The 72,089-nt window shown below is 36.9% G+C and overlaps 3 protein-coding genes and 1 pseudogene across 3 annotated transcripts; 2 read left to right on the top strand and 2 right to left on the bottom strand.

Annotated features, from left to right (window-relative positions):
* The first annotated feature begins 11,436 nt into the window (after window positions 1-11,436).
* LOC114308986 (rust resistance kinase Lr10) lies at window positions 11,437-14,289 on the top strand. The gene is made up of 3 exons (XM_028254676.2): window positions 11,437-12,299; window positions 12,951-12,977; window positions 13,058-14,289. The coding sequence occupies exons 1-3, from the start codon at window positions 11,531-11,533 to the stop codon at window positions 14,161-14,163; spliced, it is 1,902 nt and encodes a 633-aa protein (XP_028110477.2). The 5' UTR covers window positions 11,437-11,530; the 3' UTR covers window positions 14,164-14,289.
* Window positions 14,290-45,399: 31,110 nt separating this feature from the next.
* On the bottom strand, window positions 45,400-57,247 carry LOC145796831 (uncharacterized). The gene is made up of 10 exons (XM_082882121.1): window positions 57,120-57,247; window positions 50,866-51,166; window positions 50,737-50,766; window positions 50,398-50,648; window positions 50,111-50,317; window positions 49,942-50,031; window positions 49,760-49,846; window positions 49,323-49,664; window positions 49,142-49,225; window positions 45,400-45,638 (listed from the first exon to the last, which is right to left on the bottom strand). Exons 2-10 carry the CDS (start codon window positions 51,158-51,160, stop codon window positions 45,627-45,629), a joined length of 1,398 nt encoding a protein of 465 aa, XP_082738247.1. The 5' UTR covers window positions 51,161-51,166; window positions 57,120-57,247; the 3' UTR covers window positions 45,400-45,626.
* Window positions 51,335-53,655, bottom strand: LOC145796789 (uncharacterized). Its single transcript, XM_082881930.1, has 3 exons — window positions 52,250-53,655; window positions 52,061-52,160; window positions 51,335-51,985 (listed from the first exon to the last, which is right to left on the bottom strand). Exons 1-3 carry the CDS (start codon window positions 53,653-53,655, stop codon window positions 51,335-51,337), a joined length of 2,157 nt encoding a protein of 718 aa, XP_082738056.1.
* A 5,901-nt stretch (window positions 57,248-63,148) lies between the features above and the next one.
* Window positions 63,149-64,147, top strand: LOC145797594 (rust resistance kinase Lr10 pseudogene; annotated as a pseudogene).
* The last annotated feature ends 7,942 nt before the right edge of the window (window positions 64,148-72,089 follow it).

Here is a 72,089-nt window from a genome sequence, read left to right as displayed (position 1 = left end):
TCCTGGGATCAAGGTGTTTCCCATTACTTTGCGTAGTACCCAATCCCCAATCTTGAATTGTCTTGGATGCACCTTTTTGCTGTATTTTCTGATTAACTCTCGTTGGTATGAGGCGATGTGGACTAGTGCTCTTTCTCTTCTTTCCTCTGCAAGGTCGAGTTCTAAGGCTATGGCTTCTCCATTTAAGTCTGGATCAAAATTTTCGCTTCGAATTGTGGGGAGGCCGACTTCTAGTGGGATTACTGCTTCCATTCCATAGGCCAAGGAGAATGGTGTTTCTCCAGTTGATCGCCGAGGCGTGGTGCGGTAAGCCCATAAGACGTGAGGAAGTTCATCTGCCCATTTGCCTTTTGCTTTCTCTAGCCTTTTCTTTAGTCCATCCAAGAAGACTTTATTTGATGCTTCAGCTTGCCCATTTGCTTGAGGATATGCCGGTGTAGAGTTGTAGAACTCTATCTTGTATTCTTCACAAAAGCTTCTAAAGATTCTGCTGTCGAACTGAGTTCCATTGTCTGAGATCAGTGCTTTTGGTATACCGAACCGAGTGATGATATTCTGCCAAACAAACTTCTTCACGTCTTTTTCTTTGATTGACGCCAATGCTTCTGCTTCCACCCACTTTGTGAAGTAGTCTGTTGCTGCGAGAAAGAATTTTCTGCCCCCGGGCGCTGTTGGAAGTGGTCCTACTATGTCCAAGCCCCACATTGCGAAAGGCCATGGGCTAGTTAATGGTAGGAGTTCTCTTGCTGGTTGATGTATTTGGTGCGCGAATTTTTGGCATTTCTCACACTTCTTCACATATTTTTCTGAGTCTGCTTGCATATATGGCCACCAATATCCTTGCGAAATAGCCCTGTAAGCGAGCGACCTTCCCCCTTGATGACTTCCACACACCCCTTCGTGTATTTCGAATAAGAATGCTTCTACTTTGCTGGGATGAACGCACTTGAGGTAAGGCCCAGCGAATGACTTCTTGTATAATGCTGAAGATGGAGATAGTCAAAATCGCTGCGACTTTGCCCTTATTTTGTTGGCTTCTTTTTTCTCTTCTGGTAGGATGCCGTCTTTCAGGAACAGGATGATGGGATCCATCCAAGAAGGGCCTAATTCTGTGCAACATACTTCTTCCGCTTCGGGGTCTTCTATGCTTGGTCTTGGTAAGAAGTCGATGAGTAATGGATGAGGGATTGATGTATCTGTCATTGAGGCCAGGCCTGCCAGTTCGTCCGCTCGGCAGTTTTCCTCCCTGCCAATTTGTTCTATCCTTACCACATCAAACTTCTTGATCTCTGTTCTGACTAACTCTTGGTACTTGGCCATTCTGTCGTCCTTTGCTTCGTATTCGCCAGAAATTTGGTTTACCACCAGCAGAGAGTCACTGTATACCATTAGTTCGGTTGCTTTCATGAAGTGTGCTGACTTGAGTCCTGCGAGAAGCGCCTCATACTCCGCTTCATTGTTGGATGCTGGGAAGCCAAGGTTGATTGCTTGCTCTATAACCAGGCCGTCTGGAGAGATGAGGACTATGCCAAGCCCTGCACCATGTCGGTTGGATGCTCCATCCATAAAGAGCTTCCACATCTCTCCAACGAATAGTTTCCAGCAAGTGGAAGGATCAGATGATGTCGTGAGGTCAAGAATGGTGTTTTCTTCAAGGTCCATGTTGGCTGTCTGTCCTTCATTCTTTGTTTGAACTGTTGGTGAGCCTTTGTTTGTCTCTTCCTTGTTGTCCTTAGTATGGTCTGCCTTGGTGCTTGATTGACTACCTTCTACTAGGGGTTGCGCTATTCCGGCGTCAACTTCTGTCCCTAGTTCGGTTGTGTCAGTTAGGTCGACTGGGCAGATATGATGACTTCCAGGAGTAAATTCTGCGACGAAGTCTGCCAAAGATTGGGCTTTTATTGCGGTTTTGGGTTGGAATTTGATGTCGAATTGTCCCAACTCTACTGCCCACTTCAAAATTCGCCCACTAAAGTTCGCCCTTTCGAACAGAGCTTTTAGTGGAAAGGCTGTGAGGACGACTATGGTGTGGGCGTGAAAGTAGTGCGCCAATTTTCTGGATGCCATCATTAATGCTAATGCTAGTTTCTCCAAGGGCAAGTACCTTGTTTCGGCTCCCAACAATGTCTTGCTGACATAAAAGATGGGCAAGTGTTGTATTCCTTCTGCACGAACCAACACTGCGCTGACTGCGTGCTGAGAGACTGCCAGGTACAAAAAGAGTTCTTCACCAGGTACTGGAGTAACAAGTAGTGGTGGGGAAGACATGTACTCCTTCAAGCTTTCCAGAGCTCGGTCGCATTCTTCATCCCACTCAAACTTGGCCTTTAAAGCTTGGAAGAATGGTCGTAGTCTGTCTGATGACCTGCTTATGAACCGGTTGAGCGCAGCTGCCATACCAGTGAGATGCTGTACTTCTTTGACTGAGTTTGGTCTCTCCAACTCCTGGATTGCTTTGATCTGAGAGGGGTCTGCTTCTATACCTCGGTTGGTCACCAGGAAGCCCAAGAATTTGCCAGATCCAACTCTGAATGAGCATTTGGACGCATTGAGGCGCAACTTGTGTTTCTTCAGGATCTGGAACATCTCGCCTAGGTCTTTAAGATGGTCATTCTCGTCCTTGCTTTTGACCACCATGTCGTCGATGTAAGCCTCCATTGTTCTGCCTAACAATGGTTCAAACATCTTGGTGACCATCCTTTGGAATGTCGCCCCTGCGTTCTTTAGGCCAAAGGGCATGACCTTGTAGCAATATAACCCCCTTGGTGTTGTGAAGGATGTGACCTCCTAGTCTGGTTCATGCATGGCGATCTGGTGGTAGCCTCTGTATGCATCCAGAAAGCTAAGTCGGTTATGCCCTGCCGTTAAGTCCACCAGTTGATCTATCCTTGGTAGAGGAAAGCTATCTTTTGGGCACGCCTTGTTGACTGTTTTGTAGTCGACGCAGACACGCCATTTACCATTCTTTTTTGGCACTACAACTGTGTTGGAGATCCATCTTGGGTAGTGCACCTCTCTTATTGCTCCTGCCTCCAGCAGGTTGCCTACCTCTTCTGCCACTATTTCGGCGTGGTGGAGTGCCGATCTGCGTGTGCGTTGAATGACTGGTCTGGCGGATGGGTGGACATTGAGTTGGTGACTGATGAAGTTTGGATCAATACCTGGCATGTCGTAGGGTGTCCAGGCAAACACTTCGATATTAGAGGTCAAGAATTCCAAGACCTCTGATCTCTCAGTGCTGGACAACGATGAGCCAAGCAAGAAGAACTTATCCGGGTTCTTCTCATCTATTTTTACCTCCACCAAGTCCTCCACCGCTTTCTGATCAGCCTCTTTGCCGACGTCCGCGAATAGTTCATTACTTTCTGGTTCTTCCACCGAATGAACGTATCCTTTGGCAGCTCGGCTTCCATTCGCTGTGGCGAAGCATTGTTTTGACATGATCTGATCGCCATAGACTTCTTCAATTATGCCGGTGTCGTTGGGAAACCGCATTACCTGATGGTATGACGACGCTACCGAACGCATGGCATGCAGCCATGTTCTGCCCAAGATGATGTTGTATGTGGAGGGGACCTTCAATACCCAGAACTCCACTTGTTTTGTTACACTCCCTGCTCTGACTGGAAGGATTATTTTGCCGACAGGCCACTCTGGCATGGAGTTGAATCCAATCAGGGGAGAAACTGCAGGTGCCAAGTCTTTGTCTTGCAGCTTCAGTTGCTTGAATGTGTCGTAGTACATGATCTCACATGAACTACCCTGGTCGATCAGAATCCGCTTGACGTCAAAATCCTTGACTCGGAGAGTGACGACCAGCGCATCATTGTGTGGACAGTATATTCGATCCAAGTCCTTATCCGAAAAGGACATGACATTTGTTGCCTCTGTCTTCCCCTTCTTGGCGGCAGGTTGGGCACTTAACACTTCCCTAAAGTGCTCAGCCTTCTTTATTGATCCCCTGAGCTCGCATACACGCTCAGGTTCAAAGACTCCATGTATTACATTGATGATGCCTTGTGGTGGGGCGTCAATTGGCATTCTGTTGGGATGGTTATTATGATCCTGGGGGGCTGGTTGCGTCCCTCCTTCAATGTATTCGTCCAAGTGGCCTGCTGCCACTAATTCTTCCAAGTGCTGTCTCAGTGGCGTGCAATTCTCAGTTCGGTGCCCCTTTTCTTTGTGGAAGGTGCACCGTGATCTATCGTCGTAATTTTTCTGAGCTTCCCCTAGCTTGGCTGGCCACTTAACAAAAGGTTCGTCTTTTATTTCGCTCAGAATCCGATATATTGGTTTTTTGAACACCGTTGTTATGGCAGTGCGGATTCTCAACCATCTTTTGTCTGGGTCTTCTCCGTTATCTCGTCTGCCACGCCCGTTTTTATTCTGCCGATCTATTGTATTGACTTTTGCTGAGGTCTTCTTTTCTGGTGCTGTTGTTGTACTAGATTTTGCTTTTGCACGTGCGCCATCCTCTTCTACCCTGATGTGCTGATGCACTCTTTCCATCAGGGCCTCCATGGTGAGGGGTGGCGTCATGGTAATCGAATCCCTTAGTCTGTTCCCTACTGGTAGGCCTCTTTTATATTGTGCAATGGCTAGATTGGTGGGGCAGTCTCCAATCTGGTTGAATGTCTCCCAGTAGCGACTGTTGTAAGATCTGAGGGTCTCTTTTTCACCCATGTCAATGGAGAGTAACTGGTCTATCTCCACCGGTGTTTTAGTGTTTGTTCGAAACCTCGTTACGAACGCTTCTGCCAATTGGGCCCAGGAGGCTGTGCTGCCCTCTGGGAGCTTTTCGAACCAGGTCAAGCCTAGGTCGCCAAGACTTGATGGGAAGAGTATGCACATTAAGGCCTCGTTTCGCCTGTACACAGCCATGACTTGGCGAAAGTGGCTCAGGTGCGAATACGGGTCCGTCTTCCCTTCATAGGTAGTGAATTTCGACTGAAGGAAGCCCGATGGTAGGGGCGCATTTTCAATTGCTGGAACAAACGGCGAAGTCTGTAATCTTGCCAATGCCTTGTCCGTTGGTTCGTAGGCCGGTCGCGGTATTGGCATTCCAACCTCGACGCTTCCATGCGTCCGAGGAGCCAACCGTTGTAAGGCCGAAACTCGGTGTGGATCCCTTGCCCTGGCATCCTCCTTGCATCGTGCTTTTTCTTCGAGCACGGTTCGTAAGTCGGATGACCTGGGCAGCTCTGTTTGTCTAGATCTGGTTTGGTGTGAGTGCGAAGGCCAATACGTGCTTCCTTCAGTGTATGATCTTTCGGATCTCGTCCTCTCAGACCTGGAGTGACGAGTTCTGGAGGATAAGGAATGAGTGTCGCCTGTCCTGAGGCTTCTGCTCTCTCCTTGGGAGGGTGTAGTATTCCTACTACGATTTTCTGAGTGGCGAGGGGGCGTCTTGTGCTTGCGCCCCTCTCCTGTCGCCACATCTTTAGTCTTCATCTGGCATTTTAATGCTTCCATGTCCGCCGCCATCTTTCGAATTAGTTCATCTTGCTCCTTCACGCGATCTTCCAGTGCCTGAGGATCAATCCTCCTCCTTTGCCTGTCAGGACTTTGAGAGTGACGAGGGCTGCTATTCCGCCTTCCCCTGCCACTCCTCCTGGAGTTATGTTGTTGGGGCTCCAGATCTGCCATAGGAGGGACAGAGGGTAATCCTTCTCGCCTTGTGCCCCCGTCTGGAGTTAGTCTGTTGACGGCGGACTGTGGTAGTTCTTCAATGTGTGCCATTGATTTGAGAAAAAGGAGAAGCTCAGTCAAGAGGTTTTTGTTCTTGCCTGTTCTTCCCACAGACGGCGCCAATTGTACGGGGAGGAAATAATTCTCCTCGTATAATCCTGTTGACCAAGTCCACGCTCCTCCGTACGACGTCGCTTTATGACCTGAAAACACAAACGTGAGCTAGCCGGCGGGTGTGTGCCGGAAACCTCTCCGATGCCTAAGTCAGCAAGCTTGACAAATAGACAAAGTTTTATGCTTTCAGAAAGAATTATGTTCAATTACCTCCTCCAAGGTGATGTTTGTGAGCTTTTATAAGTTTCCCGTGGCACAATCCTAGTAGGACTTGTATTTCTCCATGCAGAGTCCTCCTAGGATTCATACTCCTAAGGATAATGCTTATCCTTTTACACCCTCCCCCACTGCTTAAACCAAGTGGGATGGTTTTTACTTTGGTCGAACTACTATATGACCAAAGTAAAACTGGCTATGCCGAGCCACAAAGTAGGCCGTACTAACAGTAGTTTGGTTCTTCTTTATGCTACACCATATCTCGGTTCTCTCATACACGAACCGTGGTGTGTTTGGACCGATCTACTGAATAGCAACATTCCGACCGACCTACCCCGAATTTCATAATGACCAGACTACCTTTTGAGACCGGACTAACTCAGATTGTCCAAACCGAGGCAGCTTTACAATTCCTTAGCCGAAGCAATTTCATCTCTTTTGACCGAAGTAAGTCACCATCTCCTCAGAGCCGGAGTAAATCTATCGTTTATGAACCGGAGTAACTTTAACAGCTTGGGCCGGAGTGACTTCTCTTGGGCCGGAGTAACACTTCAGCCTTTTTACCCAGTCCTTGGCATTTTGGGCCACAAAGTCCATTTCACAGCTCGGCCCAATTTTTACCAAAAAATACCCTCTCAATTACAATGAATTATATCTAACAATATAATGACTCATAACTCAAAAAAATTTAGACCCTCCAACCAGAGAGAGTCATAATTACACATTACTTAATTCGTAATTAAATGATTATAAAACATTGGACTTAGAACGGGGTCGCTGTAGAGCCCCTTTCTCTGGGCTATTTTCGATGCCTCTGTGGTGACTTTCCGGCGTGTCTTCGACAAGCTCCCAAAACACTTTCAAAGTGTAGATTTAAGGTTTTTTTTATGCCTAAGAAGAGGTCTTTGAGAGTTTCTCCTCTGATTTTGACATAGATTTTTAGATTTTTAACTATGCATTTTGGCAGTGACCGAAGTACGATGGCAGCAGGGTCGGAGTTGGGCAGCGGCGTCAAGGATGACGACGACGACGGGTTTGATGCAGATCTTGCTTTTTCAAACCATACATGTAAGAAAAATTATGGTTTTTCCTAGATCATAACTTTTTTTTTTTTCCGATTTTTGTTGTTGCTATTGTTGTTGTTGTTGTTGTTGTTGTTGTAGTAGTAGTTTTTGTTAGATTATTTGTTCAGCCTTTTAAGGTCTTCTTGCTTTTTCTTTTTTCTTTTTTCTTGATCTATATGTTTGTTTACTTTTATTATAATATAACTACTTTATAACTTTTTATAAATATATATTGTTAGGTTTTTATTCTTGGCAATCTCGTTTGACAAAACTCCTTTCAGTTGTACTTTTATTCGCTCTTTTATTTCAGTGAGGTTATGAGTACTTAGATGCGAGTCCAACCTGAATTGTGCCTTACAAAATACAAAAGTGCATTCAAAGTTTCCTGTCCGCTCGAGCGTCTATTTCCCCGCTCGAGCAGAGAATGTTTGGTTCCAGAAGTTTGACCTGTCTGCAAATAGGCTGTGAGGCTTGTTTTTACGCTCGAGCGTCCATTTCCCCGCTCGAGCGTACACCCTGTTTTGGAACATGCGATATAGAGTCCCTGCTCGAGCGTCCATTCCCACGCTCGAGCGGACCTCGCGATTTCAGGTTTTATAAAAGCTCAAGTTGCTTCAAATCTACGATTACGACTTCCAGATCTTCTTTAAGGGTTCTAGGGTTTATATCTGGAGTTTCTTTTCTAGTTTTCTTTGATGTTTAATTGAGTATTCAACTCATGGTTTAAGAAAAATACATCAAAGGATTGTTTGCTTATTCAATAAAAAAGATAATGTTGTTCTTCGGTGGATTCTGGAGAATTCAAGTCTGAAGCTTTGGTGGATTACGGAGTGGCTCATTGTCATGATTCGACATCAGCATTGTGGATTCATTGTTAGGCAAGACAATTCTGAGGTGAAGACGAGGCTGGAAGAAGCACATAAGGGTTGGTTTAATTCTGGCGTATATTCGCTAGGTAATTGAGAGTACACTTGTATAATTCCTTTATGTCTTTTTAGTGGATTGTTTTGTGACTTTTGCCTGTGATTTTTTATCACAATTAGAGGTGCTCCAATTGTGATTTTTCCATGTTAAAATCGTTGTGTCGATTTGTCTTGATTGTTTAATTGAGATTGTTATTTATTGCTTAAAATTGATACATAATCACAAATCAATATCTAGGAAATTTCTAGATTTTTCAATTATATATATATATATATATATTACAAAACATCATAATTGAAAATATGTACACCTAAAAAGAGAATATGGATATATAGAATTTCTAATTATATCAAAGACCTACCCAAATACTTCTCCAAGTGGTGGCTAAGAAATTGAATGTTCGACGAATATGTGAGACATTTCATAAGATTTTTGATAAATCTTTTAGAGTCTTTTCATTTTTCATCCAAGAAATGTTGAGGTTAACACTTTAGAAAAATGTGGTGAAAGACAAGTCTACACATTTATATGAGGGTTGAAGTCAAGTCTACTATAGAAAACAATGCAGAATCTCACTTAGTCAAGTCTGCTTTAGAAAAGAAAAATTAGAAATTAAAAAATAAAATTTGAACAAGGGAATTCGTCAGACGTTAGTTAAAAATATATATAATGACTTTTATAAATTTGGCATAATACCATTGAGTTTTTTTAAGGTTTCATTAACCTATTTTCATTATAAATCTGTAAGTCATATGAATGAAAAAATAATGTTATATATTATCATCTTTTTTACATTGAAATGTAAGACTATAGTTTACCTTATCCATCTTGGGTAAATTAGCAGGTCATAATAGCTAGACTTAATGCTCATTAAGTCTTATTAATTCAGCGCTAAAAGTTAATTTTACCAGAACTGTCACTAAAAAAAAATTGTGACTATTTTCTGAATCTATTGTTAAAAATTGTCAATCAGTTACGTTAATTTGTGAAAATTTTTTTAAACTGTCGCTAAAACTTACATTTAGTGACGTTTTATGTAATGAATTTTTTAAACTGCCACTGAAAACTGACAATTAGTGACATTATTGTCAATGTTTGATAAAAAAATGCCGCTAATTATCATATGACCCACTAGCCTAGGCAATAAGTGTACCTATTGCGACCTAGATGTAAGTTTCCCCTTTATCTTCTTGATTTTAGTATGCATTGGTGTTGGTCATTTACACATAGTAAAAGGGATGTTAGTGTAATTATGCTCAATTTGCCTTAGCTTTTTTTTTTGTAATTTTTTTCAAAATTTTTTTGCACTTTTTAGTTTTAGTTGACCAGAAATGCTAGAAAAGAAAAAAAGAAAAGAATTTAAATGAAAGTATGTAAAAGAAGTCCACTAAAAAAAGGTAACACTTTCCTTTTTGCCTCTAACGAATTTTTTTGATTTTTTTTTTTTTTACTGTTTAAGTCCTTTTACACTTAGACGGGCCTAAAAAAACTGACACAAATTTAAAAATAAAAAAACTAAAAACAAAACAAATTTAAAAAAAAATTAAAAAAAGATTGGAACCCACGACTTTTGATGCAAGAGGTCGGAAGACCATGTACCCCGTAAGTCCATCTAATGAGATCTCACAACAAATAAGGGTGTGTTTGATTGGGGGAGAAAAGGGGGATTATTTATTGTGCAAATTGTAATTTTGGGGAAGCATTCAATTCGGCGTTTTTTTTTTTTTTCGTAATCCGCCAGACATGGAGTCCGGCCGAACTCTTTATCCCCTATATGGGGGATTATACTATCCTGGGGGATAATTTTGGAGGGACTATTTACTTTTGGGATTAGGTAGTGAAATGACCATTTTGGCCATCTACTATTTAATTATGTACTATATGTAGTAAAATTCAATAAAATTTAAATGTCTTAATTTAAAAATAAAATAATTTTACTTAACTTTTTATTGTTGTTTTATTTATTTATTTTTAAAATAATTTTTTATAGATATTTTATTTTAAAATTTTGTTTATATTTTATTTAATTTCATTATTTAAATTTTAATAGATGTTTTATTTAATTTCATTTTTTAATTATTATTATTTTTAAAAACAAATTTATTTAAAGTTTTAATTAAACAAATAACATATATTTTTATTGATATTTTATTTATTTAATTTATTTAATTTTTAAAAAATAAATTTATTTAATTGTGTAAAAAATAAAATAAAATATATTTTTATTTAATCTAGCTAAAAATAATTAAAATATTAAAGATGTGTTTAATATTGTTATTACTTAGTAAACAATTAAAAAATGGTAAAACAGTCTTTTTCTCATTTATTCTATCCAGTCCGTCCAATCAACATTGGATTCACTAAAAATAGCCATTTCTAGACATCTAATCCCATCAGAAAATAAACACAAGATACATATCTAATCCAACCAAATAGTCCAAGAGATTCACAATCCCAAGATTTAAGTCCGATGGATTCTAATCCCCCTTATCCAGTCCGTCCAATCAAACATACCCTAAGAGTTTTAGGTACTAAATTTTTATTTTTAAAAATAAAAACTTTGTTACAAAAAATATTTGGAGACCAATTTTGATTATCGAGGGGATAGTCGTTAAAAGGTCATTCGAAGTATAAAAAATAAAAAATAAAAAAAAAAATATAGCTTTTAGCAACAATTTTCAAAATGTCACTAATAAATGCATATTTAGGGACAAAATAATTTGGTTCCTAAAAGATTTGTTTTTGAGACAAAAATTTTAGTCCTAAAATGATAGTAATTCTTCGCTAAAATATCCAATTTTTTTGCTAAAATTAGAATAATACACTTTTGGCAATAAAAACATGTGATCCCTAAAGAGCAATTTTGTCCCTAAATTTATCCGCAAAACCTTAATTTGTTGTCATTTCTCCATTATTTTTGTTGTGTTTAAATATGTTTTTTTAGATAATTTTTCTAGATATATAATAGGACAAATTACGATGATAGTTCTTGTACTTTATTCCCTTGTGTCATTTAACCCATGTACTTTCAATTGGCTTAATTTTGATCCTGAACTTGTAATTTTATCTCAATTTAATCCAATTAATTATAACTCTTAACATTTTTTTTATAGAAAATACGAACAAAACACGTGTCATATTTTTAAGGATAAAATTATAAATTTATTCAATTCAATTAGTTAACCTTAACCAATTTAGTGATAATTTTTCTTAAGAAACATTAATGATGTTATTAATTGGACCAAATTAAAACAAAATTTAAAAATTAGGATCAAAATTAGGCCAATTAAAAATGTATAAACCAAAATAACAAAAGAGATAAAATATAAAGACGGTCATATATAATATTACTAATAAATTAGTGAATTATTTTTTTTTTGGTGGCCCTCAGAACAAAATTTGTCTATATAACCCAACAACACCGCCATTAGCAAATTCTTCGACGACAAACAACACACACTTGGCAGAGTAGTTGGGATTTTGTTTCAGAGTATCAAATATTAGCCATTAATTAATTAATTAAGATGGCCATTTTCCAAGGAATTCTGTTGCTCATAGTCCTATTATTAGTAGCAATGGCTGCAGCAGCTACAGTAGTTGGAGTCGGAGGAGGAGCAGAAGAACAAGATCCTGAGTGCTTACCAACAAGTTGCAGAAAACATCACGGCCCTGAAATCCGATTCCCTTTCCGCCTCAAAGGGAAACAGCACGAGCGATGTGGGTATCCTGGCTTTGATCTTTCTTGCATTCATCATTCCAAATTCCCCGTCCTCGACCTTCCATTTTCTGTCTCTGCTTTTGTTAAGCATATCGACTACAAATCTCAGACCATAAATATATCTGACTCTGAACCCCAAGTATGCTTGCCACGACAGCTTCCAAGCCTCAACCAATCTGCCTTTCCCTTCCAATTCCTAACAAATTACTACTACGAAGACGTTAGCTTCATCAATTGTTCCCAGACACGGGATAAATCTTCGATGATACAGATTGCTTGCCTTAGTGACCAGAGTCACCAAGTCTATGCCATTGTAACTTCTTACACTTCGTTGCTCGTTTCTTGCACAAAGATGTATAACATGTCACTTCCAGAAGAAATTTTTTATTATGGTTATGGCACCATCACATTTGATCATCTTCAATTGAATTGGAGTAAACCGGACTGTGGGAAATGTGAAGCACAAGGCAAGAATTGTGGATTCAAGAAAAACAACAACAGCAGTAGCAGCAAAAGCCAATTATTATTAAATGGATCAACTGAATGCTTTGACAAGCCCAGACAGCCATCTACGGGTACACCTCTACTCTAGCTAGTTTCTACCTTCTTACTTCAAGTTACGATTATTACATTTTGTTTACCATCTTATCTCATCTGTAATTATTGCGTTGGCTTTACACTGATGATGTTGTCTTCCACCACAATTTTGAATTGAAATTCGGGCCGAGGTTCTCTCCAGTTTGGATAATTGAACTGGAAATCGAGTTTCGAATCTGCGCAACATCAGTATTTTCACAAATCAATGGTTAAGATTTTGTTTACCTATTTACAACTCAATAGTATATCCAAATAAAAAATTTAATCCAACGCCCTCGGGCTACAAGATCATATTAGCTTCAATGCCCTTGTTTTATTTTGTTTTGATCTGTTGAATTACCTAGTCTTGTTGATTGTGCGAGGATGATACAGTCTTGCCATATAGATTAGGTTGTGTGGTTTTTTGTTAGAAGTTGTGCACCTAATGGAGCATGTGTTGAGGTCCAAACTTGATTAATTAAGCCTATGTTAATTGCTGATACAGTTGGACTAGTATATATGAGAAGGTTTGACCCTATTTGGATATCTTATTGTATCATGTCAGTTTCTTTTACTTAGTTTATTATGAATCTACTGTAAATTTTTTTAATTATATATATGTATTTTAAGAAATCTTCAAACTTTTACAGGTGCATTGACGAAACTAAAGATTGCAGGTGAAGTGGTCCATCCTCTCATAATTTCAATTGTCAACGAGGAGGTAGAAATTTACTAACATGGTCTATTATGATTGCAGGGGCAGTCCTAGGTCCGACTTTTCTTCTTGTAGTTGTCATTGCAATGTATCATGTCTACAGATCAAACAAAATAAAGAAAGCAGATCAAGTAAAGATTGACAAATTTTTGGAGGATTACAAAGCTCTCAAACCTGCAAGATACGCTTATGCAGATATCAAGAAAATAACAAATCAATTTGAGGACAAAGTAGGCCAAGGAGGTTACGGAATAGTGTACAAGGGAAAGCTTTCCAATGATGTTTATGTCGCAGTCAAGATCCTTAACAATGTGAAAGGAAATGGAGATGAGTTCATCAATGAAGTGCAAACAATGGGTAGAATCCACCATATCAATGTGGTTCGCTTGGTAGGATATTGTGCTGATGGATTCAGAAGAGCTTTGCTTTACGAGTTCTTGCCAAACAATTCACTTGAAAAGTTTATAGCCTCTGATCAACAAAAGCGTTCACTTGGTTGGAAGAAACTGGAAGACATTGCTCTTGGTATAGCTAAAGGAATTGAATATCTTCACCTCGGGTGTGATCAACGAATCTTGCACTTTGATATTAAGCCTCACAACATCTTGTTGGACAACAAGTTTAACCCAAAGATCTCTGATTTTGGTCTAGCAAAATTGTGTTCGAAGGAACAAAGTGTTGTATCCATGACTACTGCTAGAGGGACTGTGGGCTACATTGCACCCGAAGTATTCTCCAGGAACTTTGGGAATGTGTCGTACAAATCAGATGTTTATAGTTTTGGGATGTTGTTGCTAGATATGGTTGGAGGGAGGCAAAATACGGTAACACAAAACATGAGTGAGTGTTATTTTCCGGAGTGGATATACAAACGTTTGCATCAAGGAGAAGATCTAGGAATACAAATTGAGGAAGACGGGGATGCGAAAATTATAAGGAAACTAACAATTGTGGGACTTTGGTGCATACAATGGTACCCAGTGGACCGACCATCGATGAAAGTTGTGGTACAAATGTTGGAAGGAGATGGAGACACTCTAATAGTCCCCCACAGTCCATTTGCCTCCACAAATCCAATGCCAATGACAGGAACAACAGGTGGGAGAACTTTTAATAGTGAATTAGAAGTAATTTCTGAATCTGAATAAGAGAATGAACTAGTAATATTTTTCTAAAAAGTCGTTGATTATATAATAGGAATTAATCTTATTGTTCTCACTAATGAGTGTATAATTAATTGTTTATCAATGTATTATTATAAACTTTCAATACTACATATTGTGCATTGCCTTTGTATTAAGAGTCATCTTACAAATAGTGCACTCTGTATCAGAAGGATTTATGATTTCGTATCAAAGTAGTATCAGAATGCATACCACCAATGGCCAATCCACAGTAAATCTAGAGAATGATTCAATCGCAAGCTCATCGAGGAAGGCAATGATGGTGGGTTTGAAGTCTCCAATTTCAACCATCATCAACAATCAAAATCAAAGAAAAAATGTCCTATATTTCAACAGAATGCTAAATATTGATTAAATAAAAAATTCTTAGAAATCAGAGCACCGACCAGTTTCTTTGTACACATCAAATTCGTCATATTAATCATCGTCATCGTCATCGTCTTCATCTTCCTTTTGAATCTTCTTTTTTATTTCTGATTGCTTTTCTTGATCTTCTTGTTGAATTAATTGGAGATATTTATTAAAAAAATAAGCACTTGGATATATCTTATCAATTGGACTTATTTATTCATAAAGTTTTAGAATTTTTTTATTATTTTATTTAAATATTACCTCTCCTTTTAATAATAAGAAAAAAAAAATTTAATATTTTGTGTTTATAAAATGATTATTTAATACTATTAATGATACTAATAAATTTATCAAAATGATAAATAGTTTGGAGATTTTTACTTTCATTTGTGAGTTTTGATTTATTTTTATTTTATTTGTCTTAGTTTGTATTGACATATGCCTTGAAAAGTGTAATTAGTTGAATTATATTTTGAATAATTTACATTTAAGACCCTTGCACTTTTATCAAATCATCGCTTTAGGCCGTTCACTTTCAATCATAATAGTCAATCTTACTTTCACCAAAAACTCATTTTAGTTTTTTTACTTTTAATCGTAACAGTCAACCGTTTATACTTTAAATCAAATTACATCCATCTATTGTTAATAGAGCTAATGAAAATTAAAAGTAAAGGGACTAAAATGAGATTTTGGTGAAAGTGTAATTATTAAAATGAGATTTTAGTAAAAATGTAAGGAGCTAATAAAAATGTCAAATATGTTTCAAATGACAAATTTCGTCAACTTTGTGTGATAACTTTTAAAAAATCTCTATGCTATATATTTTTGGCTAAAAGGATAAATTACAATTATAGTCCTTAAAGTTTAACACCTTTTTTAATTTAAGTTCTTAAAGTTTCAATTTTGTCAATTAAGTTCCTAAAGTATTAAATTCGAATCAATTTAGTCCATAAGATAATATTAAAATAGAACATTAGCTTAAATGTCAGATAAAATTATGACTCAGTTTTTAATTTATTATTAACTTAATTATCCTCTACACGTGTGGTTTTATAATTGGTACATTTCTTCCAAGCTAATTAATTCTAATTACTTATATAGGTCTTCTATTTCTATTCTAATACTATCTATTTTATCTTATTTTTTGGCTATTTCTAATATTATTTTATATTTCATTTTATTATATTTGTCTTGTACCACCATTATTTATAATTCATCTAAATTATAAGGATAAACTACCAATAGGTCTTAATAATTGGACTTAATTTCCATGAAGTTTTATTGAAAATAAGTCTTAGTAAAATCGTCACTAAAAATAAATTTTTGTGATGATTTTTTGCATATATATGTCTCTAAAAATTGACAATTAACAACTTTTTTCGTCACGTTTTTTATAAATTGTCACTAAAACTTATCATTATTGACTTTTTCTATGATAAATTTTTCAAACTGTTGTTGAAAGTTGAAAATTAATGATTTTTTTGTAACGATTTTTTTAAATTGCCACTAAAACTTATCATGAATGATATTTTTTGTGACAATTTTCAAACTATAGCTGAAAATTAATAATTAGTAACGTTTTTTAATAGTATTTGATGAAAAATGCCATTAATTATAATAAGACCTATTAGACAACTAAGTTCACCTATTAGAACCTACACGTAAATCGCTCAAATTATAATTACTTAGATCAATTTTTCATTTTTGTGGTGGTATTAATTCAAAACATTCCCTTGGAGAGTTCCTTGCAAGGGTAAGGATAAGGATAATTAAATATATTATTTTCTACAAGTGCTAACTAATTACTTTTATCTAATAATAGATGTCAAACTTAGGCCAAGTTTGGCAAGTCCAGAATAAGCTAAAAAGTCAAAAAGTTACTCAAAAAGTTAAAAAGTTAACACTATTCATCAAAAGTCAACAATTACGGCTGCACAACTCCCAATTCTAATTTTTTCTTACAAACCAATTTTTACAATTTTTTATTACACATTTTTCCATAAAAAGTCAAAAAGTTAACCCAAACATCTATATTTTCTTCCTCAATTTTTTAGTTCAAAAAGACAAAAAATACACTTATTTAAAATACCTCAAACAACTCCAAATATGTAATTATGACACGGTTTGATCGTGGTCTCCACCCAACCACCAATGAATCCGTCGAAGTAGTTGGCTGACTTGTCATTAATATACAATCCAAGTCAAGCCTACAATTTATACAAGGGGTTATAGTCAAGTCTACATTTCAAGTCAAGTCTTTTAGGAAAAAATTGCAGAGGCTCCCTTATAGTCAAGTCATACCTTAGAAAAAGAGAGAAAAGAAAAAATATATATATTTAGATTGTTTTCTTTTTATTTTTTATTTTTTTTTTGGTGATAAGGTGGTCTTCTACCTAAATGCCAAATTTTGACATATTTTTCTCATTTACAATGAAACTTACTAATGGCATTTTAATTTGAATATTTTTTTGTGTGTGAAAAAAATAAAAGAAATAGCTAGTACACCAATGAAGTCACATTAGTGCCCTTGTTTGGCATGGGATTATCATGTTAAAATAGTCACAAAAAAATAAATAGGTTAAAAATTTAATAAGACAAAATATCACTATAAATCATAATCATTTCATTTTTTTCTCTTACAAAAGTAAAAAAAATTAAAAAAAACCCAATTCAAATGAGATTTTTTAGCTCCAGAGTAAAAAAGTCAAAACGCCAACCCATTTTCCAAACGAGGCCTAAAATTTTACGTTTTGATTCTATAACAATATCAAAATTTAATTGGGACCATCCATTTTAACAGTATAGCATTGGATAGGGCTAGGCATAGGGTTATCCGAACCGCACAACCCGTCTAACCTGAACCGATCAGCATACAAATGGACAGTTTCGCAGACACAATGTGAGCGGATGCGGTTTGGAATATGACATTATTGCAGGTTGCGGGTTTTACCTACACCCGCAAGAATCCACCCGTACTTAGACTTTTTTTTTTTTAATAATGGAGTTTGCAAGTTTGCAAATATTTTTATTTTATTTAATAAATTTGAATTGAATGAAATTTGACAACAATTTATTGTTATTTTATTATTACATATTGGATGAATGTAAAAGTTAATGAATAATTACTTTTAAGTAAGTTTAGTATTTTGAATGATTTTACTTTAATTGTATTGTTGGATAGTAAATGATTTTGATGATTTATTTTAAGATTTTGAAAGATGTGTTTTTGCTAATATTGTGGTGATACATCAAGGGGTTGGCCTAGTGAGTATGACTCTAGTTAATGCAACTTTGGGGCACTCTTTTTTTTAGGTCAATTTATACTAACTTGGACATCCGATTATCAAAACAAAAAAATAATAAATAAAATAAGATAAAAAAATAAGTTATCATAACATTATGAGCAAATTACACTTGGGAGCCCCGCAATGCACTTTATCTCATTACATTTAAAAAGTGAAGGTCAACTATTTAGACTTTCGGTTAAGTGTCAATCTAACGCATCTATTAGTCGAGATTAAATCAACAAATGGAAAATTATTATAAAATTGTGTATCGCTTTTTTACCTATAAAAAAAAGTAATCAACATTTGTTAGCAAAATAAAGAGTAATCAACATTTGTTAACAAAGTAAACAAAAAACAGAGTAACTAACAAATTTTTGAATGAAGTCCAAAAATAAAAATAAAAATAAAAAAACACCCGGAATTAACACTTTTTCAAGAAAATCAATAATTAATGTATCAAGGGAGAGCAATGTAATTATGTTGAAAGTGTTGAATTAATTGTATTTTTTTTTTTTAAACTTTAGCGGAAGTGAGTGTAATTTACGGTGACATTATTGTTTTGGTTATAAATCTCAATTAGGAGACAAATGGTGTTATGAACCAAAGTGGCTACTTGTATTGGAAGCCTTGTTTACATTTGTAAGTCTCTACAACTCTCGTGGTGGGTGGCCAACAGAAATTTATGGTTCTGTTTCCTTGTTAAACCTCTGTGTGTGTGTATCCATGTTTAGGGGAAGGCTCCTCTTTGCTGCTGGTTACATAAGCCATCTTGTTCATGTTCTCTTTTGTGTAAATTGTTGTAATTCTTCTTTTTGTGGAGATATCCATAACATCACAAATTGAAGTAGTACTCCAAACAATTTGTATGAAACAATTTGTACGGCAAAGTAGAACCTGTGTTCTATACTCTCAGAATTTTTTCCCAAAAAACTAGTATGTAAAATGATGCAAAGAGAGCACAAAAGATAGGCAAGCAAAGGAATTTCGGAATGAATAAATCTGCTGGAAAGGTTTTGCTTTTATAGGACCGAACAAGTACAAAATTCAAACTTGAACATGTCTGAATTTAAATGGAACAGGTGCGAAACAGTTTGAACAGATGCAAAAGTCAAACTGTCAAATAGTTTGAATCTGTCCGGAACACAACTGAATCTGTCCGGTGCAACAAGTTGAAAATAGTTTGAACCTGCTGAAATAGGACCGAAGGGCACTGCTATGGGCAAAATCAATTTTTAGGTACTAAATATTTTTGTTGCCAAAAGTGTATTATTCTATTTTTAGCAAATAAATTGGATATTTAGCAAGAATTACTATCATTTTAGGACTAAAATTTTTGTCTAAAAAACAAACCTTTTAGGGACCAAATTGCTTTGTCCCTAAAAGTTAGGTGTGATTACGGATCAGGTTGAATCGAGTGGTATTCCATTCACCATTTGTCCAAAATTAGACGGATTGAAAAAAATCAATCAGCATCTGTTTACTAGTTTGGTGAATGCCGATTGAGTGGGTTGTGTAGGTTGGTGGATGTATACGATCGATTTGGCGGTTTGGACTTTACAAATTTTAGACATTTTTTCAAATTATAATTCATTATTTTTACAATCTCCAATAACTAGTAATCTATACAAATATGTATTATTTGTCTGTAATAAGTCATGGCACCATGTATGCATATTTTTAAGGTATTGTTTTTTAATTTCATTGGGTTCATATGAGTGTGGGATGGTTGATCCGCCATTTGAACCGTATCCACAAATTTTGCAATATTTCATCCGCATCCATCTATCAAAAGACATGCATCCACCCAAAAGCAGTTAGCTTGGGTCGAGTTAAGCGAGTGAATCGGGTTGGATGGATCCACGATCACCCCTACTAAAAATGCATTTATTAGCAACATTTTAAAATTGTGGCTAAAAGTCATTTTGCTTTGACTTTTCAAAATGAATTTTTGGCGACTATTCTCGCGATGTTCAGAATTGGTCTCCAAATATTTTTTGGAACAAATTTTTCAAGGACAAAAATTTAATGTCCGAAACTCTTATTTGTTATGTTAGGTTTTCGTAATTGGTAATCCCATTGGACAAAACTCCATTTAGTTGTATTTTTATTCACTCTATTGTATCTGTGAGTTATGATAGTGTAGATGCGAATCCAACCTAAGTTATGCCTGAGTAGAGGAGTTTGTGCTCTAACATTTCGTATCTTGTTTTGAGCTCTCCTTGTTTTCCTCTTCACTGACTAAGAAAGAGGTCAAAGTTGATTAATCGCTCAAGCAATCTTTGGTGAGCTCGAGCAGTAAAGTGGTTTATCCAGTATCTCTACCTGCATTTTAAACTTTTGGGAAACAAGTTACTGCTCAAGCGGTGGATGTTGCATTTGAGTAGTTGGCCTATATGTGAGCATCGCCTTTACTCACACCGCTTGAGTGATAAAGTGAGCGCTCGAGCAGTTTTCGCTGCTCTATTTAGTATAAAGTGCGTTGTTTGCTATTTTTAGGATTGAACCCGTCCAAATTCTCAGAGGGAAATAAAATAGAAAGTGTTTTAAATTGGAGGGTGTTTATATATGAGTTTCGTTGATATATAGAAGATGATTGATTGATCAACAAACTACATATTGACAAATATTAAGGGCTGATTTTGTTCTTTCATTCACAAAAAAAGAGAGGTGTTCATTGGTGGATTTCGGGGAACATGGGCTTAAAGCTTTGGTGGATTCCAGAGTGGCTCGTTATAGCGATCCCGGGTTTACCCTTGTTGTACAGTGATCCGGACTTGTGTCTGTGGATGTTGGTAGTTGTTTATTATCTTGTTTACATCCTTTTTACTTCGTATTTGAGTTATAGGATGTGTTGGGCGGGTTTGTTACAGGTTGGTTGAGTTTAGAAACCAAAACTAGTTGCCCAGATTTTGACCTGTCCGCTCGAGCGGGGGTTTTGGCGCTCAAGCGGGAATTGCACCCATCCAGTATTTCCTGTGCAGTGTTGGACGCTCGAGCGTGGAGTTGGCCGCTCGAGCGGGGTTGTGTGAGTGCCGCTCGAGTGGGGAGTTGGAAGCTCGAGCGATGGCCTGGTTCTGTAAAAGTTCTGGGAGTGTGTATTCGCCGCTCGAGCGGGTTTGTTGGCGCTCGAGCGGGAGTCTGTGAGTGACGCTCGAGCGGGGTGTTTGACGCTCGAGCTGGTCGACTGGGTTTAAGTTCCGTGTTTTGACTTTTCAAATCACTTTTTCACTTTCTCTTCTCTCTCTTACTTTTCCAAAAAACACCATTGTTGAGCTTCTCACTCTAGAACTCCACCTTCTCTCTAGGTTTTGATCTAGTAGGAGTGATTTGCTCACCTTTGGCCTTTACAAAAAAGTTGTTGATCGTCGAGGGCTACTTTTTAATCTTAAAATTTCGAGATTTGGAGCACGTTGGGTTTTGTCTTCTTCTCCCTTGGAGCTCCGAATTTGAGGTAGGAATATCCTACTCCTCTCTATGGATTTTGTCTTTAAATTTTAGTATTTTGAGACGTTGGGGTTGGTTTGGTAATTTGTGAAAGTTTGGGGCTTTTGTGTTATTTTACAATAGTTGGAGTTTTATTTATAATAAACCTAGATGTATGTTTGGTATAGAGAAATGGAATAAATGTTGAATCATTGAGGAAAATGGGACCTAAGGGTTGAAATGGTAATTATGGAAAATGACCTAATTACATTGGTTGATTAATTGGGATAATTAATTGTGAGAAATGAGGAAATGAAATGGAATTGTCGAGATTGGGAATGTGTGGGGTTAAAGGAGTGTAGTTGAATTATTTATCACTCACCAAATTGAAATGTTGATTGAATATCCATTGTGCATTTATTTTCTGTATAGAAATAACTGTTTTGGGCTATCGGTGGAGGATAGTCGTGATTGTTGTAGACAATGCATGATGATTAGGCAAACGAAAACTAATCAATGGAATGTGTCATGGAATTTGACGGTTGATAGAATACATTAACTGTATGTATTGAGTGATTGTATATAGAACAAATGTGTTTGTATACGTTATGTGTAGAGGAGGAGATGGGGGATGTACTCCGCGGTTTAGGGGAAGATGGGGGATGTACCTCTAAACCGGATAGTGTTGGGAGAAGATAGGGGATGAACTCCGTAGATACAGCTCATATGCTTGTCTAGAGAAGTGAAGATAGAGCTCATATGCTTATCTTTGTGAAGTGTGGATGTAGCTTATATGCTTATCTGTGAATGTGGATATTGTTATTATACATATCTGTTGAGAATGTGGATATAGCTTATATGCTTATCTGTGAATGTGGGATATAGTTTTTATACATATCTGTTGAAATGATGATAGAGCTAACATGCTTATCTGTTGAAAAAGGGAAAATGAAATGTAACTTGGACTCATAAGTCGTATGACATAAATGTGTGATTTATGTGAATGTATCAGTGTTGGCCATCTATCAATTGCTAATCTTTTAGTCATTGTTCATGGTTGGTTTAGTGTATTTCTACTGGGCTGTGGCTCACCCTATATGGGAATATCATTTTTAGGTACAGGTAGCATGTCACCTCCAAGGACATAGCTTGGGAGGCTAGAGGCGGACATACTTTTGTCGTTTTATTTTTGATGTATTACATGTAAATTCAAGCCAAGGGCTTAATGTGTAAATGAGTTAGCACTCTTTTGTTGTAACCAAGTGTTAACTTGGAAAGCTGTGAGCCCGTAGGGCATTTTGCTTTTGTTGTTAACATGTAATACTTTTGTAATGAAACTCTGATGAATAGAAGAATGTGGTTATTTCTTATGTCAATGAATGTCTTATTTGATGGGTTTAATGTTATTTTTTTGAGGGCGTTACAACTTGGTATCAGAGCGTACCGGGTTCGAATACTTTGGGTACGTAGGAAGTGATTAGGATCACAATGGGTTTGTCTCGCTTGATAGAGACTTAGATGTAGTGTCATATGCTATGTGCTTAATTGATAACATGCTTATGTGACTATGTGGGTATGGGATTTAATTTCTAGGATGTTGATTGGATCCTTGGGTTTCTGGGAGTCTTGTTGGAAAAGCACTTGATCAATGCTGTTTCTAACCGGAACTCTAGTAACGCCTCGGGACTATCATTATCCGGAAATGAAATTCGTAAGTGCTTATGTGTTTATGTGCTTACGTGGAGTGAATTACAGTTGTCCATGCATTAGGACTTGAGTGTTTAGTTTCGGCACATTTATGAATGTGCTAACGTTCTGTATTACCTTTATTAGGATGTCAGGACGAGGAAGATGTGCTAGGCGTGGTAGGCCTGCGAGGCAGGAGGTACCGTTACCGGAGGAGGTTTCGGCAGTGCAAAAGGGAGTTGGTCAGGCCAATATGGCCGAGCCAGTGGGTCAGCAGGCCATGGGTGCCTTGGCCAGAGAGATAGCAGGAGCTTTGGGTATTCTTAGAGCTGGGAATCAGGCAGCTGAGGCAGGGCCTTCTTTCTTGAAGAGGGAGTTTTTCCGGTCTAATCCGGATGAGTTTATCGGGGATCCGAAGGAGCCACTGAAGGCTGATGAGTGGCTAGAGCAAATGAGTAAGACGTTTGAGGTGCTTGGCATCGAGGACGGAGCACTGAAAGTGACCTTGGCATCCTTCCAGCTGACGGGAGATGCGGGTCAATGGTGGAAGTACGAGAAGGCTCGTGTTGGTGGTACATGGGAGGCGTTTGTGAATGCTTTTCAGGAGAGGTTTTTGTCTGCAGCAGCTAGGGAGAAGCTGAGGGACCAGTTTAGCCGGCTTAAGCAACAGGGCTTGTTAGTGGCCGAGTTTGAGGCTACTTTTACCAGTCTGTCCAGGTTTGCACCTGAACTGGTGGCGTCCGAGGAACGTCGTTGCTATGAGTTTGAGCGGAAGTTGAGGCGGGGCCTCAAGTTGAGAGTTGGTGGGCCTTATATCCGAGAGTATAGACACCTGGTAGATGCCGCTGCTCATATGGAAATTATGATGCAGGAAGAAGAGGAAGAGCAAAGGGGCTCCAAGAGGAGCCAAGATGGCCAGGGTGATGGCAGGAGGCAGAGGGGTTATAACCCTCAGCAGTCTCAGGGAGTAGTTTCTAGATCGACCTTTCCAGTGCCAAGTACAGGCTCGGGGAGAGGCAATCAGGGGGAGTTTGCTTGTTACAAGTGTGGGCAGCTGGGTCACAAGGTTTCTGTTTGCCCGCAGAAGGGTGGGGGTCAGAGAGCTGCTTCTTCTTCAGCTAGACCGCAGAGTCAGAGTTTGGGCAGGGGGCAGCCCTTGTCTTGTTATCAGTGTGGACAGCCTGGGCACCTGAAGAGGTTTTGCCCGCAGTTGAGTGCCACGTCGGGAGCGTCTGGTTCCAGGCAGACGCAGGGATTTCAACCAGCTCAGTCTGTGCAGGCCTCGAGGGCCAATCCGGGGGCTTCGTCGTCCCAGTCAGTGCAACAGTCGTATGCTCCTAGAGGTGAGCAGGTAGACCAGGGGCCTACGGGGCGCGTGTATGCTGTTACCGCGCAGGATTTAGTACCAGCTCCATCGGTAGTGAGAGGTACTTTTCTGTTTTGCAACTCGGTTGCTAGTGTGTTGATAGACACGGGTGCATCTCATTCTTTTGTATCTGCTGCATTTGCATCTGTTTTGGAATTGGAGTTAGCATAGTTAGCATCTCCTATTTGTGTAGTGTCACCTCTTGGTGGTGAGTTGATCCTGAAACAGGGTGTTAGAGGTTGTGATATAGAGGTCGCCAACCATAGGCTTCCTTTTTCGTTTGTTGTCATGCCCATGAAGGGTTTTGATGTGATTTTGGGTATGGACTGGTTATCGTCATACCGGGTTGTTATCGATTGCTACCGCCAGAGGGTCACGTTATGTACCTTGAGCGGGGAGTGGTTCCATTTCTTGGGAGACCGGGTTGGTTGTGTTTTACCACCGGGGTATGATTCGCGAGGGCGAAGTGAGCTTAGTGGTCTACTTGCTAGCTTTGAGAGTGGTGAGTGTGGTGAGACCCAGATTGTATTGCCGAGGGTAGTTTGTGAGTATTCGGATGTCTTTCCCGAAGATCTTGTTAGTTTGCCACCTCACCGAGAGATAGAGTTCTCTATTGATTTAATGCCCAGCACGGCGCCGATTTCTATGGCACCTTACCGTTTTGCTCCAGCAGAGTTGGTTGAGTTGAAAGTTCAGCTCCAGGAATTGCTAGATAAGGGTTTTGTTCGCCCTAGTGTTTCACCGTGGGGAGCACCGACCCTCTTTGCTAAAAAGAAAGATGGTGCCTTGAGATTATGTATAGACTACCGGGAGTTGAATCGGGCTACGGTTAAGAATAAGTACCCTATGCCCCGTATAGATGATTTGTTTGACCAGTTGAAGGGTTCCCGTTGTTTCTCTAAGATAGACTTAAGATCGGGTTACCACCAGTTGAGGGTCAGGGAGGAGGATATTCCAAAGACGGCATTCTGTACGCGGTATGGCCATTATGAGTTTCTGGTGATGCCATTTGGGCTTACCAATGCACCGGCAGTCTTTATGGACTTGATGAACCGGATTTTCCGGGAGTTCTTAGATCGATTTGTGGTTGTCTTCGTGGACGACATTCTTATCTATTCGCCTTCTGAGGAGGAGCACGAGGAACACTTGAGAGTGGTGCATGAATTGCTTAGAGCCCATAGGCGGTATGCCAAGTTTGGGAAGTGTGAGTTCTGGCTGAGGGAAGTCAAATTCTTAGGCCACGTGGTATCCGGGGAAGGGGTGTCTGTTGATACATCCAAGGTTGAGGCAGTGCAAGATTGGGTACAGCCTAAGAGTGTGTTTGAGATCCGCAGTTTTCTGGGATTAGCTGGGTATTACCGCCGGTTTGTGAAAGATTTCTCCAGGTTAGCGTCACCATTGACTAGACTGACTCGGAAGGGAGTCAAGTTTATGTGGAGTGAGACTTGTGAAAAGTCGTTCCAAGAGCTGAAAGTTAGATTGACCACCGCTCCGGTGTTGATTATTCCGGAGAGAGGGTTGGGTTATGCAGTTTATTGTGATGCCTCACGAGAGGGTTTGGGTTGTGTGTTGATGCAAGAGGGGAAAGTGGTAGCTTATGGCTCGCGTCAGTTAAAAATACACGAGAAGAATTACCCTACACACGACCTAGAGTTAGCGGCTGTGATCTTTGCCTTGAAAATCTGGAGGCATTACCTTTATGGTGAGAAGTTCGAGGTGTTCTCGGACCACAAGAGTTTAAAGTATCTGTTTACACAGAGAGACTTGAATTTGAGGCAGAGAAGGTGGATGGAGTTCATTGAGGATTATGATTTTGAGCTGCATTATCATCCGGGGAAGGCCAATGTTGTGGCCGATGCCCTTAGTAGGAAATCCATTAGTGATGTAGCTAGTATAGCCATCCGATAATGGGAGATGTTAGGAGCACTTGGCAGTTTGATTTGCTACTGGGCGAATCTGCTGAGGCTGCGACCTTGTTTTTTGTTGTTGCGCAGCCTACACTTGTGACACGAGTGTTAGAGGCACAGAGAGGTGACCTTGAGGTAGAATCCATCCGAGAGAAGATCTCCAGTGGAAAGGTTGAGAAGGGTTTGACGGTGTATCCCGACTTGAGTGTGAGATACCGAGACCGTTTGCTTGTGCCGGAGTCTTGCCGAGAGGAGGTACTCCGAGAGTTTCACCATTCGCGCCTTGCGGTGCATCCGGGAGGTACTAAGATGTATCAGGATTTGGGTCGCCAGTTTTGGTGGCGGGGTATGAAGAGAGATGTGGCTGTTTTCGTATCGAAGTGCCTTACTTGCCAGCAAGTGAAGGCCGAGCATCAGAGGCCAGCGGGTTTGTTGCAACCCTTGCCTATTGCTGAGTGGAAGTGGGAACACGTCACTATGGACTTCGTTGTAGGTCTTCCGAGGACTCAGTGGGGTAGTGATGCTATTTGGGTGGTTATAGACCGGTTGACTAAGTCGGCGCACTTCATTCCTATGCGCGTGAGAGATTCGGTAGATCATCTTGTCGACTTGTATATTCGGGACATAGTGAGATTGCACGGGGTCCCAGTGACGATCGTCTCAGATAGAGATCCTCGTTTTACTGCTAGGTTGTGGCAGAGTTTGCAGAGTGCCTTGGGCACTAAGTTGACCTTTAGTACGGCTTACCATCCGCAGACTGACGGGCAGTCCGAGCGTACTATTCAGATCCTCGAGGATATGCTTCGGGGTTGTGTCCTGGACTTCAGTGGGACGTGGGAAAGGCACTTACCCTTGGTAGAGTTTGCCTACAACAACAGTTTTCAGTCTAGTATCGGTATGGCACCGTTTGAGGCCTTGTATGGCCGACCGTGTAGGTCTCCAGTTTGTTGGGTCGAGGTGGGTGATGCACCTTTGTTGGGTCCGGAGTTGGTTAGGGAGACGACGGAGAAAGTTGAGCTTATCCGTAGGAGGCTAGTTACAGCCCAGAGTCGTCAGAAATCTTATGCTGACCGTAGGAGGAGGCCTTTGGCGTTTGAGGTAGGTGATCATGTCTTTCTGAAGATGTCACCTAGGCGAGGCCTGATGAGGTTTGGGAAGAGTGGGAAGTTATCCCCTCGGTTTATTGGTCCTTTTGAGATCCTTGAGAGGATTGGCGAGGTTGCTTATCGGTTAGCCTTACCGCCGCAGTTGTCCGGAGTACATGACGTGTTTCATGTGAGTATGCTTCGGAAGTATGAACCAGATCCATCACATGTGTTGGATTGGACCGATTTAGAGGTAGATGAGGATGCCTCGTATGAGGAGAGGCCGGTTCGGGTCTTGGATAGGCGAGATCAGGTCCTGCGTGGCAAGACCATTCCTTTGGTGAAAGTCTTGTGGAAACATCACAGAGTGGAGGAAGCCACTTGGGAACGTGAGTTGGAAGTCCGCGAAAAATATCCGGACTTGTTTGTTGATATGTAATCTTGTATGTAGATTTTGAACCATTGTTGAACTTAAGAGCTTTTATATATGTCTTAAGTTGTGAAACATTGAAAATGTTTTGGTTTATCGGAAGTGTGTTTTAGAACTTGCCTCATATGGAAGTTGATTGTAACATTATATATGTTGAATATATCGTTGAAATTGAAAAGGAAATGCGTAATGTTGATGCATGTTGAAAGTACATATGTTGTTTACATATTGTGAGATGCCTCTTGTTAAAGGGATGGGATGACCGGTAATGGGTCGAATTGTTGAATGTTAACATGTAACATTGTTTAAAATGGAGAAAAACTTGTTTTTGAAAACTTGTGCTTAATTTCGGGGACGAAATTCTTTAAGGGGGGGAGGTTATAGCGATCCCGGGTTTACCCTTGTTGTACAGTGATCCGGACTTGTGTCCGTGGATGTTGGTAGTTGTTTATTATCTTGTTTACATCCTTTTTACTTCGTATTTGAGTTATAGGATGTGTTGGGCGGGTTTGTTACAGGTTGGTTGAGTTTAGAAACCAAAACTAGTTGCCCAGATTTTGACCTGTCCGCTCGAGCGGGGGTTTTGGCGCTCGAGCGGGAATTGCACCCATCCAGTATTTCTTGTGCAGTGTTGGACGCTCGAGCGTGGAGTTGGCCGCTCGAGCGGGGTTGTGTGAGTGCCGCTCGAGCGGAGAGTTGGAAGCTCGAGCGATGGCCTGGTTCTGTAAAAGTTCTGGGAGTGTGTATTCGCCGCTCGAGCGGGTTTGTTGGCGCTCGAGCGGGAGTCTGTGAGTGACGCTCGAACGGGGTGTTTGACGCTCGAGCGGGTCGACTGGGTTTAAGTTCCGTGTTTTGACTTTTCAAATCACTTTATCACTTTCTCTTCTCTCTCTTACTTTTCCAAAAAACACCATTGTTGAGCCTCTCACTCTAGAACTCCACCTTCTCTCTAGGTTTTGATCTAGTAGGAGTGATTTGGTCACCTTTGGCCTTTACAAAAAAGTTGTTGATCGTCGAGGGCTACTTTTTAATCTGAAAATTTCGAGATTTGGAGCACGTTGGGTTTTGTCTTCTTCTCCCTTGGAGCTCCGAATTTGAGGTAGGAATATCCTACTCCTCTCTATGGATTTTGTCTTTAAATTTTAGTATTTTGAGACGTTGGGGTTGGTTTGGTAATTTGTGAAAGTTTGGGGCTTTTGTGTTATTTTACAATAGTTGGAGTTTTATTTATAATAAACCTAGATGTATGTTTGGTATAGAGAAATGGAATAAATGTTGAATCATTGAGGAAAATGGGACCTAAGGGTTGAAATGGTAATTATGGAAAATGACCTAATTACATTGGTTGATTAATTGGGATAATTAATTGTGAGAAATGAGGAAATGAAATGGAATTGTCGAGATTGGGAATGTGTGGGGTTAAAGGAGTGTAGTTGAATTATTTATCACTCACCAAATTGAAATGTTGATTGAATATCCATTGTGCATTTATTTTCTGTATAGAAATAACTGTTTTGGGCTATCGGTGGAGGATAGTCGTGATTGTTGTAGACAATGCATGATGATTAGGCAAACGAAAACTAATCAATGGAATGTGTCATGGAATTTGACGGTTGATAGAATACATTAACTGTATGTATTGAGTGATTGTATATAGAACCAATGTGTTTGTATACGTTATGTGTAGAGGATGAGATGGGGGATGTACTCCGCGGTTTAGGGGAAGATGGGGGATGTACCTCTAAACCGGATAGTGTTGGGAGAAGATAGGGGATGAACTCCGTAGATACAGCTCATATGCTTGTCTAGAGAAGTGAAGATAGAGCTCATATGCTTATCTTTGTGAAGTGTGGATGTAGCTTATATGCTTATCTGTGAATGTGGATATTGTTATTATACATATCTGTTGAGAATGTGGATATAGCTTATATGCTTATCTGTGAATGTGGGATATAGTTTTTATACATATCTGTTGAAATGATGATAGAGCTAACATGCTTATCTGTTGAAAAAGGGAAAATGAAATGTAACTTGGACTCATAAGTCGTATGACATAAATGTGTTATTTATGTGAATGTATCAGTGTTGGCCATCTATCAATTGCTAATCTTTTAGTCATTGTTCATGGTTGGTTTAGTGTATTTCTACTGGGCTGTGGCTCACCCTATATGGGAATATCATTTTTAGGTACAGGTAGCATGCCTCCTCCAAGGACATAGCTTGGGAGGCTAGAGGCGGACATACTTTTGTCGTTTTATTTTTGATGTATTACATGTAAGTTCAAGCCAAGGGCTTAATGTGTAAATGAGTTAGCACTCTTTTGTTGTAACCAAGTGTTAACTTGGAAAGCTGTGAGCCCGTAGGGCATTTTGCTTTTGTTGTTAACATGTAATACTTTTGTAATGAAACTCTGATGAATAGAAGAATGTGGTTATTTCTTATGTCAATGAATGTCTTATTTGATGGGTTTAATGTTATTTTTTTGAGGGCGTTACACTCATCGTCTTGGATTCAACGTTGGGCAAAGCAATTTCGAGGTGAAGACGGTGGTAGAAAAGGCACATCATGTTCGGTTCAAGTCCATAAATTCGCTAGGTAATTGAGAGTTTCTGTATGTAATTCTTTTTTGTCATCTTAGTGGATTGTTTTGTGGATTTGGCCAATGGGTTTTTATCATAGTAAGAGGAGTCCAATTGTGATTTTTTTTCATGTTAAATCTTTGGATTGATTTATTGTTGATTGTTGATTAAGATTGCTATTCATTATTTAAAATTAAATCATAATCATAAATCGTTATCTCGAAAGATTTTAGAATTTTCATGTTGTAGTGAGATCTCATAGATGGACTTACGGGTACGTGGTCTTCATACTTCTTACATCAAAAGTCATGAGTTCCAATCTTTTTTATTTATATTTTTTAAATTTGTCTTGTTTTTAGTTTTTTCATTTTAAATTTGTGTCAATTTTTTAGGTCCATCTAGCTAAGGGTGTAAATTTGACCCGGCCTAGCCTACTCGGGCCCGAGCTCAAGTCGGCCTATGTTGGGCCTCACAGGCTCCCGCCAAAATTCAGGTCGGCCCGGGTCAAGCTGGCCCACTGGCTAAAAAATTAGGCCCAGGCCCAAGGGATGTTCAGGACTTGGGCAGGCCTCAGGCTTAAGTCAGGATTGGGCGAGTATGAATATATTTTTTTTGTTTTTTTTCATTTTTTCTATCAAAATTTCATTATTTTCCACTAAAAATAACACTAGGCCTTGAGCGGGCGGGCCGGGCTTTGGGTGGACCTTGAGCGGGCCAATGGGCTGGGTTGGGCTTCAAAATGACGGCTTGGGCCCAAGGTCTCGAGCTGGGCCCACCCTGGGCCACGGGTGGATTTTAGGTCGTCCACATATTACGGACCATTTTTACACTCCTACATCTAATGGAAAATGACTTAAAGGGTAAAAACAATTCAAATAAATTCGCTAAAGACAAAAAGAAAAGTCTTACTCCTTTTTTAGTGGACTTTTTTCCATACTTACTTTTTTTTTTTAAAAAGAAAATTCTTTTCCAGCCTTTCTCATCAACTAGTACTTAAAAGTGTAAAACTTCTTGAAAAAAATTATTAAAAAAAAAAATTCACTAAAAAAAAGGCTAAGGCAAATTGATCATAATTACACTAACAACCCTTTTACTAAATGGACAAACACTAATACAGATTAAGTAAAATCAAGAAGATAAAGGGGTGCAGGTCGTAATAGGTATACTTATTATTCAATAGGTCATGAGATAATTAGTGACGTTTTTTATTAAACACGGATAAAAACATCACTAATTGTTAATTTTCAGTGGCAATTTAAAAATTTTGTTACATAAAACGTTACTAATTGTAAGTTTTAGCGACAGTTTAAAAAAAAATTCACAGATTAATGTCACTAATTGTCAGTTTTCAGTAACGGATTTAGAAAATCATCACAAATTTTTTTTACATGATGATTATGACTCGTTATGGTTGTAGGGTCGAAATTTTTTTCAATTATGAATCATTTTAGTGTTAGATATAATTTATAATAATTTTTATTTTAATTGCCATGAGATATTAGATTATGCCTCAAGTGGATTGCCAAAGCTAGGAAGTGTGGTAGTCAAAGCTAGTTGGTGGGAGTAGATAAGGTTAAGATTAATTTTTAATAAGAACTAAATTAAAATTTTATAATGGGATAAAATTGTGATACAAAAAAAATATAAAAGGTCAAGAGTTTAAAGAAAAAAAATATGAGTGCTATTAACAACACTCGTTTAGTTGTGAACTATTATAGTACTTTGGTTATAACTGAAAGTGGCAAGATTATGCAACAAAGTTGTATAAAGAATAAAAAAAATGTCATAACCTCTCCATATGTTGATATATCAAAAAGTAAAGATAAAATAAAATGTTTAATTTTTTATGTATAGCATGTTGGTTTTGACTTTTTTTTTTAATAATTTTTTAATTTTTAAATTAAAATGGTAAGTTATCAAGCGAGAACTAAGTTATAATTACATACTACTTAATTCATAATTAAAAATTATAAACTATCATAACTACATATATGGTAATAGAACTTTGAATTTGTAAACTCAAGACCCACCCAAATACTTGACTAAGCAATTGAATGTTCGACACGGTTTGATTGTGGTCTCCACTCAATCACCAATGAATCCATCGGAGTAGTTCGACACGGTTTGATTGTGGTCTCCACTCAACCACCAATGAATCCATCAGAGTAGTTGATTGACTTGTTAAACACAAGAAGCATTAATATATTAGCATTAATATATAATCCAAGTCAAGTCTACACATTTATACGTGGAGTTACAGTCAAATCTACTTTTGAAGTCATGTCTTTTGGGAAAAAATTGCAGAAGCTCACTTGTAGTAGTCATACTTTAGAAAAAGAAAGAAAGAAAGAAAGAAAGAAAAAAAATTTACATTTAGCTGGTTTGGTTTTGCTTTTCACAAAACACTTTTTAAAAAATTTTAATTTTTAATTTTTAATTTTTCATTTTTTTTTATTTCAATGAATTGTTTTAATATTTTAAATATTTTTTTTAATTTTTAGACTAACCTAACATAAATACACTTAAAAAGTATAATATTTGTGAAAAAAAGCTTTAAAAAATTCACTAAATATCAAAAATACAAAAAAAAAAAAAAAAAACGAAAATTTTGTACATTTTTCATATTTTTGTGTATTTATTAATTTTTTAAAATATTTTTTCACAAATATTTTACTATTTAGATACATCTAAGCAATGTGCATCTAAAAAAATATTTAAAAAAATTAAAAATTTTAAAAATATTTACTAAAAACAAAAAAAATACGAAAAATAAAAATTTCCATTTTCTTTTTTCTTTTTTTTGGTGATATGGTGGTCTTCTACCTAAATGCCAAATTTTGACATATTTTTCTCATTCACAATGAAATTTACTAATGGCATTTTAAATTGAATTTTGTGTGTGTGTGTGTGTGAAAAATAAAAGAAATAGCCAGTACATCAATGAAGTCACATTACTAAGCCCTTGTTTGGCATGGCGCTGTCAAGTTAAAATAGTTGCAAAAAGATAAATTAAATTAAAAAGTTAATAAGAGAAAATATTACATTCAAGGCATAATCATTTTATTTACTCTCACAAAAGTTTAAAAAATTAAAAAACTTAACCCAAATGAGACTTTTTAACTTCAGACTAAAAAGGCCAAAAAGCTAACCCACTTTCCAAATGAAGCCTAAAATTTAACATTTTGATACTATAATAATATCAAAATTTAATTGGGACCATCCATTTTAACATTATAGCATTGGAGATGCTTGAATAGGTCTTATCATTTATATTTTTACTAATGAGAGGGCAATTTATATAAAAATTGGGCCGAGCTGGCTAATGGGCCGTTATGGACCACAGTATAAAGAGCTGAGTAAAAAGGGTATAAAGTTACTCCGGCCCGAGAAAGGTATAAAGTTACTCCGACCCAAGAGAGATGTAAAGTTATTCCGGTACGCGAAAGACTTGAAGTTACTCCGGTCCCAAAGAGCAATGGAAGAACCGAGGTAGTGTTATACCGGTCTGATCTACGGCTTAGCATAGCTAGGCTTACCTCGGTCATATTGGAGTCCAACCATGAAAAAACCATCTCACTTGGTTTAAGCAGTGAGGGGGGTGTTGAAGGATAAGCATTATCTTTCAGGAGTGTGAATCCAAGGAGGACTCTACATGGAGGAATAAGAGTCCTACTAGGATTATGCCACGCGGAACCTATAAAAGCTCACAACATCACCTTTGGAGAGGTAACACAACTCTGATTCCTGAATGCACAGAGCTTTTGTCTACTTGTCTATTTTGCTGACTTAGGCATCGGAGGGGTTTCCGGCGCACACCCGCCGGCTAGCTCACGTTTGTGTTTTCAGGGAGTAAAGCGACGACGTTTGGAGGAACGCGAACTTAATCAACAGGATTATACGAGAAGGTTTATTTCTTTCCCGCACATCTAATATTGTGGTCATACATCACATAATAAATATGATTTCTACTAATATTGTGATGATACATTTTAAAGGGTTGGTCTAATAAGTATAACTTAAGGCACTCTTTTTTTTTTTTTTTTTTTTTAGTTTAAAGGGTTGTTTGGGATGTTCTAAATAAGTGTACTTTTTGAATTTTTATAAAATATAGGTTCGATTTGAAGTGATATAATAAAAAAATGATATAATTTAAATAGAATAGTAACTTTTTAACTTTTTTATGAGATGCCCAACCAAGTCTTAGTTTATCCAGGACATTTTCCTCGGCATAAATGTGTAATTATAACACGGTTTGATTGTAGTCTCTACTCAACCACCAATGAATCCATCTGAGTGGTTGCCTGACTTGTCAAAGACGAGATGCATTAATATATAATCCAAGTCAAAGTCTACACATTATATGTGGGGTTACAGTCAAGTCCACTTTTCAAGTCAAGTCTTTTAGGAAAAAATTGCAGAAGCTCACTTTATAGAATCAGGATCCCTTAGTTGTCTAGTTGACTTTCTATTTGTTGGGTTATTGGGTCTAATTTTAGATTTAATTTTGATAATTTAAATCATTTATATTTTAAGTAAGAAACTCAAGGAGGAGATCCTGGTTCAACTTTATAGTAGTCATACTTTAGAAAAAGAAAGAAAAAAAAATACATTTAGCTGGTTTGGTTTTCATTTTCAGAAAACACTTTTCAGAAAATTTTAATTTTTAATTTTTCATATTTTTTTTTCAATGATTTTTTTAAATATTTTAAGTATTATTTTTAATTTTTAGGCACACCTAACATAAATACACTTAAAAAGTGTAATATTTGTAAAAAAAAATCTTTAAAAAATTCACTAAATATCAAAAATACAAAAAAAAAAAAAAGAAACAAAAACAAAAAATTTTGTACATTTTTCATATTTTTGTATATTTATTAATTTTTCAAAATATTTTTTCATAAATATTTTACTATTTAGATACATTTAAGTAAGGTGCATCTAAAAAAATAAAAATAAAATTATTTAAAATTTTAAAACTATTTATTAAAAAAAATACAAAAAATAAAATTTTGATTTTCTTTTTTGTTTTTTATTTTTTTGGTGATATGGTGGTCTTCACCTGTATGCCAAATTTTAATATATTTTTCTCATTCACAATGAAACTTACTAATGGCATTTTAATTTGAATTGTGTGTGTGTGAGAGAAAAATAAAAGAAATAGTTAGTACATCATTGAAGTCACGTTACTAAGCCCTTGTTTTGCACGGTACTATCAGGTTAAAATAGTTATAAAAAGAGAAATTAAATTAAAAAGTTAATAAGACAAAATATTACATCTAAACCATAATCATTTTATATACTCTCACAAAAGTTTAAAAAACTAAAAAACCAAATCCAAACGAGACTTTTTAGCTCCAGACTAAAAAAGTTAAAAAACTAACCCACTTTCCAAATGAAACCTAAAATCTAACATTTTGATACTATAACAATTTCAAAATTTAATCGGGACCATCCATTTTAACATTATAGCATTGGAGATGCTCAAATAGGTCTTACCATTTATATTTTTATTAATATTGTGGTGATATATCACATAATAAATATGATTTTTATTAATATTATGATGATATATTAAGGGATTGGCTTAATGAGCATAACTTTGGGCACTTCTTTTTTTTTTTTTTTTTTTGAAGTTAGTTTACATAGGACATTTGCCTGGACTTAAATATGTAATTATGACACTGTTTGATTGTGATCTCCACTCAACCACCAATGAATACGTCGAAGTAGTTGGCTGACTTGTCATTAATATACAATCCAAGTCAAGTCTACAATTTATACAAGGAGTTATAGTCAAGTCTACATTTCAAGTCAAATCTTTTAGGAAAAAATTGCAGAGGCTCCCTTATAGTCAAGCCATACCTTAGAAAAAGAAAGAAAAGAAAAAATATATATATTTTTAGATTGTTTTCTTTTTCTTTTTTATTTTTTTGGTGATAAGGTGGTCTTCTACCTAAATGCCAAATTTTGACATATTTTTCTCATTTACAATGAAACTTACTAATGGCATTTTAATTTGAATATTTTTTTGTGTGTGAAAAAAATAAAAGAAATAGCTAGTACACCAATGAAGTCACATTACTGCCCTTGTTTGGCATGGGACTATCATGCTAAAATAGTCACAAAAAAATAAATAGGTTAAAAATTTAATAAGATAAAATATCACTACAAATCATAATCATTTCATTTTTTTCTCTCACAAAAGTAAAAAAAAAAATTAAAAAAAACCCAATCCAAATGAGACTTTGTAGCTCCAAAGTAAAAAAGTCAAAACGCCAACCCATTTTCCAAACAAAGCCTAAAATTTAACGTTTTGATACTATAACAATATCAAAATTTAATTGGGACCATCCATTTTAACAGTATAGCATTGGATAGGGCTAGGCATAGGGTTATTCGAACCGCACAACCCGTCTAACCTGAACCGATTAGCATACAAATGGGCAGTTTTGCAGACATAATGCGAGCGGATGCGGTTTGAAATATGACATTATTGCGGGTTGCGAGTTTTAGACTCTTTTTTTTTAATAATGGAGTTTGCAAGTTTGCAAATGTTTTTATTTTATTTAATAAATTTGAATTGAATAAAATTTGACAACAATTTATTGTTATTTTATTATTACATATTGGATGAATATAAAAGTTAATGAATAATTACTTTTAAGTAAGTTTAGTATTTTGAATGATTTTACTTTAATTGTATTATTAGATAGTAAATGATTTTGAAAGATGTGTTTGTGCTAATATTGTGGTGATACATCAAGGGGTTGGCCTAGTGAGTATAACTCCAGTGAATACAACTTTGGGGCACTCTTTTTTTTAGGTCAATTTATACAAGACATTTACTTGGGCTTAATTGAGCCCCGGCAAGTAGATTGGGCTTAACTGACTTGGACATTCGATTATCAAAACAAAAAAATAATAAATAAATTAAGATAAGAAAATAAGTTATCATAACATTATGAGCAAATTACACTTGGAAGACCCGCAATCCACTTTATCTCATTACATTTAAAAAGTGAAGGTCAACTATTTAGACTTTCGGTTAAGTTTCAATCTAACGCATTTATTAGTCGAGATTAAGGCCTGGTTTGGGATATTAAAAAAAAATCAAAAAGTTACTCAAAAAATTAAAAAGTTATAACTATTCACCACAGAAAAAAAAATTAAAAAATTAATTTTCAGACGGCGCTAACATCACACAGGCGGGGCTAACTTTTTGGAAAAATTGCATTTATTTAGATGCACAAATGACACGGTGCTGTTCGGCCCGTGAGGGTCTATCACGGGTCCCGTTTTAATAATCTGAACCATGTAGTATGTAGAAATTGTCGAGTACTATATGCCTGTAAAAAATCATGTTGATTGGATATCAGTAACTATATGATCAAATCAATTAAAATATATAAAATGGATGGTATTATAATTAACGGTTGAAAAAAAACTAATCCGATCAGATAGCTATCGATATCCGATCAACGTGATTTTTTATAAGCATATAGTACTCGACGAGTTTTACACATTAAACGGTTTTGATTAGCAAAACGGGACCTGTGGTGGGCCCCCACGGGCCAAACAGCACCTCCAATTCAATGCCCGAAAAGTAGGGAATCATCTCCAGCCTACACTTTGCACACGCTGTCCTGAATTCATCCCATGGTACCGCCTATTTCATCCCAATTTTCTTCTATACACTAATTTATGCAATTTTTTAATACACATTTTTTTTTAAAAAGTCAAAAAGTTATCCCAAACAATCATTTTTTTCCTCAACTTTTTGGTCTAAAAATTTAAAAAGTGCACTTATTTAGGATACCCCAAACAACCCCTAAATCAACAAACGGAAAATTATTATAAAATTGTGTATCGCTTTTTTACCTATAAAAAAAAGTAATCAACACTTGTTAGCAAAATAAAGAGTAATCAACATTTGTTAACAAAGTAAACAAATAAAATAAAGAATAATCAACACTTGTTAACAAATTAAACAAAATACAAATAATCAATATTTGCTAACAAAGTAAACAAAAAACAGAGTAACTAACAAATTTTTGAATGAAGTCCAAAAATAAATAAAAACACCCGAAATTAACACTTTTTCAAGAAAATCAATAATTAATGTATCAAGGGAGAGCAATGTAATTATGTTTGAAAGTGTTGAATTAATTGTATTTTTTTTTTTTTTTAAACTTTAGCGGAAGTGAGTGTAATTTACGGTGACATTATTGTTTTGGTTATAAATCACAATTAGGAGACAAATGGTGTTATGAACCAAAGGAGCAAGGATCCTCTAGAGTTTTTTTTTCCTAAAGTTTCCTAGAGTAGTGCATTGTGTGGTTGAGATTTAATGACAAGTCACATCAATTTTTCAAAACTTTAGGAAAAAAACACTCTAGAGGATCCTTGGTAGAACCAAAGTGGCTACTTGTATTGGAAGCCTTGTTTACATTTGTAAGTCTCTACAAGTCTCGTGGTGGGTGGCCAATAGAAATTTATGGTTCTGTTTCCTTGTTAAACCTCTGTGTGTGTGTATCCATGTTTAGGGGAAGGCTCCTCTTTGCTGCTGGTTACATAAGCCTTCTTGTTCATGTTCTCTTTTGTGTAAATTGTTGTAATTCTTCTTCTTGTGGAGATATCCATAACATCACTTTCCCCTTTTGACTCAAATCCGACCCAGTTGATAATTGTGGATACAAGTTTGTGGAACTTGAGTGCGAAAACAATCGGACAGTAGTATACTTGTTTTCTGGTAAATACTACGTGCACAGGCCATCAACTATGAAACTTACGACAGAGGCAACAACTATGACATTTACTTCAGCGGCAGCATCAGCCTGGTGGATGTGGGGATACAGAGGAATAATTGCTCTTCTCTTCCTCTTCATTCTTTAACTCCTTATAACTTTACTGAAACATTAGATTCCATAAATTACGGTATTGAGAATTCAGAATCATTTGTAGCGATAGTGAGTTGTGAAAAACCAGTGAAATCCCCTATCTACATAAACACTACGGCCATGTTTGTTTGAGCGGACTGGATTAGCATTCCCATGACTAATAGTCCTAGGACTACAAATCCGTTGGATTATGTATCCTATCTTAACTAAAAGTCAAGTTTAAAATAATTAGTCCCTATTTCAATTGTTTAATCAAACATCGGATTAATAATTTTATTGGACTATTAGTCCAATCCCAACCTCATGTCCACCCAAACAAACGTGGCCTACTAGTAATATTAGTACTGCTTTCTGTGAAAACAAAGGAGGACGAGGAGGAGGAGGTGGAGAAGGAGGAGTCAGAGGTTCGTCATCGTTGAAAAAGCATTCATACGTTCTGGCAAGCAACTATTCTCTTTATTGGTCAGATGTTGCAAACACATGCAGCGTCGACATGCTTTTTCCGACAAGGTCGTTCCGGCTTCCAGATGGTCGTTTAATAGAACGTAACATGACGAGCTTGTTGGAGGTCCACAACGCGTTGGCTGATGGATTTGCTCTTGACTGGTATGTCGACAACTACGAATATTGCAGACTTCAGGCGAATTGCTCCTCCAATCATACTCAAAATTACACCGCCGCCGTTTGCCATGGTCTACGTGGTGTGTTTTCGGCCTTTCTAGGTGTGTACGTCCAGGACACCCTTTTTTCTAATCTTATTTTATTATTATTTTATTTTTATAATGAACATTTTATTATTATCAAATAAAAAAAATATGGAGAAATAATCTCTTATAACAAAATAAATATTGAGTTTTTAATTTTATCAATTTAAATCCTAATTTCTAAAAAAAAATTCTTAATCTAAATTATTTGCTTATTTTTGTTAAGTAGACTAGCAAAAAATGATAATTTAATCATTAAAATCGATATAAATCTATATAAAATGTCTAAAATACTTTTTTATGCCAATTTCACTTATAAAAAATGGGTAAATAATTAAGATTGAAAATAAATCAAAAGATTTAGAATTTAAATTGATAAAATTAAAAATGTACAATTTATTTTGTTATAAGGTTAGAACCCTGCCTTATTTTTGTAATTTTTTCAAATAATATTACATGGAGTTGCTTATAATTTGCATCCCTAAAAAGGTGCATATGCTATACACTTCATTACTTTTTTATAAAATTTCGTAACATGGATTATAAAATGTCATATTTTTTCTCCCCACAAAAGTTACTTAAACTTTTCTCTTCTTAAAATGTCATAACAAAAATTATAAAATCATAACAAAAACCAAAAAGTATCACAATTTTACCATTCATAACTTTAAAATGCACCCTACAATTTTACCGTTCATAACTTTAAAATGCACCCCATAAATTTATTATTCGTAACTTTACCACTAAGTATCATATTACATATCACAAACATTCATGACTTTCCTTTCTTAACGTTTGCACCTTTTTAGGGCCGTACGCTATACATTTTTTTCTATATTACAATAAAATTCAATACACGTGCCTACATACAATTATGAAAAGAAAAAAAAAAATTATCCTTCAATAACAAAATATAATGTATGCATGATATGTATCTGCGTAGAATTTATTTTGACATAAGAAATTACATTTGAAAAGTGAGTTTTTCTATTCTACATATTAGTGATGAGCTGATATCACCCTAACAAAAATGCAAAAGATACACATGGTGTATCTTTATTTGTAGAAATTCAAAGTTCTGCATAGTTTATTTGTACAAATTCAAAAACAAGAAGCTAGATGGAACACATAATTTTGACATGATAGACAATACAAGTATTAGTTTTATGTATAAAGAAAGAGAAAGAATTGTGTATTGAATATGTATTTGAATGTTACAATGATTCCTATATATATAGAAGAGTAGGTGGTAGTAGGTGGTAGGTGGAGTAGGTGAAGTGGAGGTGGTAGGTGGAGTAGGTGAAGTGGAGGTGGTAGGTGGAGTGTAGGTATGTTTACAATTTACAATTTACATTAACAGCCCCCCTCAAACTCAAGGAGGATAGATACTAACCAACTTGAGTTTGGAGAGAGTAACAAAACAGGAAAGTAAACTGATAAATAAAATAAAACAGGATAGGAGACACGGTATGGTCGTGTCAGACCGTTGTAGGAGACACTTATGGTCGTGTCACACCGTTGGAGAAGATAATGTCTGGACAGTTTACGAGGTCATGCCGGACCGATGTAGCAGACACTGTGTGGTCGTGTCAGACCGTTGTTGTAGAAGCTAACCGGAATCAATGTCGGGACAGTTTACGGGGTCATGTCGGACCGTTGTAGAAGCTGACCGGGATCAATGTCGGGACAGTTTACGGGGTCATGTCGGACCGTTGTAGAAGCTTGTGGTGGTGCACCAAGGGGGCGACTTAGGGAGTGCACCATGGGGTGGCTTGGGTGGTTCCCATGGTGTGTAACCATGCTCACCATGATACATGATATATGTATAACCCCCCTCAAACTCAAATAGGTGTGAAGATAAAAACCTATTTGAAGTTGAAACAAAGGGAGTGAGAAAGTTGACCGGTGTAGAAGACACTGTATGAGTGTGTAGATAGGCTGCCCAAAAGATATACATGTATACATACATCGAGCCCTCAAAAGTCGCGCCCTCAAAAGGCGTGCCCAATCTTTCAAAAGGCGTGCCATCAAAAGGCGTGCCCAATCCATAAAAAGGTGTGCCGGACATGATGGCGATGCGCGTGATTGGCATGCGCGCCCATGTTGTCGTCTAGCGCCGAGCGGCGCACGATACGCGTGGCTGCCTTGGCTATTTAACCAAGACGGAGGCTGAGGCTGAGGCTGAGGCTGAGGCTGAGGCTGAGACAAAAAACCTGCTAAAAACCTCTGAAAAACACTTCGTTTTCTGAGAGAGATACGCTGTAACACTCTGTTGCCCAGAAAATGGCCTCGTCTTCCCATGGTCTGCTCACTCTCTTTCCCGACCTCAACGAGTCCACAAGAGAGATAACGGGTGTGGTGGCCCTGGAACCTCAACCAAGCGCCTCTGGTTTTGCTCCGTTGAACTTTCCAATGCGGTCTGTGGAGCAAAGAATGGCAGTGCCATCGGATGTGGAGGCCAATCAGTATACATTGAAGTCATGTGTGGAGACCATGACTGCGGTCACAAACTTGTCGCACCGTCTTCAGAGTAGGACAAATGAGGTGCAGCAGTTAAACGCCCAACTGGCGCTGCTCCAGCGCATGTATAAGGATGCGCGAGCTGAGATAAGTGTGCTAAAGGCGGAAAATAAGGAGCTGAAGCGGAAGGCCACCGTGATGTTCCGATTTGGAGGTCCGCCATATGCTGTAGTGGAGGAGCAGGGGGGAGTGAACGTGCTCGGTGGCGTGGGAAACACGGAGGCAGCACCGTCAAGGGCCGCCCAAGACGGAGGCAAGAAGAAAAGACCGGCGACATAGTAGAGAAGGGAAAAGAAAAAGCCCTCCTGTGTGAGGGAGGTTGTTTGTTTGTTTGTTTGTTTGTTTTTTTTTTTTTTTTTTTTTTTTTTGGTTGTTTTGGGTTGTGGTGTAAAATAGTGATCGGGGTTAATCCCAACAGAAATAAAACAAAGATTGTGAGATGTGAAATGTTCTTGGTGTTGTTTGTGGTTTGTTTTGTTTAATAATAATAATAAGAATAAAAAATAGATAAAAAAAAAAGAGAGAATATATATATATATATATATATTTTTTTTTTTTTGAGTGGAGGATGTTGGTGGCAATGGTGTAATGTTCAAAAAGAAAAGATAAAAAATAAAATAATGGTTTGAAAAACCAGTGATGGTGTGTGAATCTGTGAGTTGATAGTGCGTATTATAATATATGATAATGGTGTGGTGGGATGCAAAAGGTGAAGGAGAAATGATGGGTTGAAAATGGTTTGGGTCAAAAGTGGTGGTGAAAGGCACAGGAAAAATTGATTAAAAATAAATAAAGAAGTGGGGATGGGTTCAAAAGTGGACACGGTTAGTGGGAAACATGAGTGCATTGATTATTTGATATAATAATAATAATAATAAAAATAAAAAGTTAGACCAGTTGGAGAGAATGAGTGGAGTATGGTAATGTTTTTTTTTTTTTTTTTTTTGAGAAATCTGATTGGTTGATTTTATGGGATAACACAGCATTTGGATATGATCACCTTTGAGACTGTGTATATACAGAAGAGAGGGGTTGAGGTCCGGCGGGCGGCTAAGGCGAGGCTGCCGCCCGCCGGTGAACCAAGATTCTTAACCTTGCTCTGATACCATATTAGTTTTATGTATAAAGAAAGAGAAAGAATTGTGTATTAATTAAATATGTATTTGAATGTTACAATGATTCCTATATATATAGAAGAGTAGGTGGTAGTAGGTGGTAGGTGGAGTAGGTGAAGTGGAGGTGGTAGGTGGAGTAGGTGAAGTGGAGGTGGTAGGTGGAGTGTAGGTATGTTTACAATTTACAATTTACATTAACAACAAGGTTGTAAATTTAAATGAGGGATCAGGCTTTGCGCTTAACTAATTAATTTCTACTAGTTTCTATCAGTCTCTTGCTTTCCTACTCACATTAATATCCTTTGTAGTCCAAGGGGACTATTTTTGATCTCTAACTATTTAATCTTTCAAAAATTGCAGCTGACTTGAAATATTTCTTGAAACATGGCTTGTGGAGTAAGTATTCCCCCTCCTCCATCAATATCTGTTTCATTTCTAAGCAATCACACAACGTTTATTTCGAATTTTGTCTGGAAGGAAACACAAAAAGCTCCCCTGGGCCGGACACCGCCTTCATAATACTGATTCAATTTCTCAATTATTTTACAAATCTGTGAAACTTAAATTTGACTTGCTTGATTTGATCATTCTAGAATTGTTTTAAAAATTTATAGTGCAAATTATCATTTTCACCCTCTGAGTTTTATTCTTATGTTTTATTTTTTACTTATTTAAAATAGTTGGTGACAAAGAAACACATTAAAACAAGAGTGTGTACGTCTAAAACACCCTGTTTTTTAATCTTATTTTTTTATTACTTTTATTTCTATGGTGAACATTTTATTATTATCAAATAAAAAAAAATGGAGAAATAATCTCTTATAACAAAATAAATATTGAATTTTTAATTTTATCAATTTAAATTGATAAAACTAAAAATGTACAATTTCACTTATAAGGGTAGAACCCTGCCTTATTTTTGTAATTTTTTCAAATAATATTACATGTAGTTGCTTATAAGTTATAATTTGCATCCCTAAAAATGTGCATATGCAATTCATTACTTTTTTATAAAATTTCTTAACATGGATTATAAAATGTCATTTTTTTCTCACCACAAAAGTTACTAAAACTTTTCTATCCTTAAAATGCCATGATAAAAATTACAAAGTCATAACAAAAATCATGAAGTATCACAATTTTACCGTTCATAACTATAAAATGCACCCTATAAATTTATTATTCGTAACTTTATCACTAAGTATCATACTACATATCACAAACATTCATGATTTTCCTTTCTTAACATATCACTACAAAAAAAACTGTTTTTTGCGACGGCGTTTTGCCGTCGCAAATACTCCAAACGCCGTCGCTAATAGTTTTTTGCGACGGGGATCAGTTTTTTGCGACGGCAGGTGGGGGGTCGCAAGAGAGGGGGTTGCAAAAGGGATTTAGCGACGGCAAGAGCCGTCGCAATTGTTTTTGCGACGGTAAAAACATATTTTTGCGACGGCATAATTCTGTCGCCAAAAAACTACGAAAATATGTTTTTTTGCGACGGTAGAGACTTGCTGTCGCTAAAGTTGTTTTGTCGACTGCCTATTCCCGTCGGTAAAAGCATCGTCGCTAATGACCATTGGCGACGGGAACGTAAGCCGTCGCTAAAGATCTTATTCTCAATTTAATACTTACCTTTTGCGACAGTATTTGAGCCGTCGCAAAAAGATTAATACCATTTTTGCGACGGGGGAGCTCCGCCGTCGCAAAAAAAAATTTAAAAAAAAAAAATCACCGTACAAAAATAATTAAAAATATAAAAAAACCTGTATTAAATGAAAAATAACTAAAAAAAATCTAAAAATTACATAATAATATAAATATATATATAAACAAAAGACGGCACATGATGAACATTCATAATGTTGTTCCATTAATAACAATACAGAAATAAAAATTATACCACTACATAATGTCGCATAATACATACATAATATTGTTCACAAATTTAAATAACATAAATCAAAATCAAAATCAAAACCAAAAGTTTTCGTCTTGCTTCCTTCGTGGGTTCAAAAAATAAAAGCTGGTTATAATCTTTATACGCCCGCATTCCACAAGAAGCAAACTGCAACTAAGGAAATATCTGAAAAAAACAAAATAAAAGTAATTAATAACAATATAATGGTATTAATATTTTAATTACAGAAAAATATAAAAAAATTAACTACTATATAATTACAAAGATAGTTTAGTAAATAATTTTGACTACACCGAAATCCGACTCTAACTCCCAAACCGGGAACCCGATTCGAGCCCCGTCTTCTCCCACAAGTCTCTCGTGCCTAGGCGGTCGTGTGTGCCAAGTTTCGTGCCAAACCGACGCCGTTTCGTGATTTTGGGGCGTTAACACCTCGAGTTCAAGTTTCTTAAGAAACTAGTTTGCCTAAAGTGAAATCCGGCTCTAACTCCAAAACCGGGAACCCGATTCGAGCCCCGTCTTCTCCCACAAGTCTCTCGTGCCTAGGCGGTCGTGTGTGCCAAGTTTCGTGCCAAACCGACGCCGTTTGGTGATTTTGGGGCGTTAACACCTCGAGTTCAAGTTTCTTAAGAAACTAGTTTGCCTAGACCGAAATCCGACTCTAACTCCCAAACCGGGAACCCGATTCGAGCCCCGTCTTCTCCCACAAGTCTCTCGTGCCTAGGCGGTCGTGTGTGCCAAGTTTCGTGCCAAACCGACGCCGTTTGGTAATTTTGGGGCGTTAACACCTCGAGTTCAAGTTTCTTAAGAAACTAGTTTGCCTAAAGTGAAATCCGGCTCTAACTCCAAAACCGGGAACCCGATTCGAGCCCCGTCTTCTCCCACAAGTCTCTCGTGCCTAGGCGGTCGTGTGTGCCAAGTTTCGTGCCAAACCGACGCCGTTTGGTGATTTTGGGGCGTTAACACCTCGAGTTCAAGTTTCTTAAGAAACTAGTTTGCCTAAAGTGAAATCCGGCTCTAACTCCAAAACCGGGAACCCGATTCGAGCCCCGTCTTCTCCCACAAGTCTCTCGTGCCTAGGCGGTCGTGTGTGCCAAGTTTCGTGCCAAACCGACGCCGTTTGGTGATTTTGGGGCGTTAACACCTCGAGTTCAAGTTTCTTAAGAAACTAGTTTGCCTAAAGTGAAATCCGGCTCTAACTCCAAAACCGGGAACCCGATTCGAGCCCCGTCTTCTCCCACAAGTCTCTCGTGCCTAGGCGGTCGTGTGTGCCAAGTTTCGTGCCAAACCGACGCCGTTTGGTGATTTTGGGGCGTTAACACCTCGAGTTCAAGTTTCTTAAGAAACTAGTTTGCCTAGACCGAAATCCGACTCTAACTCCCAAACCGGGAACCCGATTCGAGCCCCGTCTTCTCCCACAAGTCTCTCGTGCCTAGGCGGTCGTGTGTGCCAAGTTTCGTGCCAAACCGACGCCGTTTGGTGATTTTGGGGCGTTAACACCTCGAGTTTCAGTTTCTTAAGAAACTAGTTTGCCTAAAGTGAAATCCGGCTCTAACTCCAAAACCGGGAACCCGATTCGAGCCCCGTCTTCTCCCACAAGTCTCTCGTGCCTAGGCGGTCGTGTGTGCCAAGTTTCGTGCCAAACCGACGCCGTTTGGTGATTTTGGGGCGTTAACACCTCGAGTTCAAGTTTCTTAAGAAACTAGTTTGCCTAAAGTGAAATCCGGCTCTAACTCCAAAACCGGGAACCCGATTCGAGCCCCGTCTTCTCCCACAAGTCTCTCGTGCCTAGGCGGTCGTGTGTGCCAAGTTTCGTGCCAAACCGACGCCGTTTGGTGATTTTGGGGCGTTAACACCTCGAGTTCAAGTTTCTTAAGAAACTAGTTTGACTAGACCGAAATCCGACTCTAACTCCCAAACCGGGAACCCGATTCGAGCCCCGTCTTCTCCCACAAGTCTCTCGTGCCTAGGCGGTCGTGTGTGCCAAGTTTCGTGCCAAACCGACGTCGTTTGGTGATTTTGGGGCGTTAACACCTCGAGTTTCAGTTTCTTAAGAAACTAGTTTGCCTAAAGTGAAATCCGGCTCTAACTCCAAAACCGGGAACCCGATTCGAGCCCCGTCTTCTCCCACAAGTCTCTCGTGCCTAGGCGGTCGTGTGTGCCAAGTTTCGTGCCAAACCGACGCCGTTTGGTGATTTTGGGGCGTTAACACCTCGAGTTCAAGTTTCTTAAGAAACTAGTTTGCCTAAAGTGAAATCCGGCTCTAACTCCAAAACCGGGAACCCGATTCGAGCCCCGTCTTCTCCCACAAGTCTCTCGTGCCTAGGCGGTCGTGTGTGCCAAGTTTCGTGCCAAACCGACGCCGTTTGGTGATTTTGGGGCGTTAACACCTCGAGTTCAAGTTTCTTAAGAAACTAGTTTGACTAGACCGAAATCCGACTCTAACTCCCAAACCGGGAACCCGATTCGAGCCCCGTCTTCTCCCACAAGTCTCTCGTGCCTAGGCGGTCGTGTGTGCCAAGTTTCGTGCCAAACCGACGCCGTTTGGTGATTTTGGGGCGTTAACACCTCGAGTTTCAGTTTCTTAAGAAACTAGTTTGCCTAAAGTGAAATCCGGCTCTAACTCCAAAACCGGGAACCCGATTCGAGCCCCGTCTTCTCCCACAAGTCTCTCGTGCCTAGGCGGTCGTGTGTGCCAAGTTTCGTGCCAAACCGACGCCGTTTGGTGATTTTGGGGCGTTAACACCTCGAGTTCAAGTTTCTTAAGAAACTAGTTTGCCTAAAGTGAAATCCGGCTCTAACTCCAAAACCGGGAACCCGATTCGAGCCCCGTCTTCTCCCACAAGTCTCTCGTGCCTAGGCGGTCGTGTGTGCCAAGTTTCGTGCCAAACCGACGCCGTTTGGTGATTTTGGGGCGTTAACACCTCGAGTTCAAGTTTCTTAAGAAACTAGTTTGACTAGACCGAAATCCGACTCTAACTCCCAAACCGGGAACCCGATTCGAGCCCCGTCTTCTCCCACAAGTCTCTCGTGCCTAGGCGGTCGTGTGTGCCAAGTTTCGTGCCAAACCGACGCCGTTTGGTGATTTTGGGGCGTTAACACCTCGAGTTTCAGTTTCTTAAGAAACTAGTTTGCCTAAAGTGAAATCCGGCTCTAACTCCAAAACCGGGAACCCGATTCGAGCTCCGTCTTCTCCCACAAGTCTCTCGTGCCTAGGCGGTCGTGTGTGCCAAGTTTCGTGCCAAACCGACGCCGTTTGGTGATTTTGGGGCGTTAACACCTCGAGTTCAAGTTTCTTAAGAAACTAGTTTGCCTAAAGTGAAATCCGGCTCTAACTCCAAAACCGGGAACCCGATTCGAGCCCCGTCTTCTCCCACAAGTCTCTCGTGCCTAGGCGGTCGTGTGTGCCAAGTTTCGTGCCAAACCGACATCGTTTGGTGATTTTGGGGCGTTAACATCTCGAGTTCAAGTTTCTTAAGAAACTAGTTTGCCTAAAGTGAAATCCGGCTCTAACTCCAAAACCGGGAACCCGATTCGAGCCCCGTCTTCTCCCACAAGTCTCTCGTGCCTAGGCGGTCGTGTGTGCCAAATTTCGTGCCAAACCGTCTCATCTTTTCCCACAAGTCTCTTAACTTACAACGTAAAGAATGCAAAGATACATTTTATACCTGATCTTCTGGTGGTGGTGTATATGGATTCTCATCTTCTGCAGATTCCCTAAATGCCCGGTGGCCACTCGATGCATCAGGAACCTATGATAGTCAATGCATAATGTGTTAATCATATTCGAATTTTATACATAATCTTGTGTGAAAATTGAACTATCAAACAATTTAATTTATATCGAACCTGTCTGTTGGGATCCACACTCGCCCCCTGTGACACAAACGCCATCATCTCAGCTCTCATCTGCTGTAAATGTGTAGAGAACTCTGCTCGCAGCTCCTCCTTCAACTCATCCCTTAGCTCTGCACGAACCTGCTGCGTGATCTGCTCAATAGTCGATGGTTGGGGTGTTGACTGTGATGGCCCAGCACCATCTTTATACACCGCTCTCCGAGGCACAATTCTCCCGTATGTGCGACAATATCCATGTCCGTCATGACCTATCAACTCATGGAAAATGGCATTCCTAGCCTCCAAAGTCTGACCATCCTCAGGTAGCATAGAGAGTTGACGATTAAACTCATCCTGTATTGAATAAGACATACAAGTATATGCCAAATTAAGATGGTTGACACACATAAAATAAACTTCAAATACAATCAAAGGTGTTTGGAAACTACCAAGGTCTGGATAACCTCTGGGTCATCTGCTCTACGTGTCATAAGCCAAACATTCATCTTATCAGTAGACTTCCCGTTATTGGTCATCTACATTTTTTTAGAAATATAAAAATTAGAATCCAAATAATTTGCAAATATTCAATGTTTATTTATATACAAAAATAAAACAATAAAATGTAAACCTCATGTCGTATCTGAGAGAAACTAGTACGCCCTGTGGTATGAGCTATGCCGTGAGCTCGCCGATTTTTAGCATTCCTACTTGCAATTTTCTATAACAGGTTCAACAAATGTAAGTATGTAAATATGATTTGTATGTTTACATATCATAAATATAACTTATTTGTATACCTCAGCATCAGAAGTACGCCAATACTCCACAAGTTCTTCCCACTGGCTTGGCACAATGTGCAAAGGAACATCATCCTTCAGATTAGGATCAGAACTTCTAGGCTTGAAATACTTAACCTTAATCTTGTTCTTGTGATCCTTCCATATGCTGTTGCAGTTTTTCATGCAGATTGGCTTGTACTCCTCTGGACATATATTCAAATTGTCCTATAAAACACAATTTCAAAGTGTAAATAATAATAACACAATTTTGGAATTCGAATTTGTGGTCAAAAATATACTTTTACCTTCACATCCTTCCAGATAGCATCAACAATATCATCAGGCACATTGTTCCAGTCAAGAAAAGTAAGAGGAACAATGTTACCATTCCGCACAATGATGCCAAGTTGAGTAGTTAACTTAGCGACGTTATCCCCTATTGGGCAGTAATTTTCATCAAATTGTATGTCCAGCTTTTTACCAGTACCCCACTCTTTAATGCCCTTGGCACATCCTCTACCACGCCTAGTCGAGATTGATGAAGAACTAACATGACCTGCGAGATACAAAAACAATAAACAATATGCAACGGTAATAAACAAATGCAAATTTAAATTATGTGAATACAAATCGAATTCTTATACCTGATGTAGGCTGTGAAGAAGACGAAGGGTCTGCAAAATTCAATGAGAATAAACAAGTTATATATAATGAGCATAAATAAATGTATGTTTAAATAATTTTCATACAAAAAAAATGGCAAATTTATATACCTGCGGATAGCTCATAAGCTGATGACTCTAGTCGGGATGCTAGCTGCTGTGGTGCCACTGATGGTGGACGCACCGATGGTAGGCGTGGGGGCTGAGTACATGGTAGCTGCTGTGATGCCACTGATGGTGGTCGATGCGGTGGTACTAATGGCCCCTCAGATGGTGGTGGCACTAATGGCCCCTCCGATGGTGGCCGATGTGATGCGTCCTCTGATGGTGGTGCTACTGATGTCCTGTTATGTAGCACATCAGACATCATGCGCCGGGGATGATCAGGCTTCCTCTTCCTTCCCATAATAATCTGCAAGCAATATAACATTAATTGACATTAGAAACATAGACAATGGGTTGTCATCAACTATAATATGACATTAATTGAACTAATACAATTACAAAGACAAAGTAAATTAAGAAATTGATGATTAACTACAACCTTTGCCATAATTGAATTACTAATGTTGATTAAATATCAGCCTATTTGAACATCAACTGTTTCCCCTTCTGCGGCTTCCCTCACCCAACCAACTTCTTCATCACGAAGCATTATATTTTCTTCCAATTGTTGGCTTATGTATGGCTCGATTTGTGGGTCAGTCGAACTCATATCAAATAAACCTCTTTGAGACATCTTCACCACGACTTGCCAGTCTGGTTGTAACGGGTCTGCAACATACCAAACTTGCTCTGCTTGGGACGCCAAGATGAAAGGTTCATTGGTAATTCGATCATCTCGGTACAACAAATGATTGAAGTTTACCAACGTGAAATTGAAGACATCTTCTTTTTTTCCGTGAATATTGTCAATCCAATCACACTTAAACAACACATGTTTCTTCTCATTGGAATATCGAAGCTCAACAATATCTGTCAATTGTCCATAATAGTACACAGACCCCACACGAGGATTCTTGTCTTTTCGACTAGCATAACTTATGGTATCTGCCTTCAAAGCTACACCACAATTTTGTGTGGCTCGACGATCATCCATGGCCTTTACTCGATACCGAAACCCATTCAGTATATACCCGTTGAACCTCCTTGCCAGGTTATGAGGACCATTTGCCAATAGAATAATCTCTTCAGAAAATATGACATCAGTAGTCCTTCGCAAAGTTTGGACCTATTTAACACGAAAATGTAAAATTTAAATGTAGTTCGACTTAAGTAACTAGAATCTATAGAGTTAAATACATACATGTTCCTTGAACCAAATGTGAAAAGTTTCAAAATGTTCACGCCGAAGCTGATGATCGTCGACACGAGGCATTTTGAGCTGAAGTACTTCAAGGTGTTTGCTGTGTAGATTGAGATTTTAGCAATACAAAAAATTTTGTTGAAAATTCAATAAAACATAATAACATATTGAGTGAGTGACTTAACCTACTTTATGAATGGTTGAACCGCGCTTGTATTGAATAAGATGTACCGATGAGCTTGTACCCAAGAAGTATTATCAAGATAAAAGCTTGTGTTTTCACCAATAGCATGACCCAAATTATCAGCACCACTATAGTTTCTCACGGGTCGACTAGATTTGGTTTCCACATCATTAAGATATTGTGCACAAAAATTCATGCATTCTTCCATAAGATATCCTTTAGCAATTGATCCTTCAGGATGAGCTCTATTACGCACGTATTGCTTCAAAGTAAGAAGATACCTCTCAATTGGATACATCCATCGAAACTGAATCGCTCCACCCAATAAGGCTTCATCAGCTAGATGTATAGGCAAGTGCTCCATTATATCAAAAAAACTCGGAGGAAATATTTTCTCTAGATGACAAAGTGTTAGAGCGATACGATCTTGAATATATTGCAAATCCGTCGCACGATTCACTTTCGAACACAATTGTCTAAAGAAATTGCTCAATTCAATCAAGGGTTCAATTACATTCTTTGGTAACGATCTTCGAATAGCCAATGGAATAAGTTGTTGCATCAGAATATGACTATCGTGGCTCTTAAGACCCCCAATACTTCTATCATGTGAGCGCACACGACGTGATATATTGGATGAATACCCGTCGGGAACTCTTACTTCCTTCAACACTTTCAAGAACAAATCTTTTTCATCCTTGGTCATCGTGAATTGTGCTGGTGGTAAATAGGCTTTATTCGACCCTCTTAACTGCAAATGTAGGGGTTTTCTAATATTCATATCTTGTAAATCACGCCGAGCATTAACACCATCCTTCGATTTTCCTGCAACCCCTAATATTGTCCACAACACATTATCACAAACATTCTTCTCTATATGCATCACATCGAGGTTGTGTCTTATTAGATTGTGCTCCCAATATGGCAATTCATAAAAGATACTCTTTTTCTTCCAACTATGGGTGCGATGTCCAACTTTCTCCTTCTCTACCTGTCTCCTATGCCTCTCCTTAAGGTCATCCCTCTTGTATTGGGTTAAAATACCCTCAGATTCTAATTGTAGCAACATCTCAGTTCCAGACAACAATTTTGGTTTGAGTCTGACTTCCCGACTACCATCAAATGATACTTTATCCTTCCGGAATTTATGGCCAGTAGGTAAAAATCTGCGATGACCCAAGTATGATTGTTTCCTACTATGCTTCAACCAACACGATGTAGTTTCCGTATTACAACAAGGACATGCATATTCGCCTTTAGTGCTCCATCCTGACAAGTTTGCGTATGCAGGAAAATCACTAATTGTCCACAGTAAAGCTGCATGCATTTGAAACATTTGATTTGTTGATGCATCAAATGTTGACACACCCTCATTCCATAGTTCGTTCAACTCCTCAATTAACGGTTGCATATACACATCAATCTTGTCACCAGGTCCTTTCGGGCCGTCAATAAGCACGGACAAAATTAGAAATGGTTGCTTCATGCACATCCATGGCGGCAAGTTGTATGGAATGAGCACAACAGGCCAAGTGCTATGAACTATATTCATCGTCCTGAATGGGTTAAAACCATCAGATGCTAAGCCAAGCCTTACACTTCGGCAATCATTACTAAAGTCAATATTCCGACGGTCAAAATCTTTCCATGCAAGGGAGTCAGCAGGATGCCTGAAGACGCCATCATCAGTTCGTTCCTCTGCATGCCATCTCATGAACTTGGCCGTCTTGGATGACATAAACAACCTCTGCAACCTTGGCTTTAAAGGAAAATACCTCATCTGTTTTGCAGCTATTTGTTTGCCACCTTTGTTAGGACCATTTGAACCACCATCACCATTTGATTTCCATCTAGAACTGTTGCATATGACACATTTATCAAGATTGGCGTCCTCGTTTCGAAACAACATGCAACTGTTGGGACATGCATCCCACGTCTCATACGTAAAGCCCAAATCTGTTGTGACCTTTTGAGCTTTATAATATGAGTCCGGTAGTTTTACACCCAACGGGAACGCCTCATTCAATAACTCAAGCAACATGTCAACAGACTTGTCTGTCCACTGATTAAGCACCTTCAAATGTAGAAGTCGAACAATGAATGACAAAGATGTGAACTTCTGACAACCCGGATACAATTCACTTTGTGCATCTTGAAGAAGTTTGAAATACTTTGCAGTCTCTGCATTTGGACCGAGCTGGGATTCAGATGCATGGGGATCAGGCCCCTGTGGGTCATCACCCTCAACACTTGTACCGGCATGTGGATTTCCCATAGCCCCTTGTATCATTCCAATCATATCATCCCCAATGTCTAAATTAGCTAATGTTTCATTCTCTCGATTTCCATGTACAGATACGTAAGATTCCCCATGATTAATCCAATGTTTGTATTTTTTAAAAAAACCATTCAAAATCAAATGCTCCCGTACACCCTCTCGTACAAAATAGTATCGATTCTCACACTTCCTACACGGACAACTGATCATCGAACCTTCAACCCTATTGGTGTAGGCAAACACAAGGAATTCATCAATCCCATTAATGTATTCGCTCGACATCCTATTTGGCAAATCAATCCAACTCTTATCCATCATCTGTAGACATCCACAAAAATATCTCATCAAAGTAACTCCAAATATAATACCTACGTATTACACCCTCATCTATCAAAACAAGTAGTACACTTCCATTCCAAAGCTCCAAAAGAAAAGTAAATTGAGTAAAAGGATAACGAGGAAAGGGGACTTTACTGATGGTGCATTATTTTATTTATCTATTTGTTCAAAACTTAATTATGGACATATATCATGTATGTCATATTACATGTTTAACATGAATGTGTATATTATAATCATATAAAAATTTAAAAGATAAACTATCAGATCAATGTATCTTCCTACAGATAAACTTATAAAATAAACATATTATTCTATTAAAGTACGACTTATGATAAAGTTAGGAGTTTAGAATGAATCGAGTCTATATAAAGATAGGAGATAAGCGAAGTCTATTATTTTACTTTTAAAAAAAGAGTAATATTATGTATAAATGAATTTTTTATCGGATTTCCTAATATTACACACGAATGTATTACACACGAATGTATTACATGTGCCATCTAAAAAGATAGGAGATAAGCGAAGTCTATTCTTTACATTTTTTTAATCTTATTTGATTCTTTCTTAGAAGATGATTGAATGATTTGGAGAGTTGGTAGAGCTTGAGTATTTTTATTTTTTATTTTTTAAGAGAAGGAAGCTGCCCCTTATTTTACAAAGGTTTCAATAGTATATTGTCCTTCTATCCAATTGCAAACCTTATCAATGTGATCATGGGTTTGGAGGATTACTCATAAACAACAAAACTCCATTTTTAATTGAAAATTATCTTGCAAACTCGCACAAAAGCCTAACAACAAACCAATTAGAGCTAATTCAGTTTACCAGAACTCTTGTATACATAGTAGAAAGTCAAAGGCTCAAGTCTTATCACAGTCTCGTAAACAAAGGTTTCCCTTCCCATATTACGTCTTTCTCCCATATATTCAAAATAAAAAAAATTCTCTCAAAAATGTGTATCATAGAGTCAATGGAGGATTTGGAATATTATATAGTGTCATCAAAAGGAACAACAGAATGTATTAACTGTCTTGAATAGAAAAAAAAAAATGTATTAACTGTCTGAGGCTTTGTGTTATCAATAATTTATTAGGGTTTACCAAGTATACAAGTCTTAACTAATCATGGGTAGTTCTCATCTGCAGGAACATTTTACCTTTTTCAAATCTTGTGGCTGATTTTGTATTTGGAATCTTGGAATGAACAATTGGTCCAAATGGGAATTTACTTAAAACCCCTATGCAAAGTCTCTCAAGTGAGTCCATATACGACTTGTGTGATGCACCTCAAATTTTACTGATTTTGAACTCCTAAAAATGTTGTCTTTCACACAAAAAAATTTCAGTATCCCCACCAAATAAAAATCTGTCATCTTGCCCCACCACTGCTGTCAAATTCATTAATTCTCAAAACCTTTTGATGAGACATAGAAAGTCAGATTATTGGAGAAAATAAGCCTTACATACATTTAAATACGTGTGTGTGTGTGTGTGTGTGAGAGAGAGAGAGAGAGAGAGAGGCTATATTGCCAATTTGAAACCTATTCACAAACTAACAGTGTGTGCAACACACGATGAGTGGTGGATGTCTAGCTGCTAAAAGCCTAAACCAAGGTTTTTAGATTATTCAGAAATTTAGAACTTCAAAACCTCAAAGATTAGATCAATATGTTGTATCTCCAATTTACATTTTGCAGCTTCTCGGCAGTGACAAAAAATCTAAAGGATCAAATTCTGCTGATATTTTTTAAGCACACTCACCATGCACACACACACACACACACAGTTATACTTGTAAGCTAAATCCTAATATTGTTAAATTCCTTTATTAACATTTTGAAAATACTTTACTGGTACCAAAACTAATTTTATAAAATTAGTGATTGAGGTGTGCAATATAGAAGATTTTTTAGCTTTACCAAAAGCAATAAAAAATGCCAGTACTGCAACTTCATTCGAGATCAAATGCACCAGTCAAGTTCTTATAATAAACATAGCAAAATGGAATTTCAATGACAAATCATCTTCAAATGTTTCTCTAAGTAATTCACAATTACTTACTAAAACACAGAAAAAGCATCACTTGATTTGAGAAATTAAGATTTTTTCCAGTAACTTATTTCACATGACGAGAACCCTTTGACACTCCACATCTGAGCATACTATTGAAAACATAATGGAGCAGATACATACATACATATATATATATATATATATATGCAGAGAGAGAGAGAGAGAGAGAGAGAGAGAGCATACCTGAGTTGCTGTCGTCGTCGAAGCACCGCCGCTAGCCCTTCGCCGTTCGTCGTCGCCGCACCACCGCACCACCGCTGGCCCTTCGCCGTTCGTCGCCGGTCGCCCGTCGCTGGTTTGGGGGAAAATTGAGCGGCAAGATGAGAGGCCGAGCTAGGGATTTTAGGGATTTTGTGCTTCAAATCAATTTTAGGGATTTTGCGATGGAACCGAGCGGCAAGATGAGAGGGAAGAGGGGGGAAAATGTTTTTTTACTTTTTGCGACGGTAAGGTTTACACCGTCGCAAATTATACAAAACGATTACCAAACGACGCCGTTTTAATATTACTTTTTTGCGACGGATTTTTGCCGTCGCAAATGGTCGAGTATTTGCGACAGCAAAATTTTTGCCGTCTCAAATAGTTTTTTTTTCCCGACGGTTCAACATTGCCGTCGCTAATAGTTCCTGATTTTCATACTCGCCCGTGTAGTTTATTGCCGACGGTTAAACGCCGTCGCTAAAACTACTTTTTTGCGACGGTTTGTTTTGCCGTCGCAAAATACCATTTTTTGCGACGGGGATCGCGCCGTCGCTAATAATTCCGTCTTTTTTGCCTTCTTTTCTTGTAGTGTATACACCTTTTTAGGGCCGTACGCTATACATTTTTTTCTAGGGTAAACTACCAATAGGTCCTAATAGTTGGACTTAATTCCTATCAAGTCCTATTGAAATAAGTCTTGGTAAAATTGCCGCTAAAAATGATTTTTTTGTGACAATTTTTTATATATGTCACTAAAAATTGATAATTAATGACTTTTTTTTGGTCATGATTTTTATAAATTGTGGCTAAAACTTACAATTAGTGACTTTTTTTATGACAAATTTTTCTCATAAGACCTATTAGACAATAAGTCTACTTATTAGGACCTATACGTAAGTACCCCTTTTTTCTATATTACAATAAAATTCAATACACGTACCTACATACAATTATGAGAAGAAAAAAAAAATTATCCTTCAATAACAAAATATAATGAATGCATAAAGACCCTCACTATATGTATCTGTGTAGAATTTATTTTGACATAAGAAATTACATTTGAAAAGTGAGTTTTTCTATTCTACATATTAGTGATGAGCTGATACCACCCTAACAAAAATACAAAAGATACACATGGTGTGTATCTTTATTTGTAGAAATTCAAAGTTCGGCATAGCTTGTTTGTACAAATTCAAAAACAAGAAGCTAGATGGAACACATAATTTTGAAATGATAGACAATACAAGGTTGTAAATTTAAATGAGGGATCAGGCTTTGCAGCAAGGAACACGTCACCTATTTGAAACCATCCTAAAAGACGTGTGGGCCTCACTTAAATTTGGGTTCAAAGTTGGCCTAAAATAAGCCTATAAAAATTACAATTTCCAACAATAAATTTAAATGAGGAATCAGGCTTTGGGTTTAACTAGTTAATTTCTACTAGTTTCTATCAGTCTTGTGCTCTCTTTTTCTCTTTTTCACATTAATATCCTCTGTATTCCAAGGGGACTAGTAATGTTTTTGATCTCTAACGCTATTTATTCTTTCAAAATTTGCAGATGGGTTGAAATATTTCTTGGAGTGTAAGTATTCCCCCCTCCATCTATATTTGTTCCATTTCTAAGCAATCACACAACGTTTATTTCAAATTTTGTCTGGAAGAAAACACAAAAAGCTCCCCTGGGCCAGACACCTCTCCGTAATACTGATTCATTTTCTCAATTATTTCATAAATCTTTGAAACTTAAATTTGACTTGCTTGATTTGATCATTCTAGAATTGTTTTAAAAATTTATTGTGCAAATTATCATTTTCACCCTCTGACTTTTATGCTTCTATTTTTATTCTTATGTTTTATTTTTCACTTATTTAAAATAGTCGGTTACAGAGAAACACATTAAACTTGAGTGTTTTTTTTTCATACATCGGCATTAAAACAAGAGTTAGAAATCTAATATTTAATTAATGTAATTAGAAGATATTTAAAAAACAAGGGAAAAAATTGTTTGCACTCCAAAATCTCTAGACTGGAGAGTGTTGTTCGAGTTCATGGGGCTCATCCTGAGTTTTATTTCGATAATCAAAATGATTTATTTTGTAGAATCCTTCATGTATATTATTTACAAAAAAAAAAAAGAAGAAAAAAGAAAAAAAAGAAAGAAAGAACAATCTAATAATTACAATCTATTCAATTTATTGAAATGTCTCCAAAAAATAGTCGATAAGTATATTTTTTAAAATAGACTATCCATTTTTTTTTCTCTGGTGACAAACATAATAAATTAAACAAGTTAGAGTTATTGGATTGAATTTGGTAGATGATATATATGAAAGATCTTACAAAATGAATGGTTTAAAATATCAAAATAGAACCTGTAACGGGTCTCACGAGCCCAAATAGTATCTGGATAGAACGATAGTCCAGACTCAAAAACAAAGTGAAACTATGAGAGTGTAATTACCCTGGAATATACGTTGGGGAAGTGGCGGAGCCAGAAAATCAAATTAAAGAGGGCACTTATTAATTATATTATTGAAAAATTTTACAAAAATATTTAACGCAAGTTTTTAAGATTGATTTCGTGGAACATAAAAAAAAAATAATGTTATTTATAACTAGTGTATTATGGACAATATAAAAAAATATGGATATAAGTCTTAAAATAAATTATATAATAATAAAAAAAATTATACAAAATTTGATTAAAAATTTAATATAATGATAATACCACGTCATCATTAGTATGTGATATCATCAAAATAGTAAATAAACACATAGAGAGTGAACCTCACATGTCAAATGTAACTAACAATGCAATAAATTTCATATCTTTATAGCGAGATTAGTTATATTTGTATGTCAATAATAATGACATTACCGTTACATTCAAAAATTTTCATAGATGATATGGTTTATAATAGTGTCTTCATTTTTATTTAAAACAATCATTATTTTTAAAATGTCATTGACATTTCACTCTAATAATATTTTTGTAATTTTTTTTTTAAAAATATTTTCTTTATATTTGCAACAAAACAACAACAACAATAACGCTCAATTAGTACACATTAATGTGTGTTTGGGAGGAGAAAAATTAAGTACACACCTAACCTTTGACATAATATATAAAGTGGTGATCCCAAGACTTGAACTCATAACCTTAAAGTTATTAGGCCAAGTCTTAAGCATTAAATCAATAATCACCCTCTTTCTTTATATTTGCAAAAAAAAAAAAAAAATTCCAAAATTCAGGGGGCATGTGACCCTCTCGTCCCTTGCTGCCTCCGCCAGTGCATTGGGGATTGTTTTTTAAAATAAAATAAAAAATATATGGTATGCAGTTAATCCGCAAGATCATTTTGAAAGTAAAAAAAAAATTCTTATTGTACAAATTGAAAAACAAGAAGCCAAATGGAACACTAGCTTGTAAAATTAAAGGAGAAATCAGGCTTTGGGATTGACCTTTTATCCCGTAGTAGTTAATTTTCTCAAGCTTCTATCAGTCTCTTGCTCTGTTTTTTTCTTTTTTTTCTTTTTCTTTATCTTTTCTTGATGGGGACTCATGTTCTGTTTTTCACCCCTCAATGGTTTTGCTTACGTGAATATAAAATTCTAGTAAAATAATCATTTTATTTCACTTTCTTTTCAAAGAATCAAACACGAATAATGTTAGATTTGTCACATTTTTATATCACTTTTAATCTATCACATTATATGTCAACACTGCATTGAAAATAGATGCAATTGATAAGACCTATTATCTACATTCCACGAAATAGTAATGCATTGGTCTCTAACACTATTTATTTCTTTCAAAATATGCAGATCGGATGATTCTTGACTATTACTGTAAGTATTCTTCCTTCTCCATTCATATTTGTTTCAAAGTCATTACAACCTATAAGAGAGTGAAATTTTTGTTGCAAAAAATATTTAGGAACCAATTCATATTGTTGTGATAAAAGTCATTAAAAAGATGTTTTGAAAAGTCAAAAACATGGCTTTTACTGACAAAAATTTTATAAATGTTGCTAATAAATGCCTTTTAGTGACAATAATTTGATCCAAAAAAAAAAAAAATTAGAGACAAATTTTGGTTGTAAAATGGTAATACTAATGTTCAAATTTCGTCGCTAAGAATATAATAATGACACTTATGACCAAAAAAATTGTTTAAAAAATTTTGGTACTTGAGTACTTTTACCATTATATTTGAATCTTTAAAATCTTTATTTATTGTAGCAAGCAATCGCATACTATTTAATTCAAAAGTTGTTTGGAAGAAAACAATAAAAGCTCCTTATTCATTTTCAAAAATTTTTTGCTAAAAACATGTGTTTTGACTTTTCAGAACAACATTTTAACAATAATTCTTGCGATAATAGGAATTAATATCTTTTGCAATAAGATTTTCACTTTTAAGGATCAAAACTAGTAATTCCTAAAACTCTTATATGTTGCTGTGCAATTTTATCATTCCAATGTTCAAATCGTTGGATCTCATTCGGTTACTTTTCTCATTCCTATCAAGACGCTTTTGATCACTTTGATAATTAAGACTAAATTGAATATTTCATTATGGTTAGTTTTAAGGGTGTGTCTCTTTCACGTTCAAGTTCCAAGGATGAATCCTCAGTATTGTCAATGTGAGTTCCTTTTTCGTTTCTGGATTTTAGTTTAATTTATTTGTAATTTTTATGCATGTCGGCTAATTTTTGTTTAATTTTTCTTATAGATCGTAATTTGGGTTACGAGGTCACAATCATAGGTAAATCACTCCCCTTTTAACTGGAAAAAGTTATTTTATCAATTGATTTTAAGGTGGATTAGGGTTGGGCACGATCTGATGGGCTGTAAAACCTGTTTTTTTAAGACTTAAGATTGATATTTAAGCTCACAAAGTTGGGTTAGGATGACTTTTTAAGCCTGCTTATTAAATGGGTTGGATTTAGGAATGTTTCTTGTGGCCAGATTTGACCCAATTGTCAACATATATTATGAGAAATGTTATATACCATATGCCCCGCAATTACAATTGACAATATTTATAGTATTTGATTATGACCTATTATAGTATTAATTATGACTTAATTGGTGGAGCTGTGGGAAAGTGCTTATAGCTTATGCCTCAACAGCTTATAGCTTATAACTTTCAGCTTAAGCTGATTTCCAGCTTATTCTTAAAGCATCTCCTGCCCCACTCAAAGAATAAGCTGATTTCTGACTTCCAAAAAGCTATAAGCTATAAGCTATAAACTAAACTAAACACATCAAAATAGCTTAAATTAAGCTGAAAGCTGAAATAAGCTGTAATTAAGCTCTGCCAAACAGGCACATAGTTAGATTATACATATTGTAGTGTTAGTTATGACTCATTATAATATTAGTTGTGATATTATTTTAGTTATGATCTAAAAATTCTTTGGTAATATCTTATGTGGTGCTTGATTATAATTTTAATTTTTTTTTTTATAATTATAACTCCCATAGAATTGAGTTATGACATTTGTGGGTATTAAATCCACAAATGTTATACCTTGTTTATAGTACACACCTTTTTACCATGATATTACCTATTAATATGTATATACTTATAGAAAATTTATATCTAGGATATGGCTTGACATTTAGTTTTTGTGGATATAAAATTATTAATTCTGAATTTTATAATATTAGTTTTTATTTAATATATGGGCTTGTTTAGTGGGCTCGGGATTGTAATAGTTTAGGGCTAAGACTTCTAGGCCCGAAGTTAGACTAGGTTGGACTTGGGCACAAGAGTTTTCTATATATTTCTTAACTTAAATCTAACTGAGTCTGAACTTGACCCGATGTTTGTCCACCAGTAGGGTAAATACTACCAAATTCTAGCAATGGTAGGACAAAAAATGATTTTTAATTTGTCATCTTGTGATTTTTATATACAGGAGGAATCCTTTTGACAAGAATTCTATTTGCCTTATGTGCATTTGCATTTTTAATCCGTAAGTTTAAGAGAAGGCATTTATCGATGTTTGATAACATTGAAGGTTATCTACGAAGTCAAAATCACCTCATGCCAATTAGTTACTCTTACTTAGATATTAAAAAGATGACCAAAGGTTTCAAGGACAAGTTGGGAGAAGGAGGCTATGGTTCTGTCTACAAAGGAAAGCTTAGAAGTGGTCATCTTATAGCGATAAAAGTATTGGGCAAGCCCAAAGCCAATGGACAAGAATTTATCAATGAAGTTGCTACCATAGGAAGGATTCATCATGTTAATGTGGTTCAGCTAATTGGATATTGTGCAGAGAGATCTAAAAGAGCTCTTATATATGACTTCATGCCAAATGGGTCTCTGGAAAAGTATATATTTTCTCAAGAAGGATATATACCATTGAGTTGTAAGCAAATGTATGAGATTTCTCTAGGAGTGGCTCGCGGGATTGAATATTTACATCGGGGTTGTGACATGCAAATTTTGCATTTTGATATCAAGCCTCACAACATTCTTCTTGATGAGAATTTTACTCCAAAAGTTTCCGACTTTGGGCTTGCAAAATTGTATTCAACTGATGATAGCATTGTGACTTTGACTGCAGCAAGGGGGACAATGGGCTATATGGCTCCAGAGTTATTCTATAAAAACATTGGAGGAATTTCATATAAAGCTGATGTTTACAGTTTTGGTATTTTGTTGATGGAAATGACTGGTAGGAGAAGGAATTTGAATGCTTTTGCTGATCATACAAGCCAAATTTACTTTCCTTCTTGGATTTATGATCAATTCAAAGAAGGAAGGGACATAGAAATGGGAGAGACTAATGAGGAGGAAGGGGTGATGGTGAAGAAGATGATAATAGTGGCTTTGTGGTGCATACAAATGAAGCCTAGTGACCGTCCTTCAATGAACAAAGTTGTAGAAATGCTTGAAGGGAATGTTGAACAATTGCAGATGCCTCCCAAACCTTTTCTATGCCCACAAGAGATGCCAACTGAAAATCATAGAATTGACATAGCCATCAGGTGAATGCATAAATTCCATCACTTTGAATGTAAGTGAACCTTAAATGGTTTCATATCAAATGCTTCATATTTAAGTAAATTATAATTGTTGGCATCCTTTGTTGCTTATGTATTATTGAGGCAGCCTTATTAAACATATGATGGGGAAACTATATATGCATCATTAGATTAAATTTTTGTATGAAAACTTAGTATTTCATTTAGATAGCTTCTTTGGATTGCATTTCAATTTTTTGTGAAAGATTTTAGTCAAAACTAGCTTGATTGGAGCTGTGCAAGTATAAATTTTTGTTTAATTTGGATTCATTTGTCATTGTTTAGAAATATTGCTTTGACACTGTACAATAACACCTAAAATTTTTAATTGTAAGCTACAACATTTACAATGAAGAGAAATAAATTAAAAGGTTATTTGGGATGTTCTAAATAAGTATACTTTTTGACTTTTTATAAAAAGATGTGTAGAAAAGTAGAGAATAGATGTTGATTTATGTGACCCAAAAAAGACAAAAAGATAAAAAGTATGAACTTATTTAGTCTTCTCAAACAAGGCCTAAATACACAATATTTAAACATGATTCAGCAATATGGTTACATTCAGAGGGAAGGAAATCAAATCCACTACTTGGAATAAAAATTATAGAACTTTGAACATCTAAACTTAACTAGTCTACAATAAAAATCCTAACAAAAAAATATTACATATATCTCTAAAACTTTGGATCAGATGTGTTGCCTCAGACCTCTGCAAGGGCCTAGGTGAAGCATGATTTGGCTTTTTACTCTGATTTTCAACTTCAACCCTCTACCTCTATAAAAAGCCCCTTATAGTAATTTTGAATGTGTAGTAAAAATATAAGACATATCACAACAAAAGCTTTCACCTTAAACCAAAAAAGTAAGTTGGAAAAAATAAAGATTAATTTTCCATAAAAAAAACTTTTAAAAGATCAGGATTTTATAGGATTATCATAAAATATTTAGTTACATTTTTTTCTTTTCAACCTCATTAATCCTTGGAAATTTATACAGATTTAGGTCATGCTTTGCTTAGCTAGTTGACTTGTAAGTCATCTGCCAACTCTCTATCTCAAATCTGTTTGAGCAGCTACATTTTTTTAGTTCTTAATTCTATAGTAATTAACTGCTTTCACTTTCTTTCTTTTTTTCTTCTTCTTGCACTATGTCCGGACTCGGCTCTCCAACACTACTAACGCTTTGTTTGTTCTACTACGCTTTGTTTGTTTCGGTAGAATATCTTTTTTTTAAAAAAAATCTTTATTTTTAGTTCTTAAGATAATGAAAAATGAAAAATAAATTTATTTAAATGAAAATTATTTTTTAGTTTTAAAAAGTGTAAATTATTTTGGAATTATAGTTTTAACAATTCCATCCCAATCACTCTACTAATATGATTTTTTTCAATAATAACCTATACTCAAATATTTAAGAGAAGGATTATTTGAATTTTCAAAGCAACACTGGTGAGTTCAAAAAACGTCCCAAAAAAATAATTATTGTAGCAATACTCTCTGTGGTGTAGTGTGGTATAATTTGATGATAAAATTATAACTAAATTGTGGATGGTGACAAATTTTTTATCAGTAGTCAAACAGCGGTTTAGGTAGCTTTACTTGTTAGTTAATTGAAGAATAATTTTAAACAATTATCAAACGTATGCATATAATAAATAACACTATTTTGCATAATATTTTGTATACATATAACACTAATTTGCAACAAATTCTACATCTCAAGTATCACTCACATTTATTTTTAATTTTATATTACACTGGAAATAAATAAATATATATAATGTATATATGTATTAATCCGCTAAAACTATCTAATCCGCTAAAACTACGCAATTCTCACCGATTCATCTATTAACTGCGGACTAAACTTTGAAGTTCATATTCGCCTTCAAAACCACTCTGTTATAGTTAATACATATATTTTTTTTAATTTCTAATGAAATATCAAAGTAAAAATAAGTGTGAGAGGGATTTATGTGAAATTTGTTACAAATTAATAGTTATATATATGAAAAATTAGTTTGTATTATATATATGAAATGTATTATGCAACTTAGTGTTATATATTATGCAAATAGTTGATAATTGTTTAAGAATATTCTTCAATAAACTAGCATATTGAAAATGCTCCAAATTGCCTCAACCATGATTTGATTATTTGTCAATCTGCCATTTACGGTTTGATTTATAATTTTATTTTCAAACCGACCGAACTGCATGGCGGACACCCCTAGTAGAAGGGGACGATTTCATAGACGGATTACAAATTTGAAATTAATATCAAATCAACTCGCAATTAGCAAGTGAATCGGTGCAAATTAAACAATTTTAGCTAATTAAGCAATATTTTGCATAAACTTGCTCTCCAATTTGATCCTCTCCATTCTATGCATGTAATGAAAGATTTTTATTTCTTATCCAATGGTTTTAAAAAAATGAACGTAAAATTATAGTTATTTTAATAATGAAAAATGCTTGGGACCCCCTTTTTTTGAGACCCCACAACCCCCTTTGGATCTCAACCATTGATATATGTGTGGGACACTCATGTATGTGTGGGGCCCATATCATCAATGGTTGAGATTCAAAGGAGGTTATGGGGTACTCAAAAAAAAGGGTCTCAATCATTGTTGTTTAACAATAATATTTGAAAAAAGTTAGGAATACTAACAATTTTACTAACACACTCATAAGTTGATGTGAGTTCTATACCAAGTGATGATTGATCTTATCAAAACTTGTGAGTGTATTAATAAAATTGTTAGTAAATGTGTAAGGAAAATGCCCCAGACCCCCACCATCCGCACTGTTTTTTGATTTACTCAAATTTTAATTTATTTATTTAATTTTTTTTTCAGTCTTGCTCTCACAGCCTCCCACATAAAGGTAGGGGGTGCTGGGGTCACCCCCTACTGGGGGTCCCTAGCAGTGTTGAATGTGTAAATATCCTTGCATTGTTGATAATAGAGCAATGATATATCCCTCTAATGTAAGGGAAAATATGTGATTCCCCGCAAGTAAATCAATCAATGGGAATAAAAACTAATGAGGAAAAATTAAATCAAAAGTAAAACAAGAATTTTACGTGGTTCCCTCAATGTGAGGTACGTCCACGGGATCGAAATCCGATTCCACTATCAACCAAAGAGTTTCCAAACGATTACAAACGAGACACGAATGGTCTCACAAAACCACCCTTAGGTGAATTCCAAATAATCACAAATAAACAAGAGGAAAGACCTCACCAAATAGACGAACAAAATCTTCTGAAACAAATTTGTAGAAGACCCAAAATAATACACCCAAAACAGAACCGAAGGCTGAACAAAACGAAGCAGAGAACACTTTGCTTGTTTGCTCAAGCAATACACTTCCACACCTTGAGTATGCACCCAAGAAAACCAATCACACAACAAGCTTCTATCCCAGGAACAAAGGTCACAGAAAAAATGATCAATTTTGTAGCAACCAAATTACCTCCGGAAAAACAACAAAACCATATATAATAAATCTTAGGCTTTGTAACAAAAAACCCTAGTTGTTACCAAACTAAATTAGGTCTCCACAAATTAGATATAATATATAAAAATATATTATACCTAAACCAAACTAAAATTCTTTTTCCAAAACCAATTGGGTCTCAAACTCCAATAAGGAGATATACCCCAACAATTCTCCCCCTATCGACTTAGGTGGAGACATCAACCATACCGCCAAAGTTCGACACTTTAAATGTTTGTCCCTCGACAAAGTCTTAGTCAACATATCCGAAATATTATCATCTGTGTGAACCTTTTCGAGTTGTAACAATTTTGACTCTAACACATCACGAATTCAATGGTATCTCACATCAATGTGTTTCGATCTCGAATGAAAAGTAGAATTTTTACTCATGTGAATAGCACTTTGACTATCACAATAAAGCACATGCTTTTCTTGCTTCAAACCTAACTCTTGCAAAAATTTCTTCTACCATAACTCTTCTTTGCAAGCTTCCGTAATGGCAATAAATTCAGCTTCGGTAGTTGAGAGAGCAACACATTTTTATAATTTAGATTGCCATGCCACAGCTCCCCCTACAAAAGTCATCAAATTCCCCAAAGTAGATTTTCTAGAATCAATATCACCGGCCATGTCAGAATCTATGAACCCATCAAGCATCGGCTTACCATCCCCAAAACACAAACACACCTTCAAAGTCCCTCGAAGATACCTTAGAATTCATTTTACCGCTGCCCAATGTTCTTTACCTGGATTAGAGAGAAAACGACTCACCACACCAACGGCGTGAGCAATATCTGGCCTTGTACAAACCATGGCGTACATCAAAGAACCAACTGCTGAAGCATAAGGAACTTTCAACATCTCTTCCTTGTCTTTCTCACTTGTAGGACATTGATTCGAACTAAGTTTGAAGTGACCCGCAAGTGGACAACCAACCAGCTTCGCTTTATCCATGTTGAACCTCTCAAGAACTTTCTCAATGTAACTTTCTTGAGACAACCAAATCAACCTCTCTTTGCGATCACGAACAATTTTCATACCAAGTATTTGCTTTGTCGATCCCAAATCTTTCATATCAAAAGATTTACTCAACTTTAACTTCAACTTGTTAATCATGGTAGAATCTTGACCCACAATTAATATGTCATCAACATAAAGCAAAAGAATAATAAATTTACCATCCGGGAAATTTTTCACAAACACACAATGGTCCAAAGTGGTTTTAGAAAAACCATTTTTCATCATGAAAGAGTCAAATTTTTTGTACCATTGCCGCGGGGCTTGCTTGAGGCCATATAAACTTTTCTTCAATTTGCAAACAAATTTCTCTTTCCCTTTTTTCACAAAACCTTCCGGTTGCTCTATGTAAATTTCTTCTTCAAGATCACCATGAAGAAATGCGGTCTTCACATCAAGTTGTTCAACTTCAAGGTTCATACTTGCAGCCATGCCAAGTACAACCCGAATAGAAGACATCTTCATAACCGGTGAAAAAATCTCATCAAAGTCAATACCTTTCTTTTGCCCAAAGCCTTTCACAACAAGACGTGCCTTGTACCTCATATTCTTTCCATCATTCTTCAATTTGAAAACCCACTTATTTTTCAAAATTTTCCTCCCCTTAGGCAACTTCACTAAATCATAAGTGTGATTTTCAAGTAAGGAATTCATCTCCTCTTCCATTGCCTTTTTCCAATTATCTTTCTTTGCATATTCAATTGCTTCTTGGTAGCTCTCAGGCTCCCCTTGATCGGAAATCAACACAAATTCATTGGGAGGATACTTTCTTGAGGGTTGTCGGTTCCTTGTAGATTTCCTCAACTCAAGTTGTGGTGGCGGTTCTTAAGTTGGATGCTCTTTCTCAATTTCTGGCTCAACTTCATTAGGATTAGCATCATCCTCCACATCTTCAATAGGTGGCTGCGCATCTCCCCCATTTTCATCATCAACTAAAGATGAAGGAGCTGAATCCATGTCAATGAGATCACTAGTTTTTGGCTCCGGTTGATCACCTTTGCCAAAGTCTTCAATTGTTTGGTCTTCAAGAAACACAACATCACGGCTTCGAATGATTTTCTTGTCGACCGGATCCGACAATCTATACCCGAATTCATCATGCCCATAGCCAAGAAAAATACATTGTCTTGACTTACTATCAAGCTTGGACCTCTCATCATTTGGAATGTGAACAAAAGCTCAGCAATCAAACACTCTCAAGTGCTCATAAGACACATTTTTGCCGGTCCAAACTCTTTCTGGAACATCACCATTCAAAGGATAGGAAGGAGACAAATTGATCACATCAACCGCTGTCTTCATTGCCTCACCCCAAGAAGATCTTGGCAATTTAGCTTGTGAAAGCAAACACCTTGTTCTTTCCACAATGGTGCGGTTCATCCTCTCGGCAACGCCATTTTGTTGAAGGGTCTTCTTAACTGTCTTTTGGTGCTGAATACCTTGGCTACGACAATACTCATGAAATGGCCCAATGTATTCACCACCATTGTCTGATCGGATGCACTTCAATTTCTGCCATGTTTCTCTTTCAACCATGGCCTGAAAATGCTTAAATACTTCTAGAACTTGATCTTTAGTTTTTAGTAGAAAAGCCCAAACTTTCCTTGAATAATCATCAATGAAAGTAACAAAATAAAGTGCACCACTATGTGTTCTAACTTTCAAAGGACTACAAACATCCGAATGAATCAACTTCAACACATTTTCTTTTCTAAAAGCAACATTTTTATGAAAAGAAACTCTATGTTGTTTACCCGCCAAACAATGAACACAAGTTTTAAGATGTGTACCTTTCAAACCGGGTAGAAGCTCTTTCTTGAACAAAACTTGTAGCCCCTTTTCACTCATGTGCCCAAGTCGCTTATGCCACAATTCAGTAGAAGTATCATCTTCAAGTGCATTGACAACACCTTTATAAATTTTTTCTTACATTGAATAAAGTATATGAGTCTTCTTGCACTTAGCCACCACCAAAGAACCCTTTGTGAGCTTCCATATTCCATCACCAAATTTGTTGTTGAAGCCTTCATCATCTAGTTTCCCAGTAGAAATCAAATTGAGGCGAATGTCGGGAACATGCCTCACATCTTTAAGCAATAACTTGCAACCCAAATTTGTTTCCAAGCAAACATCACCCATGACAATAATCTTGGACAAACCTTCATTACCCATTCGAACAGAACCATAATCTCATTCGGTGTAGGTAGTGAAGAAATCAACTCGAGAAGTCACATGAAAAGAAGCATCGGAATCAATCACCCAATTGCTCTCTTGGCCCACAAAATTGATACAATCATCTTCACAAACAACCATGAGATCATCGGTAGTAACTGCCGTTGTGTCTTCTTACTTCTTATCCACACTTTTGTCACGCCTTTTCTCCTTATTCTTGAGCTTTCGACATTCCCGCTTCATGTGCCATTTCTCATGGCAATAATAGCACTCAATGTCTTTCTTTGAAAAAGAACCATCTTTTGATTTGTCACGACTTTGATCACGACCATGACGAGTCTTACTTCTCTCCCTTGTTTTACTTCGGCCTCTCACAACAAATGCTTCTGAATGAGAGGAACCCGCTGATTTTCTGCTAGTTTCTTCATTCAACAGGCTACTAGTGACTTGGCCCATTGTGACAACTCCATCGGGCGCCGAATTACTAACGGTCACAACCAAAGTCTCCCAACTTTCGGGCAAAGAACTAAGTAGCATCAAAGCCTGCAACTCATCATCAAAAACAATTTTCATAGAAGCAAGTTGGTTAACAATACTCTTTATTTCATTCAGATGTTCTGGAATAGGGCTGCCATCTTTATATTTTAAATTAACCAACTTACGAAACAGAAAGGCTTTATTTGTGACTGATTTTGTCACGACCCCAAACCGCCCCTAGTAGTTTGGTGCCGTGATGGCCAGTAATCCGTAATTACCGAAGGCCAACTTTCAAAAACTTAACACAATCAGAGTATAACAAACGGGGCTCACAAATGCGGAAGCAATAATCAAAGACACAGGTAGTCCGTAAGAGCTGTGCATAGATCGAATGTAATGTCAAACATCTCCAAAATAACTTTACAACTTGAAAACAACAAAGTAAAAGCTGGATTACATCTTGATCAAAAGGCTTCTTGAGCCCACATATACAAAATACAATTAATACAAGCCAAGAAGCATGATTTTCAAGATTCGCCGACATAAAATAAATAACATTGCCGACGTGAATACAAAACAAAGCCGACATAATCAAGGATCCAAAACAAACTTTCAAAACAGGCTAGGCGTCGCCGACGTCCTGCTCATCACCTACATATATATAGAGAGGGTGAGCTTGGATACTCAGTGAATGGTACTAGAAATAAAGGTTTTTGCATGAATATAGCCGGGGTCTTTCAA

This window comes from Camellia sinensis, chromosome 8 (genome assembly GCF_055761805.1).
Source record: "Camellia sinensis isolate YWXY chromosome 8, ASM5576180v1, whole genome shotgun sequence".
Classification (NCBI taxonomy): Eukaryota; Viridiplantae; Streptophyta; class Magnoliopsida; order Ericales; family Theaceae; genus Camellia; species Camellia sinensis.
Note: the sequence above shows the minus strand (reverse complement) of the source record. Positions and strands in the feature narration are given on the sequence as shown.

Excerpts from the sequence above, each read along its gene's own strand:
- LOC114308986 (XM_028254676.2), top strand. The coding sequence starts at position 11,531 with ATGGCCATTTTCCAAGGAATTCTGTTGCTCATAGTCCTATTATTAGTA. Across the intron at positions 12,300-12,950 it reads GCCCAGACAGCCATCTACGG|GTGCATTGACGAAACTAAAG; the intron begins GTACACCTCTAC and ends AAACTTTTACAG. Across the intron at positions 12,978-13,057 it reads GACGAAACTAAAGATTGCAG|GGGCAGTCCTAGGTCCGACT; the intron begins GTGAAGTGGTCC and ends TTATGATTGCAG.
- LOC145796831 (XM_082882121.1), bottom strand. The coding sequence starts at position 51,160 with ATGGGAAGGAAGAGGAAGCCTGATCATCCCCGGCGCATGATGTCTGAT. Across the intron at positions 50,767-50,865 it reads AGCTTATGAGCTATCCGCAG|ACCCTTCGTCTTCTTCACAG; the intron begins GTATATAAATTT and ends TGAATTTTGCAG. Across the intron at positions 49,847-49,941 it reads TCTCTCAGATACGACATGAG|ATGACCAATAACGGGAAGTC; the intron begins GTTTACATTTTA and ends AAAAAAATGTAG.
- LOC145796789 (XM_082881930.1), bottom strand. The coding sequence starts at position 53,655 with ATGCAACCGTTAATTGAGGAGTTGAACGAACTATGGAATGAGGGTGTG. Across the intron at positions 52,161-52,249 it reads GCGGTTCAACCATTCATAAA|CAAACACCTTGAAGTACTTC; the intron begins GTAGGTTAAGTC and ends CAATCTACACAG. Across the intron at positions 51,986-52,060 it reads ACATTTGGTTCAAGGAACAT|GTCCAAACTTTGCGAAGGAC; the intron begins GTATGTATTTAA and ends CGTGTTAAATAG.